Source organism: Aythya marila (genome assembly GCF_965140915.1).
Source record: "Aythya marila genome assembly, chromosome: 2".
NCBI classification, from domain to species: domain Eukaryota; kingdom Metazoa; phylum Chordata; class Aves; order Anseriformes; family Anatidae; genus Aythya; species Aythya marila.
The window spans coordinates 96,476,159-96,543,987 of record NC_139043.1 but is presented as its reverse complement, the minus strand read 5'-3'; the positions used below and the strand labels follow the sequence as shown (position 1 = coordinate 96,543,987).

Below are 67,829 nucleotides of genomic sequence, written 5' to 3'. Positions count from 1 at the left end.
TTTTCTTTTTAGTTTGAGGTTATTTAAACAAATGCATAAAGAGCTTATCATTAAAAATGCTGACATACATTCTTGCAGAGCATTTGGTTGAGTGGACATTGTTTGCCAATGCCTGACCCTGACTTCCCCAAAGCTGTCTTACTTCATGAAGAATAGATATTAAGAATAGATGGCTGGAAGCCAGTATCAGACAGATTTAATTGAGAAACAAATGAGAGTGATTAGCCATTGGAACAAGCTATGAAGAGAAGTGGAGGACTTTCCATGTCTGGATGTCTTCAAATCAACAATCAAATCTCACATGGATGAAATGAGTAATCAAACAAACATTTCTGGGGCCTCAACAAAGGGCAACTGTATCAATGTCAGTGGCCTGTGATCTGCAAAAGATTGCAGTGTTTAATGGCTCCTTCTGGGTTTATGTCTGAGTTCAGGGCAAATTAAAGTACTGATAATGTGAGTGTGACTGTCTGAACCCTGAATTCCCTTGCAGATCTCTTTGTCCAAGTCTGCCAAACGTCCAAGTATTGAGCGAGGGGGGAAATAATCTTGGAAGAGCCCAGTTTTGAAAAGCTGCCAAGAAAATCACGGGCCCACATGTCCCAGGAGACATCTGTAGGTGAAAATTTCTCACAGCAGAGGGAAGCTGTGAGGAGCCCGGCTGAGGAGGGCTGCCCGCCACCGGGCAGGCCCTACCCTGTGGCCCTGAGTGTCCCTTGGTGACATTGACTAACCCATAAGTCACCCCTGGTTCTCCCCAAATACGCTTCCCATCTAAGCATTGATTTGTGCTAAAACCTTTTAGCACTCGCTAAAACAGAGCTGTTGGTAATTCAAGCATAAGAACAGAAAGCGTTGCAAGGCCCTATGGCACTGGCGGTGACAGCAGTGAGGCCAGCAGGCAGGCACTGCCCAGGCGAGCTCTGCAAAGGCCAGCAGCTCCCCTCTATCACAAGGCAACCGAAATAACACCAACAGCAACCACAGCACTCGTAATCACACGGTTTTTAAAATTCCCAGTGTCACAGCTCTCGGCGCTATGTAGCGAATGGCAATTAAGGGAAGGCCTTGATAGCCTTTCTCTTCACACTCGATTATTGTCAGTGAGATATTTGAGAAGCTGCAACTCTTTCGATCCATTTTCATAACGTTTTTCTTGTAGAACAGGCAAGCACATGCTTTGATTTCAGACCAGCACTCTAACCAGGGGTAGTTGCTTCAAAACTAGAAAGACAAATTGGTTCCTTTGCTCTGCGTGTTCCTGTGATCTGAAGTCACAGTGAGATATTTCCCCTGTTATCAGTATGCAGACTCCTGCTTTAAATTGCCAATTTCTGAAACACTTTTCAAGCATGCCTGAAATAGAATATTTCATGTGGAAATAAACGAGTTTGTGAAAGTCTTTTAATTATTTTACTTCAGTGAAAAGATTTAAATCTTAGTCTCTCTGGTTCCACATCTATGTTTTAACTTAAAAGAATATGAAGAAGGTTAATCATTTTCATGCCAAATACAGAACAAAGCATATTTTTCCTTTTCCACACATAATGGCCTGATGAGGTTTTGGAGGGGAGGATGTAATTGTTGCAAGGGAATGTTTGGGAATCAGGTCACACTGGACCTCAGACTCTGGGTCTTTCTGAGTTTGTACAGCCTTGCAGTGACATTTGCAGCCAGTGAACATACCAAGCTTCCTGCCCGGCTCCCAGGGAAGCCTATTCACTCACAATAAATTAAATGAGGACTTCCACATAGCATACCAGCCCCTGGGTTACAGCTGGTGAGCACTGCACCACACAGCATGGTGCCATGGAAATGTTGACTGCGGTTTGGTTTGCTGTGATTTGTATCTGTGCCATGCATTTTAAATCAGGTGTGCATTAATGCATCAATTATCAAGAATGAACCGAGCAGAATGCTGAGGGTTTTTTATAAGGACTTATTCAAGGCGAACTGATTTTTTAATGTGTGTTTTGTTGCAACCAACATTACAGTAATTGAAATAAAATTATATGCAAGATGAAATAGGAAGGTTTTATATAACGAAGAAGCCTAATGATACAACAAATGCCAGAATCATTGTTCATGCCAATTCAAATAAAATGTTTAAACAAATTAGCTATGTTTTTTTTTTTTTCTTCAATACTGAAATCCATGAAGATTTTATTAAAAATTACTTCAAAAGCATTCACATCTCTGTTAACTGAGGGCATGCCCATATTTCTAAATAGTATAAGGAGTGGCATCAGAGTTTGGAGTTTCTTTTATGCAGCACAGTGAGCATCTTTCACAGCAGCAAAGCAATCTTGAATATTATTGGGGATTCTGCATCTCAAAGTCCTCTCTTGCTGCCTGGTTCCCAGATAGTGAATCTGTTCTCTGAAAGTCATTGCTTGAGCTGGAGCTTCTACAACACCAGTTTCACAAAAGAGTCTGGGAACTTAGGGGACACACACATTGAGGCAGGTCACACATTAGGGCTACTCCTAGGTATGAAAGTGTTGGCATCTGCAGAACAATCCTTTTTGCTGAGCAGGCACAAAATAGCAGATCCTAGACATTAACACTTGTAGGCAATTTGGCCAGAAATATACACTAGTTCAGTTCTCTTTTTCTGTTTCTGCAAATACAGGTGTTGTTTTTGTTCTGCCTTTTTTTTTTTTTTTTTTTTTTTTTTTTTTTTTTTAATTTTCTCCGAAAGGTTTTGCTTTGTTTAATTGGTATTTCTCAGTCTTTACAAAGTCACTAGAAAATCCCCAAGCAGCCAGCTATGGAAACTTTACAAAAGAAATAACACTTCAAGTGTCCTTGAACCCAGTCTTAAGAAGCAGTGCGCTTCTTTAGAACAATTTATCCCCTGAATCTTCCATAACGTCTCATAGATTGCTGTCTGTTTTCCTTGGCTCTGATCCAGGCTGGTGAGTGGTTCAGGTCCCCTGCTCACTCTGTGGCTTCATCATGAACAGATTTCCTGCAAAGTTTCATTTTTTTCTTGTGCCCCTCAGGTATTCTGTGTTTCCTAATTGAGTCAATTTGAGCCTTCCGTGCTGTGATTTCCACCAATGGCTAGAAGGGTCTCTGCTCCCTGGACGCATAGTTGATGTTTATTCATCTAATTCCTCACCCGTACTCACTGTAGGTACATGTCAACACATTTCACCACCTACTTTCTCCTGAAGCACAGCTAAATGCCACCTCACCTTTATAGCCTGAAAAGGGAAGTAAGTGAACTTGCACCAAACTTGACCTTGGCCCCAGGGAGGCTGATCTCAATGTTTGAGCTAACCTTTTTAATCTAATTTGGGTTCCTGCAGCTGTAGCAGAGGCATGGCTGCAGCTCCTCTCCTCCCCCCAAAAGCTCTGAAGGAGAGAGGTGTCGGGCACTGTTTCCTTCACAGACATCCCATCGACTGATTTTCTCAGACTATGGAGATGCTTGGTGTTTTAGAGCCTCCAACATCAACATCAGCTGGGACTTCAGGCTGGGCAGGCAGGATGTCACCCCAGGGTGAGAACACAAGGCATGGACAAGAATTGTAGCCTTTGGGCTAAAAGGGATGGCCTACAATCCCACAGATCGGGGTTTCATTCCTACCTTTCTTCCAAGCATTTTGTGTCCTTCAACAGGTCAGTTCAGGCAAGGATTACAAGTTCTTTCAGAGCCTGGAGAAGCATGTACGTACCTAGCTGGAGCATCAGCCTGTCAACTTTTGTATCAGGATATCCCAGCCTGTAATACAACTAACTCCTTGCACAACCATGACTCAGTTGTACAGGCAGTGGAGACCCCCTGGGCTGGCCCTGGAGTGCAGGAGGTACAAAGACTGCCCAGTGCTTAGCCAGAAATGAGCACGTAAAGACACCCTTAGCAATAGTCCTGAGGTTTTGAATCACTGAGGCTCAATTAAAGCCTGAAACATATTTTTGTAGACTGCTTTGATACTGTTTATTAAGAAAGGCCTGAATTTTGGTGTTGGACGTCACCTGCTTGTTTATCATTATTAAAAATAAATTTCCTTCTCTGCAGGAAGGAAAGATAAAGTATTGTCTCCATGCTTGTCTGCCCTGAAGCAACAGGTAATAAGTACAAGATAGCAGATAATGAATGTACATGTCCAAACACAACTTGACTGTGTGACTCTGCTTGCAGCCCTCAGCAAGATGTTGGTCTGTCATCAGAGCAATGCCAGACTGCAGCCAGTGAGGATCTGAATGCTAATTTTCCCCTCCCAATGGTTTGTACTGCTTTGAAAAGAAGTTTCCTCTAATGAACATCCCATTAAAACGATTCCCTTACACGACAGTTAGTTGAGAAAGTTCCACCTAGTTTATTTTAAAAAATAATTTTCCAAATAATACTGACAGTTTTTTATTCCAATGATCAGAATTTCTTGAATAATGCTAGAGGAATAAAAAATTGTTGCTTTTTTTTTTTTTCCCAGAAGAAGTATATTGCAAAAGATACTTGTGGCTCCACCAGGACTGCTTTTGTGAGAGCATTTGTAGCTTTCCTGATAGCAAGGGCTGTTGGACAGCTAGTTTGTCTGATGTGTGGGGGCTCCCTGACATGTCCCATTTCATAAATCAGGGGAAGCCACAGCTTAAAGTGTTCTCTGCCAGATTCTCAGACACCATAATAAACCACAACCCCATTAACATCACTGGCGATGGGTCTGTTTACAGCAGCTGGCACAGTGTGAAATGCAGCTATTGTCCATGGAGGGAAGAGAATATGAAATGTTGGAGAAGCAGACACTGACAAGCAGATTATATTTAACAACAAAAGAGGAGAAGGATGAAGTCTCCATTACTTTTTTTTTTTTTTTTTTAATGCTGCAATTTAATGCTCTTCTACTAACTATTGCCATAAATCTACTGCTCTTCTTTTCCCTCCTACAAGCAGCAGGCTTGTGCTAGCACTGTTCACACTTTGCAACGTGACAACAATTTCTGAGGACCCTTCTAAGGAAAGTCTTATGGTAACTATCAGACATTTACAAGTTACAACAAAATTAGACCAAAAATCCTTAAAATATTCATCCCAGGTGTTCAAAAGTCAAAATGCTGTTGTCAATGGTAACAAAACAGCTCAGCCAATTTCCTTGGAAGCCTGAGACACCAACTGAACAGAGCAAGCAGAGAAGTCTGATAGGATTTTGACTGTGGCATTGCCATGTTCTGGTCAAAGATAACAAAGCCCAGGGCGCACCACAGGTGCAGCAATTCATGCCAGTGATTTCCAACTGCTTACTCAATAGATGGAAATATCCCTAATTCTCAGCCACAAGCTTTTTTTTTCTCTTTGAGCTCACTAATTCAGATGAGCCAGTTTTTGTAATTTTTTTCTTTTTTCTCTTTAGCAGATGTCATTCTGCTTCTTCTGCTATGCAGCAAAGAACATAAAATGGAAAATAAAGCTGCTGCTGCCTCTTTTCTGCACTCGTAGTTAGCCAACCACAGGACAAGGTGTGCACAACCCTTATGATTTCTGGCATTCAGAGGGGCTGCCTCTCAGTTTTCTGAAGGTTGGGGCTGCCCCTGACTGACATGGAAGTGGAAGGCAGGCCAGGAGCACCACAGCATCGAGCCAAGGAGGAATCCTTGCCAGCCTGAGCTGCCTACAGACCCACAGGACACATTCCCTGCCCTTATCCACCCAGTATGGGCCAGGCTGACAGAGAATTACTCTATCTGCAGCATTGCAAGGAGTCAGCTTCTGGGTATCCAGCCATGATTTGTTAGTGAAAACTAAAGGGTTGAAAACTGCACTAATTAGGAGGTCTTAACAGCCTCTGACTTAATCTTCAGATCTGTTGTAGGTCACGTACGGGGAAATATGGTTTCATACAATTATAAATTAATGAGGAGTATGTGATTAGTGACAATGAACTCTTTGTGGCTTACGGTTTAGTGGAGAATATTTGTAAAAGAGGACTTTGTGCTCTCAGGGCAATTTATTTTGGAGCAAGAGTGTCTATAATCTGCAGGTGTCTCATTAAATTCGGCTGCTGATTAGAAGAAGCAGCCATGTGCGGAGATGTTCATCAGGGGCTCCGTGATTTGTGGTGTCATGCCTGTTTTCTTCTTAATAGCTACACACTGCTTAGCATTGAAGTTCAGCTGCTATGAGCATAACTCTGCAAAAATAGTAGGTTTCCATTCAGAAGCGAATGGCATCGGGCCAGCTATTGATTTATAGATTGACTTATATACCCCTGCGTAACGAGCGTGAGAACACTTGGTATTACCTGTTACCTTTCCTCAGGAGTACATTAAAAATAATTTTCCACTTGATAAATGGACACATGAAGCGTGATCTTTTCACTGGTCGTTTTCACAGAACTGCGGAGTGTGGTTTTACACAATTACACTGGGGAGGGGGAGGTTGAGAAAGTTTGCCTGTACTCCCAGTTCTGGTTACATGGCTTGGCCTGAAGGCAAGATGGATACATGCCCATCTCTTCCCTGCTCTGACATGTGGTTGAAAGCAGCAACTTGGTGTAATGCCTTGAAAACCAAGCAAACAAACAAACAAACAAAAACACTTTTATATCTGCCACATGTACTGCTTCTCTGGGGAGAAAATATTGAAGCTTTTAACAAGAGTGATACATAATTTAGGATCCCACTACGTCTTACTCATCTGCACAACTAAATGCATTTATTTTGTTATTTCTATAGAATTTATTTCACAATTCTCTGCTAGCTACCTGACAGCTACCTTTTAAAGTCTTTGTACCTCCAGCATCTGACTGGTCTCTTTTCATCCTTTGTCTTCCAGTTTCATCTAAGATAGACAAGGAGCAGTGGGATTTTCTCAGCACTGAGGTTCTGTTTGGGAAGATGTATCTAAGTCACACCAAAGGACACCAAACTGTTGGGCTTGATTCTGATCTTTTTCCACACTGAGGTCTTGCAGTGGACATAGATGATTTCAATATCCACTTTTGTCCCTGAAGGTCTTTAATAGAGTAGTGTAGAGAGGTCCAAATGTGAGTGCAAATTCAGGCATTGCTCATTACACACATGGTGCTGGTCCTGCACAGCACCTAGCACTGGGGCTCTTGTCCACTTAGCCCAAAAGAAACAAAAACATGTTTAAAATGTGGCCATATTGTCTTAGAAGTTCAGATGGAGAACTTGCTAGGTAGAGACCAAATATGTGCTTTTGGCCCCCTTGCGTAAAAAATATCCACAGTTGCAAGAAACATCTGGGTATTTTGAGTAATACCAGTTACAAAAGACCATTATGTTTCTCTGATTTTTAACTTGTGTGGCTGGCATTTTAGAAAAGGATACATGCAGGTACTGAGACATGGAGGTCACCTAGTCCTACCTCCAGCTCATCAGGTAGTTAGACCAGATTTCTTGGGGTCTTGTCCTGGCAAGACACCTTTGAATACCTCCAAAAACAGACTCCGCAACCTCTTTGGGACCTTCTTCACAGTATAAAACTTGTTCTTAATATTGAGTTGGAATTTCTTATTTTCTGCAGTGTGCTGTTGCCTCTTGCCCTGCCACCACGTGCTTCTGAGAAGAGTTTGGCTGCATCTCTTTATGTGCTCCCCTCAGTTGTAGACAGAAGTCTCTTCTTAGGGCTAAAGAAGCCTGGTACCCAGCCTCTTCTCATAAAAATCTTCCCTGTCTTTATGCAAGAGAGAGGCTGTATTTGTTTGGTACAGCTTTCTTCTAATAAAAAGCCACCATTATCTTATTCATTTAATAGCACTTGATAGTCCCAGAACTGTCCACAGAGATGCATACAAACAACCTTTAAAAACCCACACCTATCGATTTGTCACTGCTCCAGCTCTGCTCTGTGCTCCGGCAGAACCGCAGCCTGAGGACGTATCCTCAGAGCAGCTCCTTTAAATATTTATGGCTGCATAGTTGCACACTCCAGCTACCAGGCTTTTATCCAGATGCCCTAGCAGGTGTGTGTGTGCCTGCACAGTAATTCCTCATGCTTCCAGAGACAGCATCTGACCTGGCTGACAGTTTTGTGAACTCCTGGACTACAAATTAGACATAGCCCTACTGTGCTTTGCTGCCTAAAATGTGAAAGGAGGGAGCCCAGCAGATTCTTTCACTTCCTTCACACTTTCCATAAAAGCTGCCTTATGTCATGGAGAGTGTTCAGACGAATCTTATGTCTCCCACATTGGAGAGCAGATGGTGTTAAATTCCCCCCTACAATCTTTTTGCAGTGGGTTACATTATGATAGCAGGTTTTTCTCAGCAATGTTTGCACGAGGCTTTCAAAATCCCGGAGCTGTGAGAATGGGGTGAAATCAATCCACAAGGCACTTCCGTGGCTCTGCATTTGCTTTGTTTTATTTCACTGCCCTTCTTGGCACGAATGCAGCGTTTCTCTGAGGCTCCAGTCTTTCGCTGGCTTACAAGGGTGCCGATTTGTGAAAGTTATGAAAGAAGCTTTCCAGGTGGAGACATCACAGGACTGGGGACTGAGCTAGAGGATCACCCTTTAGCAGCCTGTTAAGACCTAGCAGAGAAAAGGCTTTTATTTCCTAGCGAACTTGCCCTAAGAACTACGAGAGTTAATGCTCACTGTCAGCACTGTCAGGACCCTCCAGCCCTGAATCTTGGTTTCTGCTCAAAGACTCACTTTAAATGCTTTGATTTTGTCTTCGCCATTTAACTTCTTTTACATGTGAGGCTTCTTCAAGATTTATGAGTGCTCTTGGGTGACTCTGTTTGGGAAATTATCCCAAGAAAGCTTTGAGGGGGGGGCAGCCTGAGAGAAAGAGCTCTGCCCCATGTCCCAGGTACTAGGAAACTGCTGCCCTCTCACTTTGCAGACCACTGTGCCAAGGACCACCTTCTGTGCACAAGTGGGTGACAAAATGACTGGGTGCTCAGCTGCCACAATGCTACATAGCGCTGAGAGTGACTCAAGAGGATGAAAGGAGCTGAGTTACCACCTTGAACCAGTGGGTTGGGTTGGCCTGATCTACCTGCTTGTCATACCAGGTAGAGAAGAAAAGAGCCTGTGACCTGGAGCTCCCTGCCCCTTCCTAGAGCTGAGAGGAGGTGGCTGAGGTGTGAACAGAGTTATAGCCCTGTTGCTGACATGCCTGATGCCCCTATCTCTCTCCACTTACAATGCAAGGGGCTTCTGCTGTCCTGGTGACATGAATCAAGATCAAACACTGACATGTCAGTGAATTATGCTGGTGTAGTGTGATACAGCCTGAGCCTTTAAACATGCCTAACACCATATGTGAGTTCATCTAGGTACATATGCAAGGGAAAACAAACTCAAAAAGACTGAGATGGGACCGAGGATTTCTCCCTGCTATTTAACACAGAGTACCATTGCAGGCATTTCCGTGGTGCTTGTCACTTTGCTGGCCAAGACTTGGCTTTACTTCTCATTTTAGAGAGGTATCTACTGAAATGACAAAGGAAATACTGTATATAATGCAGTAGAATTGCATTAACTAATGCCTCTTCAGCAATTTTGCTTTGGCTAATATAATACTGTTCACCTGATGTCTTCTAAGAGCTGGAGATGTGAGTTGGATCCAAAAGTTTAACTCTTTAGTCATGTAAAAAATATCGTAATGAAATCAATGGGTAGAAATGGGTAAAAATGCAGAATTTGATTAAGTGCTCCATTATTTTTTCATTATTTCTGAGTAGTGTGTGATGTTCATTCATATTACTGATTACTCTCGCATTTTCCTGATTTACATAGTAAATGGTAGGAAAAATAAAAATACTGGGCATTTGTGCAGTGTTCACTGAACATTTGTTAGATGACACTGCAGTTCATCAAATAGATGCAGGAGTGTCTATGTGCGTATGTGATGCCTTTACTACACCAAAATAAATAAATAAATAAATAAATAAATAAATAAATAAATAAAATATGTTGACTATAGGAAGCATCGTAGATGTAAATTTGTCAGGTTTTTTTTTGTTGTTGTTGTTGTTCCTCTGTGTTCAAGTCTGGATACACAGTTTTGCCAAGAGTCAGTTGTACTCTTAATCCATCTGAAAGCATATCTGAATCTAAGGTTGGCAAAACATTTATTTGTATGTATGCAATCTAGAATCAGATACCACGGGTATGATCACATTAAAAGCTAAATTTTGAACACTGGAGTAATTACAGAGATATTTACTTACGTGCTATATATCCAGTCTATTAATCAGGTCATTGTTTCATGTAATAATTATTTAGCCACTGATAACTGTCATCTGCAAGGTTAGAATGGTGCTTAATAATCCTTGAACTAGATATAAAAAATGAAGGAAACTTTTTTTCCAGCTATTACCTTTCTTAGCATAATGGGAAAAAATCTATTTCCTAAGAACATGGACAGCCTGAAATGTCCCACATAGAAATGGAAAAGAAATCATTGGAATACATGTGAAATTTGGAGTAGAAAACACCTGCTTTATTTTCTTTTGAATGGGGAAGAAGTGTAGTTTTTAATTATGCAAATGCTTTTGTTCTTTCCCACAACTTGATATCTCGTACCTTTAAGAGAATGAACCCATCCTGAACTCAATGCAGTTTGGTCTTTTCCTGCTGCATCATGAATCTTGGAGAGATTATGACCAATTTAAGTGGGGTGGGGGATTCTGTTTCTAACTAGCTGCAAGCAAACCATTAAGGAACCAGCAAGGGAAAATGAGAGGTATTCACAATAGTCTCCGGCTTGGATTATGTGTACCTTGAAAGCACTAGCAGCAGATGCTTGTGGAAGTGATTATGCACTGGATCACATGCAGATCCTTCTGGCTGCCATCGCCACTTATGCACATTTGTAGTATAGGAAAAAAACCCTGCAGTTTAAAGAACAAGAGGCTCAAAGTATATTTCAGAAGGCCAAAATAATCCCAGAGCTTTCATGGAGCTCAGCAATCACTCTGCTGTTTAGGGGCCCAAGCCTGCAGGATATTAGTTTATCAAAACTTTAAAGAACCCTGCAAGATAATGTATTATAGCCTTTCTAGAGATTTCAACATTTTGCTATAATGTAATTTATAAACATACAACACTTTTATTGAGAAAAGTCCTCTTTTCTCCTGTTTTCTGGGGTGGTATAAGATGTTGGTAATTGGGGCAGTTTTCTGCATGTATGTAAATCATACTAGTAAAAGCTTTCACTAAATAATTTTATTCTGCCTGCAAACATCATTGTATTATGTCAAAAATCTGCTGTATAGACCTTTAGATGCATACAATGAATTACTTTGGAGATATCATTACTGCACCCCCTGTGCTGTTGTTCTTTATATTTTGAAGAAATATGGTAGGAGTTTTTGGGATTTATTTTTTTTTTTCCCACAATCAATTTCTTGGTGTTCTCTGATTTTTCAGGACACGGTCTCTTATTAGCTTTCATTCTGAGCTTGGTTGTCCCAGATTTTCATTTTCCAAGCAACTCATTCTTCCATTTTCTACACGTTGCAGCCTTTTTCTGACGCTGAAAGCCTAAGCAAAGTGCAAGCCTTTCTCTTGGTTTCACTGAGGATCTGGAAAGGTGACAGTGCCAGCAGCTCCTGGCGGGTGACTGCTTATTGCTTGGATTCACTGCAGATCAGCCCCAACAGATGGATTTCGCTTGCTCTGGGATTCTGACAGCATCTGCCTAGGTCGCTGAGCTGATTGCACACTTCCACTGATACCGGTTCTGGGCTTTTTTTAGAGTTGGTTGTCCAGATGTTATTAGAAGCACGAGGCTCTGATGTCCCAGCCTGATACTTAATAAAAGCTGCAATTTATCACTGTCCTACCCATTGCATACCTCAATATGAACTGCTGAGAGACAGGTGGCATGGTATGTGGCTTTAATTCCTTTAAAAAATACAAAAGAAATGAAAAGGGCATTTGAGGTCCACACTTGCAAGCAAGGAAAAGGAAAAATCCATGAGGAGTCCCTAACTCCTGCAACATCCTGATCCCATTTTTCACCTGTAGCAATTGTTTATTCAGTGTTTCTAATCAAAAGAAAATAAACGCTTCCCTCTCTTCTCCCTCTGTCCCAAATAACTGTTTTTGTATCTACTGCTGCCTCAAGCAATGTATCTGAATGCTGTCAGTGAACTCACACTAGGCAGTCAGTAGGCTCTACATGAAATACTGGCTATAGTGATGACCTGTTCTGGGGTAGTCACCATTATGTCGACCCCATAAGCACTAAGCAGACCGTGCAAACCCTTTGGGGCAAGTGGACTAGGAAGTGGACTTCCAGCCATACTCACCTCTTGTAAACTGTGGGAGCAGATAGTGTATTTAGGTTATTGCAGAGCTGAAACACCTGCCGTTAATGGAGATGCAAAGAAGGAATAAACAATGACTTAATGTCATTCCTGTTTCCCAGGGAGTCATAAATACATGAGGAAATTGCTGAGTAAGGCACTAACGCAGCAAGTGATAGAAATGAATTAAGAGGTAGTGCCACTTTTATAGGGAGGAGAGGATTCAGGAACAGACTGACCAGGCAAAGACATGGGGTGGAGATCAATTTGAAGGGAACAGACTTGTTGGGCTGAGTGGCCACTTCCAGTACAGCCAAATGCTATAATGCTATTAGTAAACCTATGTAAGAGGATTTTTTTTTTTTTTTTTTTGTTTTTTTTGTATGGAGACGTAGCTGCTTTGGAGATAGTAGGAGAAACCAAGCAGCCAAGGCCCAGCAGCAGGCAGGACTTCCATTCAGTGCCCATCTTGGCTGGCCAAACCTCCAGGTGCATGCCAGCTGGTTATCTCTTTATGCCAGGGCTGGTTTTGGTAGCCACTGCTGCCAAGGCAGCTTGAATTGGGCTTTGTCAGAAGGGAGCATCGGGCTGAGGAATCTTTCATTTTTTGCCATAAAATATGGGTGTAAAATAGTGCATTCTCAAATGGTTGTAGTTTGCATCTGCCTCCCTCAGGCAAATGGGACTAAACCATTGTCTTCATTTTCTTTTCTTTCTGTCATAAGGAGGAAAAGGAACTGTGCTCTTTTTTTCCTGTTTTGGTCATTGGTACCTTAGCTGAATTAGTTGGAATTTTTCATTGGCTTCAGTGGCAGCGGTTTTCTCTCCCATTCCCCAGGTTTGAGTGACTTTGCAAGGTGCATGGGACAGTGGAGGATCAAGCCCTGTGTTCACACAATCTCTTAGATTCGCCTTGTCTCCCCCTTCACCAAAGCTAGCCGGAGCTGGCTGAGTAAGTGATATGCACCCTCACAACCCAACCACATACAAATAATCCTATTGTGTTATTACTGAGAGGTTTCTGAGGCACTGTTCATTAGGATTGCACTCTGTATCATGAAAAGAATAAACGAAACTTAATGATCTGGGAAAGTGCATGACATGGGGTAAGGAAGTCCCTCTCAGGTGGAGGTGGCTGCAACTAAGCCCCAAAGGGTTTGGGGAAAGCTCTCTTAGGCAGATTTCCTTCCTAAATCCTGCCAAGAAGAAGGATCTTCTGAATAAAGTGACATCCAACCTGTATTTTTTTGCCACCGCATTTCATTTCACTACATCCTTCTTCTCCCCTCCCATTTAAAAACTGAAACATCACAGCCAGTGGAAATTTGACATGACTGAAATGCAAATGTGAAATTGTGAAGGGGAACCCTGCCATGGGTCACCCTGCTACAAAACATCATGTGTCTGCATTACGTGGCCTTTTCCCTTACAATAGGCTTGGGAAGGAGGAAATGATTAACATGATCAGGGAAACGGGGAAGTGATCATAGAATCATTAAGGTTGGGAAAGACCTCCAAGATCATCTGATCCAACCATCCAACTACAACCTATATCACCCACTAAACCATGTCCCTAAGCACCAGGTCCAACCTCTCTTGACTTCACCACCTCCCTGGGCAACCCGTTCCAATGCCTAACTGCTCTTTCTGAGCAGAAATGTCTCCTCATTTCCATCCTGAACCTCCCCTGGCGCATCTTGAGGCCATTCCCTCTAGTCCTATCAATGGTTACCTGTGAGAAGAGGCCAACCCTTAGCTCCCCACACCTTCCTTTCAGGTAGTTGTAGAGCACAATAAGGTCTCCCCTGAGCCTTCTCCAGACTAAACAACCCCAGTTCCCTCAGCCGCTCCTCACAGGACTTGTGCTCCAGGCCCTACACCAGCTTCATAGCGCTTCTCTGGACACCTTCCAGGGCCTCGATATCCTTCTTGTACTGAGGGGCCCGAAGCTAAACACAGAACTCGAGGTGCGGCCTCACCCAGTTTTTTCTTCCCCAGACTAAACACCAGTTTATTCAAATTTGCTTCATAAATGAAGTCTTCACTGAGTAAGATGCGTTTTTTCCTATTTCTGCCTTGTCTCTTTTTTCTCATCTTCTCTCTGCCTTTGGTGGTCATGCGCAGACCCAGGAGTTGGACTCAGTGATCCTTGTGGGTCCCTTCCAACTCAGGATATTCTGTGACTCTGATTCTGATCTGTTTCCATGATTTTGAGATACTTCATCTGTCCCCAGCCCTTCCCCACAACCTATCCTTAAACATTTTCTCTATCAATTTCTGACCTTTAGAACAGGACTTGCTCTGGAATTTGGGTTTCTTCTTATTCTGTTTTGTTTTCCTACTTTTGCAAAGGATGATCTTAAAATAGTGAAATATTGTTTGTCTCCCAGGCTAGAGAAGTGTGGACTGAACACAACCTGATGAGCCAGGAGCTCTGCAGTTCTAGTTCTGGCTGGGCAGCAGTTTGCTTTCAGTACAGCCCCAGGCAAGGCAGCTGATCTTGTACTCTCCATAAGCTTTTTCAGTACTTGAGTGGTTTTTAAAATTACAGTCGTTTATTGCAAGAAATACTTTCGTTGTTTGTTTTTACTAACGCCAGTTTGAAAATTTGAGCTAGTTTTGGTTAAGTATCAGGTCCTCCTAAACAGCTCACATTTTTCTGGTCACAGGCAGTCACTTCAGGAACATCACTGTGAAGAACTACTGCTGCCCAGAAATAGAAGTTTATGTTAGTTAATAGAAGTTTATAATTAGTGCTCCCAGGCTTCAGGACCATCATAATGCTGAGAAATATAAAAATAAAAAAGGTTAGGCGTTGTTACATGTCTCACATCCACAAAACAGTAATGTCAGTTTTAATACTGATGAGTCCTTCTGAGCTTAGGATTGTCACAGGCTGTTGGGCTGTTGGTTTATTTTTGTTTGTGGGTTTTTAAGGTCTTCATGCCAAAAAGAGCTCAAGGGTGTATTACCCAATATTGAGACTAAATATACACAATGTCTTCTGAACCTGCGTGTTAGATTGTCCAGACACTGCTATGAAGTTTTAAATGAAAAGTTAACGATTTTAAACAAATCTAGGAACCTTTATTTTGTAACTGATTGCAAGATCAAAAATTCTTCTGAAAATTTCCTTTTGTTCATAAAAAAAAATACTGCATAAGAAATCACAGGGTCTCAGTATTGTTCTGTTCAGTGCAAAGGACAGATTGTTGGCATTCCTGGGTAATTCTGCTCTCTGGCAAACTAATGCCTCTTATCAAGTGCTCTGATGTTCAAGTGCCTGAGGGCTTGTTCACGTGGTAAAATTCAGTGGCACTATTCATACTTCTCCACTGCAGAATATGAGTATCCACATGGGAACTAAACATGGGAGTAATTATTTTGCTCTAGAAAAGCCCTTAGTACGTAATTTCTCCCATTCTCATATAATTTCTCCCCAGTAAAATAGCTATGTCACAAGTAATGCAGCACACCAGAGAAAATGCGTTTGGGGACATCAGAAAGGAGTGCTTTGTGCAAAAGCAACCCTTCACTCATATAACAATGCATTTCCCTACTTGAACTTTTTTTTTTCTTTTTCTTTCTCTCTCTCTCTCTCTCTTTTTTTTTTTTTTTTTTTTTTTTTTGATACAGAAGACTCTGTCCTTGCTTTTAAATTCTTTATTCTACAGTGAAATAAAAATAAACATCATGCACGTATTTCTCCACACCCATCCATCCACTGTGTTAATTATTGATATTAGATGTGCTGTACTATTTTCATTTCCAGAGCACCACCCACACGTCAGTGGATGCCCAGCACTCAGACAGATGCACTAGCACCAGCTCGGGAAAATAAGCAAGAGTGGAATCAGGTAAAGTAAAACAATTTCACACTTCAAAGGATATTAACAGGACGTGCTGCACCTGCAGCCATGAATTTCATTTGCATAGCAGAAAACCAGTCCTCGTGCTGTGAATGTAAGGCAGCGGGCAGGAGGGGTGAAGGATGGGGACAGAAAACACAGGCTGCCTCGCACGCAGTGTCCCTTAGCACTGGCTGTGCTGTGGCCTTCGCAGTTGTGCCTTTTGTGTCTACTCTGCCCTCAGCAGTTCTCGCTGGCTGACCCGCAGCAGGTGGTACAATTTGGAGAGAGATTTCAGGGGTCTCTGGTGCGCGGCAGCATCCACACGCCCCGGCTCTGCACACTCCTGCACAGCCTTCTGCAGCTGTGGCTGCAGGGGGAAGGAAACCAGCGGCCCTCCGAGGCTGGGAGAAAACCAGCGGCGGAATATTTTGTCACAAATGACCTGAGGAAAGCAAAAAGAGCAGATTGCTGTCTTGTGGGAGCTGTAACTAACGCACTGCCGCTTCCCCGGGACTGAAGCAAAATGTCTCTACTCGTGTAGCAGCTGAATTTAAAAAAATGCCTTCAGCCATTCAGAGGAAGATAAAGAAAAGGAGTTTGTACAGAGGCTGTTCTCTAGCTGAGGAAACCCGCTTCTGCTCAGGCTGCTCTTGTTTTTCTGCATAACAAGTGGTGAGGATGGGGAGGCTGGGAAGCAAAGTGCAGCTGAGCTGTGCCCCCCAGCCTCTGTGCTGAGCGAGCACATCCCAGCAGCATCACTTGGGTGAGTTATAGGACACCTCAATCCGAGGCCAGGAAACCCATGGACCACTTTCTCTGTATTATCTCCGTACTATGTCTGGAGAGTGGAGAACAGCAGCCACAGCCTCCCACTGCTTACAGGTAGACAGCCTTGACTTCACTGTTAGTGGGGGCAGTAATGATAATGCCCTGCTCCAATGCCCTGCTCCTTCTGCCTCTACTCACATGTGAGGCACTGGGCAAACAATGTCTGTACCAGCTACATGGAAACACAGCAAATAAACGCTAGTGAATATAAAGGTCTGTTTGCTTCTCCAACACAGGATTTCTGAATGGGACTGGCACTCATGTGGCCACATTTAAAAACGTGTCTATCTGCACTGCACGGTGTCCTCGTACATACCATACGTTTTATAGTCAATGTGACTGTAAAAGAAATGGATGCATAAAGCAGCTGTGTCTACTCACTTGCAAGTTGTTATTGGCTCTCTGTGCTCCACATTTTCTGATTTTCAGATTGCATTTTGAAAAGCAATCGAAAAAATTACAGTCGTCATCTCCTGTGCAGTTCTGTTCAAGGATGTCCCTCATTTTGGGCTCAAAAAAGGCCATATCCACATCGATGGCCACCACCTGTGGATAAAAACAAGCCATCAAAACCGGCACAGCATAGACTGGACAGGGTTGAGCAAGCATTCCTTTGCTCCTTTCTCTTGGAAATGCTGTGCTGAGATCATGTGCCTGTGGTGAACCAGAATCTCAATGAAAAGGCTTTCTTCAGTGTAACCGAGCAGCAGTGGTCTTATGAATACCAATTCTTAAACAAAAGCAGTCAGTGCTTACCACAGCAGGAAAGGGAAAATTATATGCGGACAGTATGTGCGTCCCTGAGGTCAACTGGATTGATTTGCCTTAAACCAGGACTATCCACCTTGAAGATTGATTAACTTGTTGTTACAGTTTATGCAGATGGCAACTCAACCTTTTAATTATGTGATGCTGCAAAATTACCCGCAGGCCAGATGGTCTCGTTTCACAATTCACCTTTCAGACTACACTTTGCTGCTGTGGAGAGGAGCGCTGCGATGCACAGCAGTACCTGCCCCTGGTACGGCTCCTCCAGACCTGCCATTGCATCCAGCAGTACCTGAGCAGCTGTAGAAATGGGTCCCTGAGGCTGCTGAAAGCTGGGAGTGTTTGCCACAGTTCTTGTCATGGGGTGGCAGCTGCCCAGTGAACAGTCTCCCTTCAGTGCTATGAAAGCATCTGCCAGCACTCCTTCAGAGCCATGCTTAACACTTAACACTCAGACCCTTGACTCAGAGACTCTCATAGAGGCTGAAATACTTTTTACAGGGACCTGGGCAAAACAGAGTTACTTGTGTCCAAAAGACAGTCTTATTTTTGAGATTCAACCTTCCAAAATTACACGGGAAGCTGAACTGTGTGGCTGGAGCAGCAGCTGGATCAACCCCAGCAGCTAAAGATGTCTGGTCTGGTAGAAGTCCAAGCAAACCTTCCACAGGCAAAAGAGGAAGGTCTAATCTTCATTTTATTCTTTTTATTTTTATTTTTTTTTCTTTTCCCCTGCCCCCAGGGGAATCTTAAAAAGATGAGGCATAGCTTAAAAACTCAAGTATTTTTAAAGTTCTTGGAGAGCTTGATAATCATGACATAGCCTAGGCAATTTCACACATTTGGAAAGGCAGTTTTTGTTCTTTTTTTTTTTTTTTCTTTACTTCCTTAAACTTTCTGCAGATTTTATATGAACATCTTGTAGCAACTGGAAATTCCTGTAGCAAGGCAAACAGACAGTAAAAATAGTGAAGCATTTCTCCAGTCCTATGGTCACTGCACCAGCCTCCCAGCGGGTCTTTGCCAGCACTGAGCACCTTTGACAATCTCACCCGTTTTTCTGCTAGGAAAAAAGAGCCCTAGTTCTCAAACATGCAGCTGCAAAGGGGGTCATTTTTTTCACTGCAGCTCACCTGTTACAAAAATGCTTGGGCATCCAACCAGATGCTGTACAGATAGATTTAGGTGACACAACCTGTAAATAGCTACATCTTGATTTTGTAATGTTTGGAAATTATGATGGAGGTGTTGAGTCCTAAGGAAATTCAGGAAGGAACCAATTCTGGAGACAAATGACAAAGCAGCCTAGGGTTCCCACTTCTTGCCCTCCTCCCATAGTCACTCAACAGGAGCTATCACTAATTCCTCCCTCGGCTTTCTGGCTGTAGGCATCTCCTGCCTCTCAGCCCAGTGGGGTGATAGCTGGAGATACCATCACATAATGTACAAATGGAAGACCCATGTGTAAGCAAAGCAGCAGCTCCTTTTTTTTTTTTTTTTTTTTTTTTTTTTTTTTTTTTTTGTAATTAATTTTCCTAGAAAACACAAAATTAGAATGCTTTGGTCTACCAGAAGGTGACACAACCTCTGTCTCTTTGGACCCCAGAAGTCATGAGACAATCCTGGAAAACCAAGCCTCACCAGAAGGACTTGCAATGGAGGACACATCAAATATCCTTCCTCTTCTCCTAAGTGCAATCATTTTCCTCTACGTAGCCAGCAAAGCAGATGTTCTAGTGTGTGCTCAGCCATGTGCAGTTACAGCCTGCAGAGTTGAAAAGGATGGGCAAGCCTGCCTTGAAGAACCTCTGTCAGATCTCACTTTGCCTAAATACTGGTATGCTTTTCTTAGTTTCTTGCTACACCTCCCCAACCATTCCCTCTTCAGCTGCTGTATTGCACCTGAATAAACAACGTAAGTGAAGGGAAGATGAAGGGGAAGCACTCTAATTGCTCTTAATGGCTATAAGCTTAGGCAATGTTTATCTAGTGCTCTAAAGATTGGAGTGTCCGTGAGTGCTGATAATAGCATTCGAGCTCCTGACAACACTTTGTATGCACTCCGAGTGCAGAAACCCCACCGACGTCACTGCAAACGGCGAGTCTGGTTCAGACGTTTACTACACGGTGGCTCCAGTCCATGGACACAATTCCCACTGAAATCTGTGGAATTTCTGTCCGCAGACTGAATACATATTCAGCAATATGGTGGTGAGCTATGTCATCTCTTAGAAAACATTTACAATTATCCGCTTCAGAGATACAGCCGTACAATGACAAGTCAAACAGCAGCAGTACCAGGGAGTTTCTTTTCACCATCCTCAAATCGTTTCCAGATCAGATAATCTGAACACTAAAGCAAAAAGATGTGTATGTTTGTATGCAGGGAGTTCCCTTTGTGTCAGAGCAGAGAATCCAGCCGTAGTGCTCAGGCTCTTAACAGCTTTCCTTTCAGCAACACTGCCAGAAATAGTTGCCAGGACTCAGGTTACAGCTTCATTCACAGCTTCTGAGATCCCCTTGCCTTTGGGAGGCATCCCTCACCGCGTACAAAGGATACGACCCCGTCAGTGTCAGTACCTTTGAGCAGGTGAAACAAGTCAGAACTGAATTAACAGCCCCCAAAACAAGCAGCAGGATCTAGTGCTCTGAGATGTGGCTGCACATATTACGATGACAAAACGTAGTAATAAGGCTCCCCTGTCGGTTTTAAAATGTGTTTGTTTTGCAAAAGCTTGGCCAAAAATTGTATGAGGAGAGACCTGTCATTTTTTGCACAGCCCCTTTCAATCTAGAACTCAACCTCAAAATGCTGCAACACAGCCCCAAGGCCCCAGCTTACCGTGAGATCGTGCCTGATAGCAAAGTTTTCTGGTTTGATGTCACACAGGTGAAGTCGGTGAGAGAAATCATTATCGAAATGCTGCACCATGTCCAGAAAGCTGAGTGCGATGTCAATGATGGCTCTCACTCTGCTTCTGTGGCCAGTAAGGGAGGGACCAGCCATGTCTTCCAAGGGAAAAAGAGTTTTGTGCCAGGCGTGTCCAGCTGTGAGATACTCCACGGCATAGAAGTGTCCACAAGAGCCAATAATTCGTAGCACATGTTTGCTGAAGTCCTGCAGCAAACTGAAGAAGATATATTCCTCCTGCTGGAGCAAGGACCACATGCTGGCCACCTGTGCTTTCCAATGGGGTCCCTTCCTCCTTGTCCACAGGGGCCCCATGGTGTTGTTGGACAGTTCCAGACCCAGAACATTTTTGACCTCCAGGGCTGCCATCAGCAGGAGCTCTGTTTCGGTGATATCCTGCGTTTCCACCTCCTCTAGCATGCTGAGGTGCTGGTAGCTGGAGAAGATTTCCTGTTTGGATTTCAGGATGATGGGCTGGCCTCTCCAGTCAGCCTGGATGACCTTCTTTCCCCTGTCGTAGTACAGGCAGTGTTTGTACACCAGCTTCTGTGCCACACACAGGTCCTCACAGAGGTCGCCGGTCAGGACTCCACTGCTGTAGTCAAGACACTGGAGCGAAAGAGAAAAATGACCATAGCAGGACCAGATGCCCCTGGGCCACTTAGAAGAAAGTCAGAGAATCAGCACAGTGTAACCTAGACATCTCCACTTAAACTACAGCTGGATAGCTGGGTCCTTCAGCAGTCCTGCATGTGCAGGACAATTTTGTGTTGGAGATGCTCTGAAGGAAGCTGTAAGAACCTCCCTCTGCACTGCCTGGAAGCAAAGAGGTTGTACGCAGTACCTCCTGGGCCAAGAACTCTCAGAATTTTTAAATTTGTACGTGCTTTATAACAAAATTACTTTTCTGCTTGCTAGTTAAGTGGCCGCTGTAAATTCATAAGAGAACTGCAAGGATTCCCCCACCAGTCCTTCCCTCACCCTGTAATTGTTTCCATACCATCACGTCCAAGAGTGTAGGCAGTTGCTATATTCCTGAGGGCATTCAGAAGTGCAGCTGCAGGGACTGCTTTGGGGGAATCAGCAGAGGGGTGATCACCGCTCTCTGGTGGAAGGGGAGCAGACCGTGGTGGTGTAGGAAGCCAAACAGCTGGGAGGAGGCTTGACAGTGCTCTCCTTCCTTGCTTTCTGGCATTTGAGCTTGCATTTAAGCGAGCTGGCAGCTCCCACTGCACACGGAATACCTGCAACGTCTGCCTGACCCCCGCCTTATTTGTGACTTGCTGCTACAGAAACAGGAAACACAAGCATAAAATTCAAGGGATGCATTTCCTTAGAAGAGCCTCTGAGGTGTGCACCAGAAGGATGAATTCTGATGCCAGGCAATATTCTGAGCCCAGGGTTAAAAACACACCAGGGAATGGGCACGGGATTATGTCTAAAATCCAGGAATGGAGCAGGAAAGGGTTAACTTAGCTAAGTTTTTAGCTAAATTGGCTGAAACAGCTCACCAAGGGCTGGTCAGACAGACATAAAACCTATACTCCAATGTTCTCACAGCCAAAAGAAAATATTCAATGCCAGCCAGGGGAGCCACGAAGGCAAACTGGCATGAATGTCCTGACCCCAAGTCCAGGGGTGCACGTGTGTGATGCACACATCTGCATCCACATCCGCATCAGCACGGTCAAGCACATTCACTGGGCTGCCCATAGACTTCAGAGCACACAGGTCAATGGTCATGCTTTTGAAAATTCACTCCTAATGTATTCTACCTTTTTAAGTAGGGAAGTAATTTTCTCTGTGGAAGTAGTTTAGCAACTCTTGCTGCCTGGAACACTAGGAAATTTTAGAAAAGATAACAAGCAGAAGGATTTTTTTTTTTTCATTTTGTTTTGGAGCTTAAATATAATTACAGTTAAAATCCTTGCTCTCCTACTGAGAAAACCACAACCTAATTCTTGTTCCGCTACATTAAGAGAATTAGGGCGCAGTCCTGTAATTGGGTCCACATGGGTGAACCCTTGCCCCTGTGGACAGTTTTACCGTGGTCCTTTATCAACCACATTCACTCCTGGAGGGCCCATAGGCTTGTACATCTAGAAGAACCCGTGCCCAGAAGACCTGCAGTCAAGCATGTGAATGTGCAGCCTGTTTTCTTGTGTTGCTATCATGTCATTATTAATGGCATTAATGAGAAAAAGTCATGGAAAAAACAGTCTCACATGTCCCAGGCATAGGAGCTGAGTCATTTTTTGAACTGGCTGCCGTTTGGGACTTGTCTCCTGTTCCATTTCAACCAGTATCTGACAAACAGTCTCTGAATGTGATCCTTCTTGCACTGAACCTGGGCAGTGTTTTGCAAACATAAATTGCCCAAGGAGTTCCTACTCTCACGGTGATGAAATACAGATTGTCCCTAAAGAAATAACATTCTCCATTGGTCACCAATGCAAGCAAGAATCTCAGAAAGATTTCCTGAACTAATCAAAAAGCAGCAGAGCAGTTTGAACAACTTTCAAGAGTTTCTTTACTCACAGAATACAGTGAGTTACAATTCACTCTATGATTTTAAAAATGTCCTCATTTTCCTGTTCATTACAGTCTCAAAGGCCAGCAAAGACTGACTCCAACTTTACATCCTCTGTACTTCAGCCCACCTTATTCAAGTGGTTTATGTTTTTCCATATGCACGAAACACTGAGTAAGCTTAGCTCATCAGCCTCTCACTATGACAGTTACTTTTTTCAGCCCCTACATCATTTTTGTATTCTTACTCTCTCCCCATTTCTCTCTCTGATTTCTCCCACAGATCTTAGAAGCACAAACTTCTGAACTGAGTGCCACGGTCCAGTGCTGCAAAGACAGGCAGCAGCCTTTCCCTCATTCTCCATTTGGGATACGGTCAGAGCTCATGTCAGCCTTTTAGGCACGGTCTGCACTGGTAGCTCATGCTGAAGCAATTATTTAACCCCCACATCCTTTCCAAAGTCATGCAGTTTCACAGGACAGTCTTCCATTCTACTGGCATAGGTTGTACTGTTTTGTTCCCCAGTCTATTAGCTCGTAATTTACTTTATTAAAGCCCATTTTTGTGGGCTGAAAACTTTTAGCCAGGTGAGTCAGATTACACTGCAACAAAAAGATGCTCTCTTTGTAATTTGCTCACCCAGGACACTTTGCACTAACTGCAGCCTTCACCATACAAGATTTTATAGCACCGTGATGACTGCTGATAAACAGGAGAATTGAAGTTCAAGGAAATCTTCTAGAAATGGTCTGTCACACTGACACCTCTATCTTAATGGCTGCACTTTGAGATCTGTTGATGAGACAGACACAGGAACACAACATAAGTGAGGCTTGGACTCACTCATCTGTTTCTGTTTAAATTGGCCACATAATTTTTCATATCCTTAGTTCACTTACCAAGATAAGTTTAAAAAGATGGGTTTAAATTCATGTAAAAAATTAAATTAATGTAAACTCTGCCTAGAATTTATATCAATTTAAATAATTTGCTGCACCACTGCCACTTTGTGTGTAAATCAGGCCTGAGAATGAGTCCTGTCTTGTAATCAAGTACTTCTTCTATGTAAATGCTATGCTAATCAAGCTTTGGGGAGGCAGCAAAATTAATGAAACTCTCCAGAGAAAATCAAAACTGATCACTATGCAATTTAGTTTGTTCAGTGTAAACGAAGGTGAGAGTGATGTTAAGAAACAGCAAGCGGTCCTTCAGAGAGCTGAAAGCTGCCTCTGTCAGACACATGGTGCTGCTCTGCCCTTCCCAGAGCAGTACACAGCTACACAGAGCTATGTGTTACTTACGAGAGGGAAAGAAACCCTCAGAAATACCACCTGAAGGAGAATATAGCCATGCAATCATCACCCACTTGTTTAAAATGATTCCTCTTCTTCTGTCCTGCTGCATGCATTACAGATGACCGGCAAAATAGTTTTCCTTGGAAGTTGACTTTGCTTTGTAAAAGATGTGAGGCTGAAGCCACCCGGTTGTTTTGCGACCACCTGCACTTTGAAGAGCTGCAAAACTCACGCAGTGTTGCAAAGGTGTACAAAGACCTACTTCTGGGCTGATGAATACGAGCTTGTTTTTTCCTTGTTCCACTAGGACAGTGCCTTTCTAACGCTATTCGGGAAGCCTGCTGGTTACAACCCTTGGTGCTACTGTCCAGACTCACCGAAGCAGGCAGACGGATGCGGTGCTCTCAGCTACCATTCCTCTGGAAGGACCTTCTGAAGACAACCTCCAGACCATGCTTGCCACACATGGATGAAGACAACTTCCCAAACTGCTGCCTGAAATCTGGCTCTGCCTGAGCTTCTGCAGATGTGCCTAATCCTCTCCAAACCTGGGGGAAAGTGCCAGGTCTCCATCCACCCAGCACCAGGTCTCCATCCACCCATTTGCTCCGGTTTCTGATGGCAGTGGATGGAGCTGGGGAGCTCCCCACTGTCCTGTGCCCTCGCAGAGGGACGGGCAGGATCCTTCCCCCCGGCTGCAGGCCGGTGCCCAGCATCACTCCCCATCCCTGCGATCGCTCCTCCTCTGTCACACAGAGCCGAGGGAAATTTGGGGGGCAGCTCTTGCTTGCTGCCCATTGTCTGGCTGCCAGCAGCATTCCTCCCTTCCCCTCTCACCAACAGCACCACGAAAAGCCCGAAAGAAGAAGCAAAACCCCGCTGCGCGCCTTAACCCACGCTGCTCCTCTTTCCCCGAGCGCTCCCGGCGCAAACCCTAAAACCTGCTTTTTTGCTCATTTTACCCCGGGACGGGGATCCGGGAAGGGGGAGCATCCTCCTGTCCTCCTTCCCTCTCTCCCTCCCTTCCCCTCGCCCTGCCCCGCCACCTACCAGCCTGGCCAGGATGCTGCGGCCGCTCTCGTCCGTGCAGCGCCCGGGGAAGGCTCCCCGGCGGAGGAGGGCGAGGAGCGAGGCGCTGAGCCCCAGCCAGCAGGCGGCCCAAGCCAGGAGGAAGGCGGCCGAGCTCCGCCGCCGGCCCCGGAGCCGCAGCCGCTTCCAGCAGCCCCCGGCGCCCCTCATCGCGGTGTCCGGCCGCCCGCCCCGGCCCCGCGCCGCATCCCCGCCTCGGGGCGCCGGCCTCGGTGGGTCTGAGGGGAGCGGAGCGGAGGTCCGCCCTCTTTTGGCTGCTCTCTCCCGTGCCAAGCTCCCGTTAAATGAGGGGAAAAAAAAAAAAAAAAAAAAAAAAAAGGAAAAAGTTGTTTGTTCTGCAGGAACTTCCCGGCTTATCTCCCGTTTGTGGCTGTGGGGTTGCTCCTGCGCAGCGCACGAAGTCCTGGCGTCCTTTCCTCAGCCCAGGTGCGGGCACTCCCTGCCTCTCTTTACATCACTGGGCTCACTTCTTCCTCCCTTCGCCCTTCGCTCCCTCCTTGAGAGCCCATCACACCATCACACCGTCCCACCACTCTGCTCAACGTAACGCCCAGCACTCAATGCACAGCTCTGTGCAACCCAGATTTGCTGTCAGATACGGTGAAAAAAGGACCAGATTCGTGGTTTTTTTTTTTTTTTTTTTTTTTTTTTCCTTGTGCAGATAGTTACCTCAGGCTACTTGCAGTCCCGTTCCAGGAAGATGAATCGCAATTAGTGAAACCGCTCGGAGGGTAAATTACACAAATGAGTGAGAATAGCAGATCCTGGCCCGTAGATATAGGGCCAGAAAAGAATTCAGTGGGCTTGTTTTAATGTGCGCTTCCTGTAAGATGCTCTGGGGCACATTTTCTTAACAGATTAAGGTGATAAGGGTTAATAGATTAAGGTTCACTGTTGGAGAGCTGGACTCAGGAATACATGTTCTGTACCCTCATGTCCAGCTTCATGAAAAACACCTCCCTGTACAAGTAATTAAAATGAAATGCAAGCCAATTGATGGTGTTGAATTTTACCTCTCAGAACAGCAAAGGGGCAGCAGGTTTGCTGCTGTCCACACCTTCTGCATGCTCACTTCAGTTCTTCCCTGTACAACAGAGCAGATAGACCATATAGACGGAAAGATAAACACATGGCTGAATTACTCCAGCTTTGTAGGTCTGGCAGTGGGGAGAATACAGGGAGAACAACACTTGCATCTCCAAAGTATTGCAGAGGCAGAATCACTGCCACTGGCCACATCTTCTGTTGTTTGTGGTTTGCTTTCTCTCTTGCCATTTCACTTCTTCACCTGCAGTGCCTGCCCTTCTTGTATTTTCTTGTTTCTTCCCCAGTCCTTTTACCTAGAGGAAGGTGCCTTTAGCGGCACCGGGGGTACAGCGTGTTTCACACAGCACCAGAATATCTCCCTCCACCTTGGTTCTGGGCTGTCTGTTTAATGGCTTAGGCACTACCAAAACTATGTATTTTTTACATTTGGGTTCGTAAAACATGCCTCTAGATTTCTCTCTGTGTCCATATTCCCCAAGGGACATTATGTAGTATCTTTTCATTATTCATTACCCTTTCACATCTGTAAAGTTCTGTATGTGTATCGTTTGTGCTGCTCTGAAATAAAATCTTAATTGCTTCTGACTTTGGGCTGGGAACAAAATATGGAGACATCAGCTCTGGTTAGGTGGCATAGCTGAGCTGCTCTAATTGCTGCTGGCAGATCCAAGCACATTCCCTCCTCTTCTCTACCATTCCCTCCCTGTTTTCCCTCTGTGGCTGCACAGTCCACTCCCTTCCCCTAGCAAGATATGTATTTCGCTGCCCAGTGTATTTACTGAACTCATTAACAGAGCAGAAAACTGTAAACCTGATCTTTGCTGCAATATTTTCAGGCAGGTTAAGCAGTTGGGGTGCCTCAGGATGTGTCCAGGCACACCGACGAGGCTGTGGCAGGGAGCAGTGCTGTGGGGCAGGCGCTGAGGGATGGAGTGGGGCACAACCGCTGGCTCAGCTGTATCACATCTGCACGTCAAGGGTGCAGTGTGGTATCACCAATACCAATGAAATTATAGCATTTCTAAGAAGAAATGCAATAAAGAAGAAAAATAGCTAAAAAGTGTTAGGTGAAAGAAACCTGATGAAGGAAATGCAAGTTACGCAGCACTCACACTAGACTGTTTACTGCTTTAATTTCATGGTAAATCCCACAGGAGGCATTTGCAGAGAACAACACTCCATCTTCCCAAGAGGTTTCGATATAGCCTTCAGACAATGGAAAGGGTTTGTACCTCATTTTTCAGTCTCTGAAGTTTCGAATATCCCACTGGCTTTCGTAGGTGTGAAAAGTTGAACAACAGTAGTAAATATCTGCGTGTGTACACACGCACATACCTACTCATACCTGTGTGTATACATATACACACCCATATATACATGTCTTTAGATAAGAACAAGAACCAGTCCAGAAAACTTGGATTCATTAAAAGTTAAAAGTCTGGGTGTTGAAGAATCAGGAGCCTTTCATAGCAATTGGTTGCCAGCTGCAAAATTAAAAGCTAGTTTGGGGTTTCTTCTGACTAACAGAGTCAGTTCCAGCCCATCCACAGTAAAATATAAATCCAAATGTCTCTCTGTCATGTAGCAATTTTCACTAGGAAAAAAAACAAAACACTTCTGCATTAGAGGAACTTTGTTTCCTTTATATATTAAAATGTGGCAATTTGACATTGTGTTTCTGGATCCCTGAAAGAAGCAATATCCCTCTTCTCATTTTAACTGAGAAATAATCTTAATGGAAATTAATTGGTTGAAGTTGAATTAGCCTTATAGAGGGCAGCAAAAATAATTCTGGCTTGGTTTCATCTGTGGCGTCTTGGTCAAGCCAGGACCAGGAGGAGCCCTCAGTGTGGGATCTTGCTGAGCCCACAGTTTTCTCATCGACTTCAGGCAGAAACCGTGTTGCATGGGCTCAAGTTATACCAGGCTGTGAGTCCTTATTTTCCTAGCTACCTAATTCATGATGAGGGTTTAAAAGGAAAAAATGAATCGATCATTAAGAACTGCCTTGGCACTCAAATTAATTAAATGTAAAACTGTTTCATTAGGAATTATTGTTCTGTTTGATCGATTTCATCACCTTCTGTCATTAGCACAAGTTGTCGATGGAAATAGGGTACACTTCTGCCAGTCTTTTGTAGGGCACAAATGGAAGCTCGAGAAACTTTCAAGTGCTGTTCAAATATACCTTAAATTAAATTTTAACATATAAATATTTCTTTCTGATTTCCTGTGGCAAAGCTGAGTAGCTGAAAAAACATCACAGGGTTTGACGTACATTTGAACATGTCCTTTAGGCAGTGAAATTCCCTGGCAGAGTCCTGAGTTCACCAGAGGAATCAAAATGTATTTTCTCATTTATGCCATTAATCAAAAAGAATATGGTGCAAACTACTCACAGAAGTTTTACCGCATCAGTGTGCAGTGAGTTTATCGGGTCACATTGCAAACCAGAAGCAAAAAAGTGGCATAATCTAAAATACAGAGTACAGCTTTGTGGGCAAGGGAAATGCCTAGACTGATTCACCAATTTAAACAAGAGAAGGTGTTCAGACAGAGAAAGGTTTCCCAGGTATATGCATTAAAAGGAATTTCTAATATGTTTTATCCCCTTTTCTTTTTAGTCTCTGCAGATATTTCTTAGGCATAGCTGCCCATGAAAGCCAAATGCATTTATTTTCTTCTTCCTTCTTACCACTTACTAGATCCCACACTGCAAATTTTAATTGTCTTGCTTTTATCATACATCCACTTTCAGTTAATCTCTTTATTAACCTCATGCCAACTTTCCCCTCTCATTTGGGAACAGTATCATCTGAAGAAGCCAGGGAGATACTTTGGCAGTGACTGTGGCAGATTGCTGTTTACTTGTAATTCTTCAGACTAGATGAAACAACAAAGATGCAAAAATATTCTTTATTTTTTGTTCATATATCAAAAATTATTCCCAACAAGGTATTGCCTTCTGCTTCTCTACTACATTCCCTGTCCATTCATTCTACCAGTCAGGATGGGGAAAAATAGCTTAATTAACAGTAAGATGCAGCTCCATCATTTCATAAGTGGAATTGTAAATGGAATCGTCTTTGCCAGAAACTGGAGTCAAGGCATTGACTTGAAAAGTCAAGTCAGTGACTTGAGAACAATTTTTCTATCATAAAAGGATACTGTCCAATGGAATCTGCCAGTATGTATCATGTTGTACTTCTGTCCAGGGTGTGCAAAAGGGAGAACAAAGAAAGGAAAATGCTGCAATTCTCATCGCATCTTTCTATATGTTTCTAAGCTTTGCACCAAGTTCAGGCCCAGTGATCTCATTATACCAGAACTGAATCTCATCTACTGAAGGCTCTTTCTGGCCTTCTGTTATGAGATTCTGAAGCAATCCTAGAAATACTTTGAAGTTGCGGTAAGGTTATACAGAAAGATAAAAGAAGTTTTCTAATAAACTAATTCCCTGTGGCCTTTTGCATTGTGCTGTTATTTACGCTACTGATCTGAAGTCACTCATACAGGCAGCTTATTTTACACAGTAGACTCTCAGGGCTGCAATCGTTTAGATATATAGTAGCTCAAAAGAGTAAGAAAGTTAAGTGTCACCTTTTCTAGTCCAATGACTACATTATACATTCCTGTGTATTTTATGTATTCCAGAAGATGTTTCTAAGGCATGGATATTGTCAAGAAAGTTGCTGTGTTGTCATATAGACAGTCTGGTCTGTAATATAGAAGCAGTCCAGTTTATGTCTGCAGAGACTCTGAAACAAGTTTGTTTTAGGAATTTGCACTAGGCTGATTTTAAAGTTGTTTCACTGACAATACTGATCTAGGGTCACCAAGGTCCCCCCACTTGCATCTTGTTTTGCTGTGGCATTGAAAATGCAGCCCAGGTATGTCAAGAGTGGCTGAAGAGTAGCTCCCTGCTTCTTAGAGCCATGGAAAGCACACGACTGACTCTTGGACATGGAAAAAAACATCTTTATTGAAGGCACAAGCGACCACCAAGTGGACACTTTTGATATTGCACATGTAAGGGTTTGTAAACTATAAATACAATTTCCAGAGTCAACCCGTGTCACTTTTCTCCATTCACAGAAGGAAATCTAAATTTATAGCATTTTTCTGATTGTTTTGCTTTGTTCTTTTGGCTCAAGGGCTGTGTACTACTATAGTACTCTATGTTTTAAAATTCAATGAGCTGTAGCCATCGCACATAGAGTGGGATAGATCATAGTTCATTTGCAAGTGGGTATGTCCATTTCTTGATTTCTCTTTTACAAATCCAAATAATAAACAGAAGAAGAAAAAAAAAAAAAGAGAGAGAAAAAAGAAATAAAAAAGAAAAAGAAAAAAAAATAGGATTCAGTAGTATCATGGATAACTTGTGGTGTCAGTTCTGTAAAACTTAATTACTCTCAGTTGGTTTCTTGAAACTGTTCTTTGCAGTTTCTTTGTGAATGATGAATGGCTGGGCATGGTGCAAGCTGCAAAACGATCCATTAGTGAAATTCAATTTTCTCTCCGTCCTTGCAAGTAATTAGCTTTTCTTTAGGTAATATATTGTAAGTTTACATGCATCCAATGTTGGATGACATTTGTTTAGGGAAGAGTAGACAAGTTGGGTGCTGCACTGCTTACAACAAATAGCTCACAATTATACCAAGGTTAAACGTCCATTAGTGCAAGGAACTCCCCCATGTTGCTCCTGGGGAAGAAGTAAGGGTGAGCAATCCTGTCTAGCTGTCTGAGCTGCAGCAATACCACTGCCATGTGAGGTCCCTCCTGTTACATAGAGACATATTCCAAGAATCTGAGTAGTAGTTCTGGTGGCCAGGCCTATTTATGAGGGGCTAATGTCTGCACAGCCATCAGTAGCCAAAATAATAAACAAGGACTGCCAAGGCACTGAAAAGTTCTTATGGCTGAGAAGGCTCAGAAATGGATTGCCAGAGCTTCTTCCACAGAAACAATCTTCATACACAACTTGCAATTCATTTCCTAAGAACAGACAGAGAGGAGAATTTGCTTCTCAACAAAACTGAGCTGGTGTGTATGGTTCACTCTGTAGATGAGTCTTTCAGGAGATGCAATGTTATCTTCCTATGCTATTTTAAAATCTGGTACTGAGTCATCTCTTCCTACCAGGCCGCATTGCTTTTTGTGAGCTGTCTCTTGGTGAGAAACTAAAACTGAGAAATACTTTAGGGCAATAATGAATCTTTTGAACAAATACTATTTGTCATGGGCTGGAGCAAATGGCCACTGCGGTTAGCAGGAGTTATCCCATAGTTTTCAGTTGGCTTTGGCATTACGAGTATCTTTCAACTTCAAGAGAGGCACACAGGTTGTTTTTATCAGCACTTCTTTAATTGATAATCAATATGTCCTTTTTCTTAAAAGCAAAACTTTGTATAAGCTTGAAAAATGCCTTTGTGTAATGAAGCTTTTGATCCAGAACTTCTAATAATTTAACTGGCAACTGGTATTCCTTTTTTTTTTTTTTTTTTTTAAAGTGCCATGTTGTTATCCTTTTCCATCTTCCATTTTCCATCATTTTTCTTCTGTATGATCCCATTTTTCTCCCCCCCTTTTATTTTATTTTTACATTTCTCCTTTTTCTTCAATAATTGACCCTTTCTATCCTTCTTAGGCTTTAGTTATCTACCATCAACAGCATCTGTCAATCATATCTTTCCTCAGAGGACTTTATGTGTTGTAGCAGGAATACCTTCTTCCACAGTCCTTAGCAAGAGGCTTCTTCTGCAAAGAGAGGCCTAATTCTGATCAAGTATCAGTGGACTTATTTTCAATTTACACTAAGGTTTACACTTTACTAGAAAATATTTGATATTCCTTGCTTTCATGTCCTCCTGATTCCTGTACATACTGAAATTGTGCTTTTAGCCCTTTCTGTGCAGAGAAACACATATGTATTCTTACCAAAAAACCCTCATTGCAAGACTCTTAAAACTGGGATTGCATTATTCTGAGTGTGATCGTCAGTTCAGGAAGCAGGGAGATCCACCAAAGGATGGGGAAAGGAATCATAGAATCATTTGGATTGGAAAAGACTTCTAAGATCATCTAGCCCAACGTTTAGCCTAGCACAGCCAAGTCCAGCATTAAACTATGTCACTAAGCTCTACATCTACACTTTTTTTCTTTTTGAAGAACTCAAGGACAACCTGCTTCCCTGGGCAGCCTGTTCCAATACTTCACAACACTTCCAGTGAAGAATTTTTTTCCTAACTTCCACCCTAAACCTCCCATGGCACAACTTAAGGCTGTTTCCTCATGTCTTGTCAGTTGGTGCTTTGGAGAATAGAACGACCCTTACCTTACTACAGCCTCCTTTAAAGTAACTGTAGAGTGTGATAAGCTCTCCCCTGAGCTTCCCTTTCTCCAAGCTAAACAACCCCAGCTCCCTCAGCCGCTCCTCTTAAGACTTGTTCTTCAGACCCCTCATCAGCTTTGTTGCCTTTCTTTGGACATGCTCCAGCATCTCGATATCCTTGTAGTGAGGGGCAAGTGCAGAGAAAGGAACCACAACGAAACCACAGCAGACACTGGAGAATGCTCCTGCAGAGCTGCAAGACTAGAGGAAAATTCCATCTGGGGAAGCACTTAAGCTTCATTTCCTTTAGGAGAACATGCATCACTGGCCAAGTTCTTTAATATTTCTATTTCACTTTGGCAAATCAACAAGTTATAAAAGGCAGAATTAAAGTCTCCCAACACTCCAAAATATATTCAACCAGAAATTGAAAGTGACATCTACACTTGCACACAGCATATCCTATGCACTTTCAGCATGGATAAACTGGGCATGCTGTTGGGATGAAAAGTTAGGATAAAATAAAGGCTAGTTGAGATTAAGTTACAAAAGGGTAAAGGTTTTGGCATTTGGGCTCTATGGTCATTCCAAAGAAAAGTTCTGGACTGAGGCAATCTCCAAGGGCTGTGGTTCTCATTTGCATTCAGATCACATCAAGCCAGGCTGTTGACCCTTTGCTTGCCTGTGTATTACACTTGTTTGTTACATGACACGCATCCCACCATTCCCATCTGAGCCATTGGCTTCTTATATTAATGCCAAGGATCAAGACAAGCAGGCAGAAGCAGTGAGTGCTTTAGTGATTCTTAGGCAGAGAAACAGACATTGAACAAAGGGACATTTGTGCGTATTTTACTCCTTTTAGAGAACTGGCACAGCTGGCCTAACACTTCAGCAAAACAAGGAATCATTTGGCATGCCCACTCAATGACTTTCCAAGATATGTTGGCTCTGCAGTTTGTGAGTCCTCCAAGGTGTTGGGGAAGAGCAATCTACTAACAGCCTCTCCTGCCATTCTTTCATCTGTGCTTCAAAATCAGGAGCAGGAACAGTACCTGCCCTCTCTGAGCCTAAGATCCCCTAAATAGAAAGACTGCCTACGTTAGGGCAGTGCAATGTGGAGCACGTTGCCAAAAGCACACTCATTTTTGGCTAATCTGTTCATTAAATTTAGGAGAGTTTCTTTCTGTCTGGATCTCTGCCACTCTCCTAATTTGAGACAGTCTCTCCTGCCTGTAGGCAGGTTAGCCAGTCTATAGGTTTATTTTGGGTTCCTAACAGCTACTGACATTTCCAACACATCACTGCTGCAACCTGACAAGAGTATGCAGAAAATACAGATTGCGATATTGCATATAGACTCAGCAAAATAGAACTTGTAGGGAGGAAAAAAGCCACCTTGCATAAAGGCAGGAAAAGGAGGAGTGAGGAGTTATCCATAAGTGGACAGCAAGACTCTTGTGTTCTGCTTTGTGCTTTCATGGTTTGCTGGTAAAAACAGTGCCTAAGATGAGAGACTCAAGATTTGTGTTGTCCTTAATAAGCTTAGTTTAGCAGATAGCAACTACCAAAGGCTTAGAGTAATCAAATTTTGGTACTTTGTGAGGATACTAGAGGATCTGGAGTAGCAACATGCTTGTGGTTTTTAACAGGAAAGTTGCAAGCTCATTCATACAGGGGCCACAAGAGTTGCAGAAAGGTTTGATGCACCTACCACCGAGAAAGGAAGCTGGGGACAGGAAGAATTTTACAAGGATCAGTGAGGAAGGAGAACACCCTTGAGAATCCCAGGCAACTTACAACACACCACTGCAGGCCACTGAGTGGAGCTCCTCAGGCTTGTGCCAACCAAGCCAGAAAGTCAACCTAGCATGGCAGCACACCAGCATAATGCTGTGCTCATGCAGGCTCATCTGCCAGCTACAGAACCACTGCACGCTGTGTAGTTTACAGGGGGTTAGTGTGGACAGCTTTGTTTTGGGTTGGACTGCATGGAGTCACAAGGAGATATGTGCCCTGGCAGCATCAACCCTTCACCAGACAAGCTCAGTCTAGTGAGAGGACACTGGAAATATAAAAAAGAAGTGTGCAATAAATGGTGGGGCAAAGGAAGGGAAGGTGCAGAGAGAGGTAGAAGGGTCCTTTAGTATTTGTTACTGGGCTGTGAAGCCACACAAAAAGAGCGTTTATTTTGTTGGAGGAAGGTTGTGAGGATCCAACTCATTAATTACTGTAAGACACTCTTGCATATATAGATTAGAAAGGGTATGAACATGCCTAAATATTCAGCACTCTACAATTACATTCATCACATAAACAGCCCTGCCTCTTCGGAGACCACAGCAAGGTTACTTCTGGAGCTGGATTGCTGACTGGAAAATAGTGACAGTAAATGATATTTTAATTTGTTTTGGTTTAGTGCTATTTCTCTAAATGAGTTTGGCCTCTGAGGCCACATTCTTCCTACCACTTGCTTTTGAAAAGCCAGAGGTAATAGGTGAGGCTTACGTTGCTGGAATGCCAACAGCAAGGCAATTTCCAGATGTAAACAGCTCTGTTCACATTTAGTCAACAAAGGCAAAGCTGGCAGGGATGTGTGTAATCCCATCATTGGATTTGTCCCATTTATCTCCTTCTGTTGGGTCCAACACAAGCAGTACAATCCCAGGGAAGATTTCATAGCTGGACAAAAAATAGATGTTGTCATCAATAGGCAGAGAGAGAAGTTAAATACCCCAGAAATTATGGTTATCTTTCTACTGACAAATAGCCAGCAGAGAAAGACAACCCAGCTTATTTATACAGGCCTCCATCACGCAACAAGGTTCTGCCTTCTATGACTCTTCGACTTGAGCCCTGTCAGACTATAGGTTCCTGGACACCTAACTAATTTAGGTTGTAAGGGATTTTGGCAATCACACAGTCCAGAAGCCTGCCCCAAACTCTGGCACTGCCTTCTGGATGGACTTTAGATGTATGTGGTAGATAGGTTGTCTCTTGGTGACCCCAGCATCAGGGCACTATGTATTGAACGTGACTGGCCTTTAGTGCTGAATTGGGCATCACTCAGAATCTAAGACCAGCCACCCCCAGCCTCTCTGATATCTGAGGACAAGCGGGAACTCAAGGGGGATTTGGTCCTGCCAAACTTCTTTACCCTTTAATGCAATACCTGGGGCTCCCCACAAACTCTAGTGAGGCTCTGTGGGCTGTGGGCAGGGTGAGGGGAGCCCCATGATGGTGGGCAAGCACAGGCAGAGCTGGCAGAACCTCGAGGACTTGACAGCCACATACGTATACTGTTGTTTCCAGTCCTGTCCCTGGGATGGGCTGTGGACCCTTGTTGCACCTTTGATTACTGCCCTTTCTTTGGTCCCACTCCCTTTTGGTCCTGATGTGACATGCTGACTGGACCCTGGGCCTGGCTTGGCTCATTGCTTGCCATGTCTGAGGCTCCATCCCTTGTCTCCACAGCATTCAGATGTGGTGGGACTGTGCCCCACAGTGAGGGCACGGCCTGCATTGGGTCACCCTTGCTGCAGCCTGCGCTCACTGCTCCCCAACAAGTAACTCCAAGGCTGGGAGCTCCCCAGACTCCCAGACAACCTGTCCAAGTGCTCAGCCCCTTCCATTCTGACACCTAACCATCTTGGTGGCCCTCTGCCAACAGCCAGTCCTGTTTGTCCATATCCAATATGTTCCAGTTTGTCTTATTTCTCTTTTATTGAGGGGGAAGGCAGAAAAGATTTATGAAGGAAAACTTACGTGTCTCAGAAGACTCGAGTTCATTCCACAAAGTCTGTGTGTTAATGTGCACATCTGCAGAGAGGATACAAAACCCTGCAAGGGTTGGTATAAGGTGTCGATGTACATCAGTTTTACAGATCCGTCAAGCTAGTTATGTACTTTCAGTAACAGCCTGGTGACATCTTTCATTCCAGAGGAGTGGAAGAGATGTACGTTTTTTAAGACAGTGACAATGAGGTATTCCCAGGGATCATGGTCCTAAAAGAAGAGGATTAACTTCTTATTTACTTCATAAATGTGCTCTGGGCTCTTAAGCTGATTTCATGAGGCCTGTGATGAAGGTTGATTGTATGAAACACCCACCTACCTTGTGAAGCACCTGGGAAAACAGAGACACTATCTCCATGAACCCCCTGGACATGACACCTTGACTAGCACACACCCACGCCTACAATCTGCAGATTTAACACACTCTGACTTCTTATGTGTTTGAAAGCATGAAAGGATAGAAGACCATGCAAAAAGTGTTATCTTGAAGCTTTCAAGTCATTATTCAGATTAGTGTATTCAAGTCAAGTGATGTTAATGGACTCAAAATGTCCATACAGAGGCATGTAAGTGGGTGTGATATAACTAGGACACACTGAAGTTTAGAAGGGATTAAAGCCATCAGTGGGGAATTCCTTAAATACCAGTTGCAACCTGCCTAGTGCTTTGGATTTACTGTCAATCTTCCAAAAACTATAGTGTGTGAAAAAGCAAGTAAATCCACCAAAACTGCATTGTTCTCTTAATCTGTATAATATACAGAAACATAATCTTTCCTTTCAATCTAACAATCCACCTAACAATCTAACAATAATGTGAGTGTCTGATGTTCAGAAAGCTGGGCTTGCAACCCACCTAAACAGAACCATATCAGGATAAAGATGAAAAGAGGAAGACAGAGAGAGAATTTACAAGATAAATAGAGACTGAAGACAGGTAATTTACAGCCTTCTATGTTTTTCTTTTTCTCCCCTCAAAAGCACATTAAAGTAACTGTTGTACATTTATCTTACTTAGGAAAAAGGACAAAGAAATTGAGAAATGTGATGCCATACGTCTGCTAATATATAAATTTAGCATGAAATTCATTCAAAAAGAAATGAGAGTGAGAATTCATATGCTTAGTGTGGCATTTACAGAAGCTCTCTGGTCCATTTCGTGGTCTCACATGGAATTTTTCAGCAAGGACCAGCACAGCTGTTAAGATGATGTTATCTCTGTTGGCCTCCTACAGCCAGCAGTGCCTAGTCCATGGCCATCCCACAGAGCCAATTCACGTCTGTTCTGGCCTCAGGCCAGGGCTTTGGTTTTGGCCCCTCACCTGTGCAGCTACTGCTGTTTCAGCTGTCTCATACATATTGTGCTCCTGTGATTCAAAAGCAATAGCACAAGAATCAGTGAATGGTTTGTTTGGTAGAACAAAACTATCTCATACAAAGCATACAAGGAAGAAGAAATAGAGCAGCTTAGATGTTTAGATGGCTTCTGCTGGAGCAGAGCATCCTTGCATTTTCTTTATAGTGTCTTGCTGTGTCACTCACTCTTCTTAAATTTTTCCTCATAAATGTCTCCTTTCCTAACCTTCCTTTCTCCCGTATTTCCAAATTTTTTTTGTATATGTATGTAGATATATTTTGTATCTAAATTATCAGTCTTGTAAAACAAATCTGCATTGCTTTACAGATAATTTACAAGGCCCTCAAAGGTCATAATTGGCGCTGTTGTCTTCCAAAAATGTTTTTGCTGTTTTAAATTGGGTAAGCCACTACTTTATTTCCTTGTTTGATCTTCACATAATTCCTCATGATTTTTAGGTCTATACAGGCATACAAAAAAAAAATTTCTATTACAATACATAGTATTTTCTTTGTATATTTCCTTGATGTTTTATTGGGACTTGTTTTCTTTATTTGTATTCCTGGATTGTGGGTTTTGTTTTGGATGTTGTAGTGGGTTTACGTGGTAAGGTTTTGGTAGCAGGGAGCCATAGGGGTGGTTTCTGTGAGAAAGATCTAGAAGCTGCCCCATGTTTGGGAAGGGCCCCATTGTTTTCCAGATCCGAGCCAATAAGCGATGTTGTTTTGCGCCTCTGTGAGAGCATATTTAAGACAGGGAAAAAACACTGCGCCACACAGCAGCCGGGAGTGAGAGAACAGCCTTGCAGGTGCCAAGGTCAGTGAAGAAGGAGGGGGAGAGGTGCTCCAGGCGCTGGAGCAGAAGTCCCCTGCGGCCTGTGGTGAGGACCATGGTGAAGCAGGATGTCCCCCTGCAGCCCATGGAGTACCACGGTGGAGCAGGGTTCCACGCTGCAGCCCGTGGAGGAGACCATGGTGGAGCAGGTGGCCCTGCACCGACGGAGGCTGCCGCCTGTGGAAGACCCCTGCCGGAGCAGATTCCGGGCCGGACCTGTAGCCCGTGGAGAGGAGCCCACGCAGGAGCAGGTGATCTGGCAGGAGCTGCTGCCCGTAGGGGAGCCAGGTTGGAGCAGTTTTCTCCTGAGGGATGGACCCCGTGGTACGGACCCATATCTGGAGCAGTTCTGGAAGAGCTGCTGCCTGTGGGAAGCCCACGCCGGATCAGTTCATCAAGGACTGCATCCCATGGGTGGGACCCCACAGCACAGGGGACGAGAGTGACCGAGAAGGAGCAGCAGAGAAGTGCTGTAGACTGACCATAACCCCCATTCCCCTGTTCCTCTGCGCCGCTCGGGGGGAGGAGGTGGAAGAGGGTGGATGGGGGGGAAGGTGCTTTTGGTTTGCTTTTTCCTTTGTTTTCTCACTTCTCTCGCTTGTTAGTAATAGGCAATAAATCTTACTATCTCCTTATGCCGAGTCTGTTTTGCCCGTTACAATAATTATTGCGTGATTTTCTCGTCCTTATCTCAACCCTTGAGCCCCTTTTCACATATTTTCTCCCCATTCCTCTTTGAGGAGGGGGAGTGAGAGAGCAGCTGTAATGGAGCTCGGCTGCCCACTTGAGCGGAACCATGACAGATGTGGAGAAAAAGTACCAAAAAGTAAGTTCCACATAGGAACACCAGAATGGAAAGAGGCCACTAAGAATCGTCCCATGTCTTGTCATGTAATCCCCTTCAAAAATGCAACAAACCACATTTTAGAAGCAGTTCCTTTTATTGTCTTTCTTTTTCTTTCCCATTGCTCCTGTGCAAGGTTTTCCCTAATACAAGTATGGATGGAAACTTTACTCCCATTCTTAAGCCACGTTTGTTTGTGTGCAGTGGTTTTGGCCATCTGGTCTTCCACCAACACAGGCCAGAGCAGGGTGCGGAGGTGCTGGGGGCTCCCTGTGGGCCAGGACACCAGAAGCGGTGGGGTCTTCCCATGGGGGCCTGATGTTCTGGTTTCAGTCGCCTCCAGGCTGTGCCTGGCATGTATGCTCACTGCAGCCTTGTGCAAGGAGCTGATACCTGCCTCCCTCCTGCCTCCACTTCTAACTCATGAGCTCCCAGTTACTAGATTTCATCTTTTTTTATTTTTTTTTTTTTTCCTGCAGTCCTCCAGGTCATCAAGTTGCTCCATTTCCCTTCTCTGTATCGACTCTAAGTCCTGGCTCTATGCCTTCAGGAAATGTGATCAGCTCATTCCTTACATTTGTGGCACTGAGATTCACACTACCCAGAGGGTTTGATGGAGTGGTAAGCCTCTTTCAGTAGCTCAGGTAGCAAATATTTTACTGCAGCCTTAGGCCAACTACTCTTTCTATCGCACTTTTAAGAATGTCTATAAAATAACACTAGTTACCAAATGATTATGTCCATAGATGGTTAGCAGCTATATGTTTCAGAGCTATTCAATTACTCATGAACAGAAGTAGCTTCAGCAGCTCCCATCTTTCAGTGCCTTGCTTCATTCAGGCTAGGTGCGGACTAACATCAAGCCTTGTCTTACCCGAGCTTTTCTCTCCCTGCTCCTCAAATGACCTTATGCCTTTCTCCCTTTGCTAGGAGCTAAGAAACCTCTTCACTAGGTGCTCTTATTTCACCTCTGCATTTTACATGTCTACATTAAGCTTTACCTATCTAATCCACTTAAACCATACCTAAATCTGCCTAATCCATCTCAATCACAAATTTAAGAAGCTCCTAAGGACACTCCTGGCATTAATAATGTCAGGAATAATTCAGTAACTCAAATAGATTGAATAATTCAGTCATCCACACGGGCTCTGGCCAAGACCTCCTGAATTTCTTCATACATTATTCTCATATTTTGTCAATATTTATTTATTTAATTATTTATTTATTTACCATAGCATCATAAAGGTTGGAAAAGACCTCCAACCACCCCCCTACCACCAGTGTCATCCACTGACCATGTCCCCACGCACCACGTCCAACCTCTCCTTGTACACCCCCATGGACGGTGACTCCCCCACCTCCCTGTGCAGCCCGTCCCAGCGCCTGACTGCTCTTTCTGAGCAGAAATTTCTCCTCATTTCCCCCTGACCCTCCCCTGGCACACCCTGGGGCCATCCCCCTGCCCCTACCACCCCTCAGCCCCAGCCCGCTCTTTACACGGTGCCTAGGCCCCGCCCCTCTTGCTTCAAGCCCCGCCCACATTCTGCGGCAAACCCCGCCCACCTCCCGCGTCAGGCCCCGCCCCCACCCGCGCGACGCCCTCGAGCCTCCCGCTCCTCGCCCGCCCATTGGCCACCGCCCGCGCGCGCGCGGGGAGCGGGACCCTCCCGGGGGTATTTAAGGCGCCGCAGACATCGCGGCCGTCACAAGGAGCCGGGGCGCGGAGAGGCGGTGAGTGGGGGCCGGGGGGCGGGGCGGGAGGCGTGGCCCGGGGCCTGCCCGGCCGCGTCCCCACGTCTCGCACCGGAGCCTCGCGGCCCGCCCGTGCCGCTGCTGCCGGGGCCTTTGGAGGGAGCGGTGAGGGCCGTGGGTCTCGCTGCAGACCGGGCAGAGGCGCTCGGCTGCGGCGCTGGCCCTGCCTGCGGGTAAGGGGGGAGGCGAAGCTGTCCCCGTGCAGCCAGGGCCTGCGGCACCGCTGCGTTGTGTTGCTGCGTGAGGCAAAGATTGGGGTGAGCTGAGGGAAATGGAAGTGCAGAGCGTCCTCCATGCGGGTGGGAAGGGTGCTGGCTGGTCCAGGGAGCTAGCAGAAGGTGCTAAGCCAAATTTTTAAAAGGGTGGCAGGGGAGCTTACGTCCCAGCCCTGTGCTGTGCAGTGAGCTGTGTCTGCCTTCCCATGTTCATAGCTTTCTGGGGCAGGCCTCTGCCACAGCTCAACTGACTTCAATGATTCAGTGCCCCCTTTGAATTTTTAGGAGCATTTAATTGCATTTAAGATGATGCTTAAAGTAGTCCCCAAGTCAATAAGTAGCTTGGTTCTTGTTTGGACAGCCTGTATAATAGATTGTGTTTGATGTCTGCTGTGAAGCTAGAGTCCTGATGCTGCTATAGAAACTGGTCAGCAAAGTTAGAGGGTCGGATACAGCAATGGTGCCTGTGTGCTGCTTTCTCTGAATCTTGCCTGAGCTTCAGCTGTGTGTGAGGATGATGGCTTCTTTAGGGAGACTAGGCTTCAGGAAGAAGTATTGCTTTACCCTCGCAGTGTCTATATAGTCCTGTTAAAGGCATTGTTTTTCTCCGGCCTGAACCCATTCATGGCTATTCAGTGTGGTCCAGCAGTTCAGTTTCTTCAATTAAGTGTTCCTTGAAAATGAAGAGATTTGATTTTAATTGGTGTCTAAAACTCAGTGTTTATACTGTAAATTGTGGGTGGCAAGACAAAATAGAAGTCATCTCCAGTGAGTAAAAAAGCACATCATTGATCTGTGTAAATACAGTCCTGTTTGACAGCAAATGCATTCTGTAAGTCTCATTGATTTGGGACAGTAGAATGTGCTTTCATTGTAGTATGCTGTGTGGGACAGCTTAGTGGTGTTCATTTCAGCCATGTATGAGTAGTCAGCTGTTCCAGAAATCCAAAGACAGTGAAATGTTCTAACAACATCAGACTTGCCTTGTGACTTCTGTGTGGAAGTAGAAAGGCTTAAAGGCTGTGGCATGAAGCTGACTGAACAAACTCCTGACCTGTAGCAGCTGGTGCTGCTGAGCACACTTGTTCAGTGAAGTACATAAGTGCTGGAGTTCTGCTTGTGGACCAGGGGCTTGCTTGTAAAACTCATTTTTTCCAGACTTGGAGGAGGTGCTGTAGCTTTAGTTCTAACTTGGATTTTCTCACGTGAGCTTCAGCTGAAACTAAAAAACAGAACAAGGAAGTAGTAGTGCTGAGCTAGGCACTGACCGCTTGCTGGGGGGTGGTTTCTGTTCCTGTGTCTTTACTCTTGACCTCCTTTGGAAAGCTGAGTGGCAGCTTAGGACTTCAAGGGTGAGTAAAACAGTTCTTAAACTGCTTGTGTTTAGTGCTCTGCACAGGAGGTCAAGCAAAAATGTTGTACTTGGGCCTAGCCATTAGTAGTCAAACTATGGCACACCACCAGTTCAACTCGTACCATAACATGCAACTTCAGGGTGTTTCACTTAAGTAACATTCTGTACTCCTCCAGTGAAGTCATGAAATATCTCTACAGGCCAGCTTGCTCAGTTGCTGCTTCCAGAGTTAGTTTGGGGAGGGGGCAGAAGCAGTGCTGTTGAGGCTGGATTTGCTTTTTAGTCACTTCACTCGGATTTCCAAGGAGGGAGTGGCCTCAGGTTTTATATTCCTGTGGCCTGGTGTGTGGTGTTAGCAATTAAAAGGTGAAAGTCTTCTGCAGCTGCTTCATTGCTGACTGCTGCTTGAACTTCTGAAGGCTCACTTATTTTTCTGTCACAGAACTTGCAGCAAGAGCATTCTGCTCAGAAGATGTCTGCTCTTGACACCCTCTTTAAATACATCGATGATCACCAAGATCTCTATGTTAAGGTAAGCTTTCTTTCAATATTGTCCTGTGGTACAGACAGTTGTGGGATGTTAAAAGTTGGCTTAAAGGTAAGAAATAGCTGACACCAGTAGCTCCTGAATGCCAGACTAGATCCTTCCCTTTTGAGAAGGGAGAGGAAAGGTATACAGAAGGCTGGAATAAGGCTTTTTCAAATTAAACTCCTCATGTTGAGGGACAGAGGGGAAGGTTCAATTCTGCACTTTGGCATTTAACGTACGATTAAATTGTACCTTGTTTGCAGCCCCCTTCACCCAAACCTGTGAAGGAATCAGCTGTACAGCACTGTCACCTACCAGACAAGAAATATGCCAAGTGCCTAACTACCAGACAATTCCCCTGATGTCACATGGGAAAGAGCTCAGGTGGCCTGAGAAGCCTGGTAGACATGAGCTGGTTCGGGATGCTTAAAGAGCTGCAACTGGAGAAGCAAAATATGCTGCCAAACTTTTAAGTCTACCTTCTGTATCTGCAGACTGCACTACACTGGTGGGGCAGGAGGGCAGCTGTAGGAAAGTGAAACTTCAGAGAGATTTTGAGTATTAGAGTACTACTTTGAGGAGAGGACAAAGCTGGTTTGCCTCAAGTTTAACCTTTGCTAAAATCTTATTTGAATTTTGGTGCTTATTGTGCATCCTGTGCCATAAGTGATGTGTAGTAAAACCTGTACCTTTTCCATCTTTCCACAGCGGCTGGCTGAGTGGGTGGCAATCCAGAGTGTGTCAGCATGGCCAGAGAAGAGGGGTGAAATCAAACGCATGATGGAGGTCGCTGCAAAGGATATTGAGCGACTGGGAGGCACAACCCAACTTATGGATATTGGGAAACAAAAGGTAGGTGAGCATCCCCACAGCAGCTTAGCACAAAGTCTGTTCAGAAGACAAGGTGGGTTTGCACCAGGAGGTGTGCTGGTTTCTGATGATCACAGTAGGGAAGGCACTCAGACTCTGTAAAGCATTATTTAAAATGTTATTTTAGAGCTACTAGTCCAATGAAGGAGGGTAGTATTGTCTGTCCCTTCAGATGCTGGGAACCCAAACCATGCAGCATCTAACAGGCATCCATTTAGTTGTGCAGATTCTCTCCATGGAAATGTTGCCTGTTTTGGTTTGTTTTGAAAATTCTATAATTTTAAAAAGAAAACAACTCTGTTCGTTGATTTCAGTGTCAAACAAAAGAGATGTTCACATGAGAACTTCTTGCTGTGCTTTTAGATAAAGACAAGGACATGTGGGTGGTGTAATTGCCAGTGCCAGATGGGAACTGCCTTGCAAGCTGCAATCAGCTGGCTAAATTTATCCTGCAGCCGAGGGATGTGCACAGCATGAGGCAGGCCTGAGGGCCAAGCCGCATATCACAGCACAGCCTTGGGTGCACTCAAGCTAAATATTGTATGGATCATTAATTTGTGGAGGTGTGATGATCTTCTGGTCAGGATCACCACACAAGGGTCCTGTGGGACCTAGAAAGGCCTCTTGGTGTGGGATAATCCTTCCAGCCACACAGTCCGAGCCTCCTGTTAAGACCTTTGCGGTTTATAGTAAGCCTTGGGATCCATATCAATTCTGTCATTGTGTTGGATTTCATGTTAAATATATTTAGCACCTTTCTGACCAAGCAGGAACAGTACCTGCATGTTAAACGTTCTTAACAGCAGGCTGGTGTTGGCCCTTAGACCTGTAGGCTGTGAAGATGTTGATCAAAGTTTCAGGTCTAAAAGACTTCTAGGCAGCTCTTCCAGAAGGCTGTTACATTTTGCAAAAGAATGCACTCCTTCCTTACCAGCGAGAGACGGATACTTTGTAGGTGAATCCTGTCCTTATTTTCGGCTGTCTGGATTGCTTCTCTTCACCTGAGAAATGTGATCAGGAGAGAGCTTCATCCAAAGAAACCATCTACTCTCCTGGGCCCTCCTTCAAGTGCCCAGTCACTGTATTTCACAGAATAAGACCCACACCAGAGCTGTTAGACTAGCATTTGGACGGTGATATTCAAAAGGCATCGGGAGCACTTGTAAGTTTTGGAAGATGGTTATTGTAATTGGTGCAAATGATTGCTGGGGGAGATCTAAGTATATTAGGATCCTCTGAGCAGTTCTTGCATTTGGCAACTGGAATACACTTTCTGGCAGGACAACAGTTCATCTCATGTCTCCTCTTGAGGGGAGAAAGCTCTTGAGAATCTGTAGGATAATTCTAGCTCTATTACCTACAGCCTAAAATCATGTCACGAGTGTTTCAGTTCACTGAGTCAATCTCATTCCTTTCATTAGTGTAGCTTTTTGCTGGGAAAGAACTGTTGCTGCCATGTTAATGAAAAGCAAAGTAAAACAACAGGCTGACTTGCCTGATCACAATTAGTTTACTGCTGTGCAGCAGTTTGTACTGAGTACTGCTCTGTAGCTGTAAATTCTGGCAATATTGCTTTAATAACTTAAAGCTGCAGCTGGGCAAAGATTGTGTAACCCGCTGATAAAAATCTGAACTTGGAGCCCAAAAGTCAAAGCTGATTCTGATTTTAATCTGCTGAACAGTCTCTAGGCATGTGTTCACCAAAATGGAATATATGCTGACTGAGACCATCAGGGGATAACTGCTTATGGGGCACTCCAAAGAACTAAGCTAAATCCAGCTTTTGAACTCTTGAACTAAGTTCATCGGCAGTACCCTGCCAATTTCTCAGCTGCAGGCAGAGAAATACAGCTGTTGCACAGACTTTGAGTTTAGGCACTTGTTGTCCTCAGCGATACCACTGTCAGGAAGTTTCTTGTTGAGAGTTGTAATTTAGACAGGATGAAAGTGCAGTGCTTAGGTAAGTGTTAGATATGGCAGTTTGGCATGCAGACAGCTTGCTCTGCTAAAATCTGGTGTGGGGGTGGTTAAAAGGAGGTGTGCTGAGTGGCTTGGAAACAGTGACTGTTAGGGGAATGGTCAAACTTTTTTTCTGACATGGTTCTGTAACACCTTCACTGGCACATCCTGCTTCTGGCAGTCAGTTTAAGTAGCTTAGTTTTGTTTAGCTGTCTGCAGAGGTTATGAGCTTATAGGCATAGCGTTCAAGTATTCATTTGATAAAAATGTGCCACTGACATTCCACGTTTGCATTAAAAACCTCTGCCTTCTACTTCTAGCTGCCTGATGGATCAGAGATCCCTCTGCCTCCAATTGTTCTGGGAACGCTTGGCTCTGATCCACACAAGAAGACCGTGTGTGTATACGGCCACCTGGACGTCCAGCCAGCGGCACTGGAGGATGGCTGGGATAGTGAGCCCTTCACACTGGTAGAAAGAGATGGTGAGAGCTGAGGACCTCTCTGAAATGGAGCATTTCTTAAACATGTGTAGTGTTTAACCGTCTGAAGTCATACCCTGGAAAGAAATGTCAAAGGAGAATAAGATCAGAAGTGAGCACTTAGTGAGGAAAGATGCAGGGGAAAATGGTAAACAATAGAGACATAAAATCTCAGCTGCCCATAGTGCTTGTGTTTTTTTCCCCTGACATTCTAGGCTGCGCTTGCATGCTCTCTTGTAGTTACAACAAATCTTACTGCCCTTCTGAGAGCTGGGTTTTTGTATGTTTCAAAACTTGTGGCCTGTGAGGTCGTGTCAGGCTGGGATTTCTGACCACTGCAGGGGTCAGGAGCTCAACGCTGCTTCCTTATGTCTGGAGGCAGGAGTGGTACAGCAGCCTCCATGGGTTGCCTTGTGTTTGTGTACTGTGCTACAAGGAGTAGGCAGAAGTCACACCTAGTGCCCAGAGGAGTGTTTGTCTCCTCTAGTGGGGATGAAGAAATCAAGCAATAGCTCCTGTTGAAACAGCACGTAGCCAAGAGGAGACAAACTTTTCAAAATCTGATGCTACCAACAGCCCCTTCTTTGTTTCATTTGTTCTGTGCTGAGACCCAAAGGTCATACAAACAGAAGGACATTAACCATTCTTGTTGTGTAAGCGTTAATCATTGCCAAGAAGAGGTATCTGTGGTAACTAGTGTTTCTAGCAGGGCACTTGGTCACACGTAGCAGAGTCCAAGTCACAAAGTCAGATTACCTCCTCTGATAGCAAGAGCCAGGCTTGCCTCAGGCTGTGGCTTATCTCTGCAGCCTGGCAGTGCAGGAGGTGGATCTGCCAATTGCTGCTTACCCTGCAGGCTCCATGTGCTCTGGCACTGCGGTTACATCTCCCACACAGGGCTCATAGTCACAGCTCTAATGAATTATTGCAACAATATTTGCCTCTGCCATGATCCATGTGCTATATTTTTCCTGGGACTTCCCCACAGCCTGTAAAACTTGTCTTTGGCTGAAGTCCTTCCTGGGTTCCAGAGAAGTGATTAGTCACTAGCTTCTGAAGCCTTATTCTCAAAATAAAGAATTACAGAATTGAAGCAATATGGAATAGACTTCTTAAAAAGAGGTGCCTTGTTTCTATACCAACATGTTTGTAGAAAATGTAATTATTGTAGAGGGTATAGGAATGGCTTAGCCCAAGGCAGTTTCATATCTTCTAGGCCTTTGTTCTATGCTGAGGGCAGCTCAGGGAGGAGGTGGGTAGCTTTGTGGGAGAACTACTGCAGTCCTGTACCTATCCCACTGCACCGGTGTGTGAAATGGGATGGGAAACTGCTACCTCAGAGGAATGTTATGAAAGTTAGTATAAGCAGGGCTAAACTTATGCAAAAGGATGTTTTCTTCTGCAGGTGAGAAATGACCAACTTCATCCTCATTTTTCTTCATACTGGTTAATTTATCTCTGATTTCTGCAGGGAAGCTGTATGGAAGAGGATCAACAGATGACAAAGGTCCAGTGCTTGCCTGGCTGAATGCCTTGGAGGCTTATCAACAAACGAACCAGGTGTGTGCCCGGTATATATTCTGCTTTTCTACATACAGCTGAGTCTAGCAATAAATGTTATCCGAGCCACAAAGCCTTGCGGCAAGGCTGATTATTCAGCTGACTGGAGGAATGATGCAACACTCATGTAAATTCCCTGACTTCCTGGAAGAGTTGAGTTGTCCTTCTGGCAAGCTGGTCTTGTAGATGCTTGGATTGTACTTAAAATGTTTTTGCTTTAATTAAATATGTAGAAAGGAAAACACATATGGAGCAGGAGTAATAATCAAATGTGCTCTTTCATGTAAGGATGTCATAACTAGCTTGGCCTTCAGCAAAGCTTAATGTCTCACTGCCACCGAATTTTGAGGAGAGATTAACTTGGTAACACTAACCTGGGATCTTTGCTGTGTCTGTTAAAGAAAAAGTGCAATCAGAAATAAAGCAGATACCCTGAGCATCTTGTAAGACCAGTTGCTCTTGGGTAAAGGATTAACAATTCTCAAGTGCTGCACAGGCATCAAATATGGTAAACTGGTCAGATGAGGTAGCTCTGACTCCTCCTGTGGCATGCAGTTTCTGTGGTTAATATTAGAGTTTCTAGCCTTGTGACTTACCTTTGGCAACTGATCTCCAAAGGCTTTCCGCAGTTAAGAGGATAGGGGAACCAGTTGTTCTAGAGCTTATTTAAAACTCTTTTGAAGAACTTGAATACCATCAAATAAAGAGTGGCTTAAGTGCCCTTAATTTAAGCACAGTCTGCACTTAAACTTATTTTGGATATAATTACCAGATTCCACCATCATGGAACTGAGTTACCTCTGTTCTGCTTTGTACATCACAGATCAGAATTACTGATGACTGAAGGAATCAGATGTTTTCACATACTTAATCTGTGCCTTTTCATTTTCAAAGGATTTTCCAGTAAACATTAAGTTCTGCCTAGAGGGTATGGAGGAATCAGGATCAGAAGGCCTTGATGAATTGATTTTTGCTCAGCGAGACACTTTCTTCAAAGATGTTGATTACGTTTGCATTTCTGACAACTACTGGCTAGGCAAGAAAAAGCCTTGTATCACCTATGGCTTGAGGGGTATCTGCTACTACTTCATAGAGGTGAGTTCTGAAATACACTGCCAAAGAGTATTACTGAGCCAAGTTTTCTATTAAAGAAGATGAGTGGTAGCTCCGGATTATCCAAGCCAATAGCTTTTCTTCAGAAAAGGTAGAATTGATGGAGTAGAACAGATCCTGCTGTAATTCTCTAAATATCTTCCTTTTACTATCCTGTGTGATAACTGGGTAGAAGGGCTGTCTTCCAGCTATCCAGCAGCTTCACTGAATGACTCTCTCACTGCATGGATGTCTTAATTCAAGTAATTCCATGAGCGGAGGAAGAAGTCACCACAGTCTCCAGGGTTGGAACAGTCAGTGTACTAAGGGCTTGCACTTCAGAGCAATTAAAAGCTTATGCTTTAACATACAACTGAGTGGTCTGGGTCTGGATTCAAAAATAGATGCATTCTTGAAATACACCCAGCAAAAAGCTAAGATTATCTTCTCTGTGCAGTTCTTGGTGTATCCATGGTAAGATTCACCTGAATTTCATTTCTGACCAGGTCGAATGCAGTGACAAGGACCTTCACTCTGGAGTTTATGGTGGTTCAGTGCATGAGGCCATGACAGATCTCATTGCTCTAATGGGTAAGAAAGCAGGTTTCACTGAATGCATCTGAAGTGGGAGTAAGACCCATTAAAGCATGAGTTAGCACTGAGGAGTTCCTTAGGACTGTGTACACAGCAGAGCCAGTGAAGCTGTTTGCCAGGTATGCCTAAAACAGGCAGATCCCTTAAATAGAGGAATATGAGGAAGGTCTTGCCTAGCTTCTCCTAAAATCTTGTTGGAAACTTGAATGTTAATTAAATCATCTCTCCTGCAAACTCTTCTACATATGCTATATCAAACTCCTTGGGCAATACTGCCTTCAAACAACCAGCTAAACACATAGCAGTAGAGTCCAGGTGCAAGGAAGTGCAGATTTCTGGATAGCTGCAAACTTCATGAGTGCCTTCCATGCTTTTAGTGGAACAAGCTCTGGAAGGTGGAGGCCATTTTTATTAAGTCTGTAGATTTTTTCAGAAAACTAACTCCTACCACCCATAAAAGTGCGCCCTGTAATGACATCTTTTCTGGTTGAATGCTGATCCTAAGTGCTTTTTTTTTTTTTACAGGTTCTCTTATAGATAAGAAAGGAAAAATCCTCATCCCAGGCATTAATGAAGCAGTGGCATCTGTTACTGATGAGGAGCTGGCACTATATGAGAAGATAGATTTTGACCTGGGAGAATATGCAAAAGATGTAGGAGCAACAAAACTGCTGCATGATACAAAGGTATTCTGTATTCCTATTTGTGCTGGTTAGATGTCTGTTCAGACTTCTGGATTAGTAGAAGACAAGCAAACCTCTGTGGGTACTTGTGTAGTTACCAAGTAATTCAGTAGGCAGAGAATTCATGTGATGTCTTTAAAAATCATGAGATTGCCTTGAAGGTAGTTTCTGATACTGCACAGCTGACTACATCATGCTAGCAGTTCCTCTGCAAAGTGTATTCTTGGAAGCTTTGTGTAGTTATCCTGTATTTTAGGCTAGCCGCCTAGGCAGCTTTAAAGCTGCTCCTTAGTTGTTCTCTGCTATGCATAAGGAACATTTCAAATCTGTACAGAACTCTCCTTATCTAGTGCTGTTCTCTTAAGACTTGATAAGAACAGCTAACACAGGAGAAACTTCCAGAGGTCAGATACTGCGTGTACACAAACCATCTGACTTCCTGCATCTGTGTGGGAAGTGCAGTGGGTTATCAGCAATCTAGTTGTTTGTAGACAGGACTTCTCATAAGGTGAGGAAACAGGGTGGCTGTGAACTTAAGGTTGATGTACAGAATGTCTTCCTAGACCTGGCAAGCAAAGATTGTCTTGTAGGCACGAACTAGGTAGCTGCCCAAATCTTTGTCCAGGCTCAAGTTTGCTAAATGCTTGTCTGTACTTCTCAAACGGCCTTCCTGTGAGCTGTCCAAATAAATGCTTTTAACTGCACTGAGTCTAGTGTGCAATACTTACACCTTTGATCTTAAAGAGATAAGCCATAGATGTAAATGCATCTATCATAAAATGCTAAAAGTGTTGTAAAGGACAAGTTTACATGTGCAGGTCTGTCTCCTGTCACAGTACTGTCAGGAGAGGACTTCAGGCTCAACGCAAGCAGCCCTAAGTAACAGTTTTATATGCTCAGTCTTGTCTCTGCATGCTCAGGTTTACATCAGCTGAGAGTGCACAGGCTTCCTTGTTTAGCCTTGTCCTATAAAGTAACGGATGAAATATAATGTGTAAGGAGGAGCTGGCAAGATGCTTGTCACTTCAGATACTGCACTAAAGCTGTTCAGTTTCAGCCAGACTGAAATCCTGGGTTGGTTTGCAGAGTTTTAAGCTTTATGCATGCAATAGATGACTAGGGGCTAAGGGGAGATACAAGAAGGCTGTAATCTCCAGGTGAGAAGCAATGTGCTTGAACGTTTTGGGCAGTGATGGTTCTGCTTGAATGGGGATTAGAAGCAGGTTGTACCTGAAATGTGTATCTGAAAGGTCCCAGTGATGGTAGGCAGTAATACTTATGTCAATGAAACCAGAGTTCTGTCAGTTAAATGTAGATAATATGGATAGCTGAAAGGAGCCCAGTATGTCTCAGTTTGCAGTGGAGAGACTTACAAAATTTGTGATCCATAAGAATGTGAATGAAGGTACCTGCCTGACTTGAGCCAGAGGTGTTTTCTATAGTTCTTGAGCATCTTAAAGTGGTATTTCTGTCCTTATCAGAAGCAGACTGGCTGTCCTGTAAGCTGCATAGAAGTGGGAGAAAGCCAAATTAGGGCCACTGAAAAATCTCTGAAGGTGTTGAAGCCAGCTGTTGCATCAATGTGTGCTAGGTGGGAGTAATGGCTTCTGTTTAACTGAGTGATCACGATCGAGGTGCATTTGTCCATGTGAGAAAGCACTGCTGCTTGCAAGTCTTTAATAGATTGAAGGAATTTACTTTATGGGAGTTCTGTGAAATCTGATGTAACCTTGCATCTTTGCCTTTTCTGCAGAGAGATATCCTAATGCACAGGTGGAGGTACCCTTCCTTGTCTCTCCATGGAATTGAAGGAGCCTTCTCAGCCTCTGGAGCAAAGACTGTGATTCCTAGGAAAGTGATTGGCAAGTTCTCAATCAGGCTTGTGCCAAACATGACTCCTGAAGAAGTCACAAAGCATGTATGTTGAGATGCTTTGTTCTCAAAGAACAGTCTCTAGACTTCCTTTCTCTGTGTCTGGGAGAAATTTCCTGATTTCTGAAGCAGTTCTGTTTACTTTGCTACAGTCTTCCATGTTCTGCACCTGAGCTCAGATATTGAGGGAGTTGGTATAGTGGTCTTGATCTCCAGTTTCTCTCTTCTAACTTGAAAACAGCTCAGGAATGAAAGCTGATTTAACTGCAGGGCACTTGCATTGCCACCAGAGCATATTCCAAAGTGTAAGAGTTTGACATAATGGCTGACTGTTCTACAGTAATGCTATTACTTGCCTAAAGGAGGTTCTGACCACAGAGCTACATAGTAATAATATGAAATAGCAATAGCTTTTCTGTACCTGTTCAGCAGTAGTGACGTGCAAGTTCCTTATGCCTCTAGTATACTGTCTTCACCAGTGCTCATGTGAATAACAGAAAGACGTCTCAATCTTTCCTATAGGTTGAAGACTACCTGAACAAAAAGTTTGCAGAGCTGCAGAGCCCCAACAAATTCAAAGTGTACTTAGGCCATGGTGGGAAACCCTGGGTGTCTGACTTCGACCATCCACACTACATGGCTGGCAGGAGGGCCATGAAGACAGGTCAGTGGGTTTTCCACTTGGTATTGGGGGGGGACTAAAGAGCTCTTGTTCCAGTACCTCAAGGAGCACTGAGGAAGTCATGTTTGCAGAATGTTTATGGTTGCCTGCTCATAGGTAGTAGATCTGGCTCACTAAGTAACAAAGTATTTCAGTTGTAGTACTTAAACTCAATTCGGAGGTGCAGGATAGAAGAAAAGTTACTATCAAGCTCATCCCTACTGTACAAGCCTTTTGGTACAGTGCTGCTTTTGTATAAGGATGAAATTGTCAGTAGTTGGGATTATTTCCATAGTCAAAGACCTTAAAGCTTAGGCATTCTAGCATCTTAAGCAGTTATAATAGGTGAACTAGAGCAAATCTAACTTCTCTTGGAGTACAACTGCCTTTTGGGTAGTGTTAACTGCTTGAACTAAACTCTGCTAATACTCCAACACAATTTCTGGGGGTGAAATTCCACAATTCTTTGGTCTTTGCCATATGGCTAATTAAGAGCTGTTGGTTTGGCCAGCACCATACACAAATGTTTGGTACCTGATTGCTTAAGCAGCAGTAAGAATGTGTTAGAAAAACAAATGCAACCCCAAACTGACTGGAGTACCTCCTTGTTTTAGTTTTTGGAGTTGATCCAGACCTGACAAGGGAGGGAGGAAGCATTCCTGTTACCCTTACTTTTCAAGAAGCAACAGGCAAGAATGTCATGCTGCTTCCTGTTGGAGCTGCAGATGATGGTGCACACTCTCAAAATGAGAAGCTAAATAGGTAAGAACATGCATCTCTATGACAGACTGAGTTGTACTGTGGGTCTTAACATATATTATGGAAAAGACCAAGGAGGACTGGGCTCTTTGAGTTGTTGGAAGGCAAAGTGCAACTTCCTCATCAGAGGATGACTGAGTGGGTGGTTGTGGTAACTGGTCTGTAGCTGAATCTTGACCCTATTACCACTTCTGATCACGCACATTTGAAACTAGAATGCTTTTGTACTTTGCTGTCAAAGCTGGACTCCTTTCTGCTTCCCCAAGGAAAGCTTCCCACTGCATTTCTGTCCTGCAGCAGTGGTTCCTGTAGCATCTCTTGGCTCCATTGGACAGATACTGCAAAGTGTACAGCTACTAGTGAAACAGCTCAGGGTAAGACATGAAGACATGCTAATGGAAATTATCTTCCCTACAGGTACAACTACATCCAGGGGGTGAAGATGCTTGGTGCATACCTCTACGAAGTTTCCCAGTTGAAGGACTAAGTTGGTTGCCCTCCGGTTTGTGAATCAGAAGTCTGAATTTTCTTAAGAAACAGCATCAACTGTCAATTCTTACACGGCTTCCCTTCTCTACCAACACTCCACTGCTTTGGGGAAGAGGGAAGCATGCGGTTCCACTTGAGAAACAAAGAACACTGTATACCAAAAATAATTCTTTAAATGCTTCAAATGACACAAACTACTCCTGGTCTGGCCAGTAGTCCTGAACTGCATCTTTGTCCCCTTGGTATCACTTCAAAGATGTGGTTTGCTGTACTCATCTGGTCTTCCTGTAAAAGCAGGAGGAATGGTTTGCTCTCAGCTGCTTAAGCAGCCACATCAGTTGCACAACTGTCAGTAAAGTTTAAGGTTCTTATTCCAGGATAGGTCCTGGAAACAGTCAAAGTGATAGATCATGGGGCTGTATTGGAATGTGTTCAACCGCTAGTGAGGCTTCTGAGTGATTTGGGAGAGCGGTTTGGCTCTTACAGTTTATACCTGCCTGCAGGTTTTGATTTACAGTGAATTAGGTTATAACAGAATTCACTGGGGTAATGACTACTGGCTGTTTTTTGTAAAGCTGCCTTTGTACTCCCTAAAAAGGACAATAAATCATGCTCTAGCAATTGGCTCTTTGTTTCTAAGGTTTAAGTAATGACTTGGGAGGAAAAGTAAACAATTTCAAGTAACTTAGGAGGAGCTCCTCCTATCTGTGTAGAAGTAGATGGACAACATGGCTACACAGACTTCCTGGGAAACAAAGTTTTTATTCCAAATTACTTCTAGGCCTTGCTTCTGTAACAGCTTGTGGACTTGAAGCTGATTTTGCAGAATCTTGCTCAACTGAGAGAAAAGTGTTCAGTTTGGGCTCTGTAAGCCAGGACATCATGCTAACACAAGTGATAGTGAAAGTGATAGTGAAATAGGGTGGGTGGGATTTGTAGGCAGAATTGGAGAGAGGAGCATCACTCATTGCAACTACTGACTGACATCCAGCTTCAAGGTGTCTTTGGGAAACATTCTCCAAGACTTCTGGTATTATGTCAAAACCAACTCTTATGTGCTGATCTGAACTGGATTAGGCTCACTTTTTCAACTCCCTGACCAGTGTTAGCAGGCTAAGCTAGGCGACTATTTTAAGTGCTGGTGCTTTGCTCTGGGAATTGCCTAAGAGCATGGTGCAGGCCTGTAGTCCTGTATACTGCTAAATAGAGCAGCATCTGCTGCTTCCTCCCTAGGGAACAGAGGGCAGGAACGTCCTGTCTACCTGGTTTTTACTGTTGCTCAATCTGGAGCCTTAATTGTGGATGGCTGTTGGGGTGGAAAGGAAGCTTCACTTCTCACTGTAAAACTTCTGCCTTGCTTCTGGTTTTTATAGAAATTGATGGCCTGAGACCTCGTATCATTAAATCTTGCACTTGCAGCTGGTGTACAGGCTGAGACCCATGTCATAGGGCCATGTCAGTACTTGCGAGCACCAAGCATCTCTGGAAATAATGGACACTGGGCTGCTAGGTTCTCACCTGCCAGTGATGGTGGAAGGAGTCTGGTATAACCTGCAGCTTGTACATGAGGCTGGCATGCCTAAATGTTCAAAGGTCACCTATATGTGGAGATCAAGATGTTATATGGGATAATCAGTCCAAGCAGTCAATGTTCAATGCTGCTTCCTCAGTTATCTTCCAAGTGGGTAATATACCTGAAAAAACACATTTGTGGCAATTGATGGGCTCATATTCCTTTTTTTCCCCTTATGAATTTGAAAAACAACAAAAAATCCACTTCATGGACTGCAGTAATATTAATTTCTCAATGTGTAGAGAAGCTTGTTGGGGCAGTCAAAGTTGTTAATGTCATGAACTCAGCTCAGAAAGCAAGCATGCTTGTAGTTTTAATGTCACTTGTAGCTGTTGTTCTGAGAACCAGTTAATTTCTTCAAGTTCTGCACTGAAAATACTGCAGCAGATCCTGTGCTTCTTAAGTAGTCACAGTATGGCAGAGTGCTGAGGAGTGTCCACAACACAGCAAAGTAAGTTCAGGGGTTTGTGGAAGAATCTTGGAAGCTGATCCAATTGGATAGGCAGCAGAAATATTTCATCATGCAGGGAGTGCCAGACTCCTGTGGAAAAGATTAAAATGATTTGGTCTGAGCAAAATGAAGGGGCCTACTTAAGCACTTGAGTAAGTTGCTAAAATGTTGGGTCCTTCATGAGACTACAGGGACTTCATGTTTGTTTAGATTTATAGTTTTCAAATTGGGAACCTGTATGTTACCTCAAAGTAATGATTGCTGTCTCTTGTCACTGCCTAAAGACGCCCCAAAAGCAGTTGAATGTGGCTTGAATGGACAGTGCAGGCAAAAAGGACAGGTGGTACCTGCTTGCTTCTGCTGGCTACCTACTTCAAAACTAGCTTCGTGAAGGCTTCTGGAAAACTATCTGTTGCAGAGACCTGGTTTGCCACATCTTTGCATGCTTGTGCATTGCACAAAGGGTTTGTTATATTCTTAGTAGCTCAAGTTGTTTCAGTAGCAGCATTCACAGAAGACAGAAACTTGACATTACGTAAAATGTGAAATAGTTAAATGTGGAAAAAAGTATCAGTGAAACACAACATCATAGCACCATCTGCTGGGTGTATGCTTGGTATTTTCCACACACAACTTCACTGTCGATTTTTACCTGTGTACTGAAAGGTTGATCGGCTCCAGTTAACATTTAACACAAACACTTGTGTAAATGTCCTTTAATATATTTTCATTAAAAGTCTCCCAAGGGAAGTGGCTTGACTGCCAAGCTGGTTTCTGGTCAGGGAGAGGTAGCACCAGGAGCAGAGTACGACTGCAGATGTTGGTTAGACAAAGTAGTTGATGTGTATTTTCACTGTGCTAAGTATCTCATGGTGGTAAGTACTGGAAAACATCCTTGCTGGTTTTGCAGTTCCTTCCTCATGCTCTTTACCTACAGTCACTATAGTTTGGGGCAGAGTTATGCCTGAAACAACTTTACAAAGGTGAGCAGTTAGTCTCCAATTTTTCTGAGAAGAAATGTGCCAGCTTTCTAGTTACAAGAAAAGATTAGCAAAACTATCAAAACGAGTAGGTCTATGCACTTCTCTAATCTGTCAAAGTTGTTTGGGCCAATAATGGGTGCCAATACGTGCCTGCTTAGCTTACTGCTTACTCCCGTTTCAATGTGTTTTTACACCCTGATTTTACTCATCTACTACTTGTCTGTTACGGTTCAGTAAGACAGGAGCTCAGCTTACTGCATATTGACCCAAATGGCATGAGGTTGTGGTGACACCACATGGTCTTAAATTGGTGAGCTTTTCTGTTTAGCCAAACCATGCTGAACTCCTTCAAATACTACCGTGGAAGTTCTTAGATCACCTTTGTACTTTCTCCTCATCTCCTCCCCCAACATAATCTTTTTCTTGTCCAGTTTTCCTTCCAGACAAACCTGATGGAATTGCATAACACTTAAGTCAGCAGAAACAGTTACCTGGAAATCAATTCTGGGGACCTGGTAGGATTACTTGCAGAAGGGAAGGTGACTTCAGAAACAGGTGGCTGACAACAAACAATATCTATAGGCCTGGAAGAGCTAGGTGCATTCTTCTGCCCTGTTGCCTAATGTTTGATAACAGCCTGATTTCTGATTAGAAATCAAGAAATCTCATGGTCAGGGGCATGTTGCTATTCTCAAGTCAAGTTGGTGTGTGCTTTCATTTCTCTTACACCAAGCATGGAAGGAGATCTACGATACGCATTTTACGGTCACTTGTCCACGTGGTAAAACTACTGCAGAAATAGGGAATGCAGACTTCCAGCAAGTATTCCATCGTTTGCTAGGTTTTGTGTTTTAGCAAAGTCCATGACAGTGCATCTTGATATAGAGTATGTACCCAAGGTAGCCAGAGTTATTACAAACTATCACTAAATGAATAAGCCCAAATGTCTTCTTAAAAGTCAATTTTTTCTTTCTTTTTTTTTTTTTTGCTGTACTAGGGAGCATATTGCATATTAAAAACTCAGTCCTGATTATCAACTAGGTGACAATCCATTTTAGGTTTATCAATCACAAGGTGCCACCTTTGGTTTAGCGCAATGAATTTTGATGTAGAAACTGAATTAAAACCTTTTTATGTAAGGTTACAGGATAGACTACATTCAAAAACATCATGTTTGTGATCTTAAAGCAATGTGGAAATAACAGGTGATCCAGATATAGAATCTGAATTTGTTCATTCTGTCCAAGTATTAGCTTAAAAACATACCTTTTTGTCATCTGAACTCATTCCATTAAAATAGATTCGTGTGTTAAATGTGTTAAATATGCTTTTACATTATGAGGAGTCAATCTGAATAAATCATCTTCCTTATAATTAATAAAGTTATGCAGAGGATTTAAATCACTCTTCAGAGAATCTGCTTAGTCTGCACAGAAAAGCTTATTAGCGGATAATTTTGATTCTATCCCTTGCTAGCTTGATTATACCATTCCAGATCATGACGTTAGGTTATGACAAACCCTGAATGCTAAGGCATGTTTTTCTAGTATTTTTACATATTCATCTTTCTATTAATTTTGCATATCCTTAGAGATTCTGAGATTTCTTGAGGACTGCTTAAAATGCATGCCAATGAGATGGGCCAGCTAATGCTGGCATGTTTGTGCAGTGTCCTCGTTCTGTCTGGGCAGGCTTATGTTCTGCTCAATCATGAAGATGGGCCATGGACCTCTTATGTTTCTGCCTTTTAGACTGAAAAATGAGGCAACAAATACAGTTGAGGAGCTTCTTTTATCATCATTTCTTAGCAATTCATGTGAATCATGAGACCTGTTGCATTCTCTGAGGTCTTCACAAAAAATAGAAGTGAATTCCACCACGATAACTTTAAATATATAGCTATAATCTATAGCAACAAAGCTGACCCACAGCACAAAGTGCCCAAATACTATTTGAGAGTGAAATATGTTCAGTTTTCAGGAAGATACTTAAGGAAGCCATTGTGTAGAGCCATCTCCTCTGTGTTAGCAGTTAGTGAATGTGTGCCCCACAGCGGTCAATCACAAATTGAGCTGTCTGTACAGAAGGACTAGCCGTAGTAAAGTTTGGGTTCATGAGCAATGCATACAAATAGCATTTAAGGAAGGATCCTTTGAAGACCACTGCTTATGTCTACATAAATAAAACCACTAAATGTCTTGATATAAAGAGTGAGTCTTCAGAGGACTGTTTATTGCTCTCTTAGGCAGTAAGTAAAAGGAATTAGCAAATCTGAAGTCTTCATATATGATCAAAGTATAGATCAAGAAGAAGGAAAGCTATCTGCCTTGGAAGCTCAAGCACGTGTTGGTTACCAATGATCAATAGTCCCACAACAATTTCAATCCTGAGGCGTCAATAATGAGAACCTGAATGTGAAGATATTGGAAAGGGAAAGAGGTAGGGAACGGGTGTCAAAAATACACTCAAAGGCTTTGTATGAAACATGTAAGTAACTGCATAAATGTGTCCCTGAAGTAAGGGCAACCAGAACTTGTTAGCTTCTGGGCTTTAGTTTGCTGACATTCCTTTGCACTGATCTGCAAATGGTGCTTAATGGAATTTGTCTGTTTATGAAGTTTGTAGAGCTGCACGTAATATTTGAAAACTTTATGTGGAGTTGTCTGATACTCATAGATGATAGTTTTAATTACCTTAAAAGATCCATTCAGAAGCCCTTATTTTGTAAATCTAAAGGGAGTTTTGAAGGAGGGTTCTGAGAAATGGGGCGAAAGAAATGTTTTTAACTGAAAATTCATACATTGATTTGTTTAAAATAGAAATACACTAAAAAGCAGCAAACACATTTGAAGTGTTTTTGTTTGTTTGTTTGTTTGTTTGTTTGTTTTTTTCTCATGGAAAAGGGAGCACTAGATGTACTCAATCCTAAATTAATAGGAAAAGATGCTGTATTACACTACTCACTTCGTGAAAGTGTTCCTATATGATATGACAAGTAATTGAGTCATCAACCTAAAAAATTAATATTTAAGCTGATACATTTCACTTTTTTAATGCGTTGTAGTTCCACAAGTATCTATGAGCAAATATGACAGATTTAGTGGGACACAGCAGTCACCTTGAAGCAGTGCTCAGTAACAGCTGATTAGCATTATCTGCTCCAAATGTAAAACTTGTTCAGCTTCTCTGACCTCATTAGAGGAAGCTGAGAGAGCTTCAGTAATAAATACTCCTCTATCTCTTTCCTGTAATTTGATTTATGTGGAAGAAAGTTTTAATGACTCAATCTGTGCCACTGACAGACCACAACTCTTTAAGGATGTAGAGGAAAGGTTCTGAAAATAACGAGACTTAATGCTAAAGTTAAAACCAAGGAATCTAGAATGCTAACTTCCTTCTTTCAGTAGCACATGGTCTCCAGTAGGGTAGTCTCTTCATCCTCTTAAATTCACAGACATCCTCACAGAAGTGAGGCTAATATATTCAGAGGTACCTAGTAATCTGCTCATACACTTAGATGCATGTACCTGTTTCTAATCATCTAAATTCAAAAGCACTCTGATTTCATTAAAAATAATTAACAATCTGGCACACTGTATTAGTCTTTTGCAATTACTGAATGCAAGAGTTTGGAGTGATAAGATGAGAGTGTTCCATGAATCTGAGAGCCTACTTTACTTTTGGATCTAAATCAAAAGTGCAGAGCACAGGGATTTCAACCTGTAATATAGTTGTTTGGAAACTCTTTTGCTTTGTAATAGAGTGAGACAGTAAATCTTAATTTCACACACTTCGGATAAGAACATAATGGAAAAAGTAAGGATTGTAACTAATCTGTTCTAAATATCCTTTTATCTCTATTGATACACTTCACATGCCATCCTGAGTCCTTTAAACCTTCTACATTATTCTACTAATCAAAACTAGCAAACATAGCTAAATGGTAAAAAAAAAGCCTCTTGTAGTCCTGAGTTAGGGAGAATTGGTTACTTAGGTAAGACAGATATATTGGCAAATGATGCATAAATTTTCTAGCTTTGCCACTCATTTTTCAGACTCATCAATATTCAGAGCTTTCAAGATTGTCAGGGTCAAGGAGTGACTTGTATCTTCATATTAACAAGAAATGCACCAAATGTCAAAACCCCCTACCCTGTAAACTCCTTACTTCAGCATTTGAAGTGGCATGTGTCACCTGGATAACATCCATTTATCTTTCAGTTTAAAGATGAAAAACTTAGTTTTCATGGTGCTCTGAATTTGAGAGCTTGATCCCACTAAATCTGTTATCCAGTTTAGGGCCCAATTACCAGTCATGGGGATGAATGAAATCTCTGGATAAAATGACACCATGCTGAGATAATTCAAAAGGAATCAGCCACGCTACTTCAGGCTGACACATTTATTTATTTATTTTGCTATAGAAGTGGCTCTTTGAAATTTGACTATGAGAAAAAACTTGCTTCTCTCTTGCAGAATCCCCATATACCCTCAGCTAAGTGAGTTGAGTTATCTTTCTAATATCTCCACAGAGTATATTTTCTCTTCTTAGTCAAGAAGGAGCAAGTCTATATAGATAACAGGTCTGTTTACATGTGGTAGGGAATGCTGCACACTGTTGAAGAACCTTAGACAGCTGTGGCACCTCTGTGTTCAGCTGAAATCACCCACGTAAGATACTAAATGGACAGTTTGGACTTTGTCTCCTTATGTCCACCATGTGACAGACTCCTCCGGATGAGTTTTTCACATAATTACTGCTTTGGAAATGGAGACCTCTTCTGCCTCTGACAGTACTTTCCATAGTTGGAAAGTACTAATATATACTAATGTATATAGTCCTTGTACCTTGCAAAGGAATGTTTTAGCAATTCGTGTCAATAGAGAACTTGAAGGGAAATGTATTTGTAGGCTTTTCCTTGAAGTCTCTGATATCTGGGGGCGGGAGGGGGGGGGGTCAGAGTAGCTGCTAACTAGTATGACTATTGCATGGGACACCATGCAAGTCTCTGATATCTGGCCAGGAGACTAAGGAGAGGGGGAAAGCTGAAGAACGACTAAAAGACAAAGCTTGCAGGGGACGCTGTACAAGTCTCTGCCATACAGCCAAGTTGGACAAAGGAGAAGGACAAGAGGGAGGAAGACTATGAGCCTTCAGCATGAGAGACCCCCAGAGGGACAACCAGAGACTGATACGCATGCTCCAGTAGGAGGGTTTGGATTCTGGAAACTAATTATAATAACCCTGGTTGCTTTAGAAGCAGTAAGGAATATGTCTTAGCCTAGGAGCATAAAAATCAGCTGCTTGATGTAACTGGGGTGCGTCTTGGTGGAGCAGAGACTCCCGGCGCACCCAGTGCTCTTTGCTTACCTCTATTCCTTTAGTAAATTGTAAACTTTGATTATAGTCCTATTTTGAAGACGGAGCTATTTATAACAGTAGCGAGGACTTCCCCCAGCCCTTCTCTGTCCCCTTTAGCTCCCCTCCCTTCCCCCATCAAACCTAGTTTAAAGCCCTGGTAATCAGCCCAGAGAGCTTGCTCCCCAACACACTTGCGCCCCACTTGCTCAGTCCTGGTCCCCGGATTTTGGCGCCAGGAACATGATTCCACAGAGCCTTCAAGCCTTTCTGTAGCTTTAAAGATGCTGAAACGGTCCCTGGCTTAAGAACTAGTTCCCCACCTGGCACTACGAATCGTTGCTTAGGGCTAAAAGCTGAGGCTCTTGTCTGTTATGTGAACGGCCAGGGAGACTCAGCCTCCCTTCTCTGAGTTCGGTGCTGCCTAGCCTTAACATTTTCAGTGCTCAGTAGCGTCCGCCAGGCTCTTGTATTTTGAGAGGGATTGCACTCTCCTTACATCATATGGGAATCCCGGTTTTCTGTCTCAAGGGTGAATGGTGGAAGGCACTTGTAAATCATTGCAGGTTGTCGTTGTTGTCCATTGCCATGTAAATTAAGGCCATGCAAGTACCTTCTACTGTTTCTTCTTCCCTTTCGTTTGTTGTCTGGTTTCTACCAAATATTACAGATTTGGTGAAATGCCTTAAACCAACGTTACTTTTTAATTAACAACTTTTTTTTTTTTTTTTTTTTTCTCTCTAGGTCTGCCAGTAGCTGACAGAGTAGAAAGGTGCGCTTCTATCTCTTTCTTGTATAGAGTTAGAGGCAATGCCTGATATCCGGCCAAAATGGACAAAGGAGAAAGACAAGGACAAAGCCTGGGAGGAAGACTATGAGCCTTCAGCACGAGAGACCCCCAGAGGGACCACCGGGGACTGATACGCATGCGCCAGTGGGAGGGTTCGGAATCCGGGAACTACTTATAATAACCCTGCCTTTTCCAGAAGTAGTAATGAACATGTATTAGCCTAGGAGCAGAAAATCTGCCGCCTGATGTAACGTGTGTGCGTGTTGGAGGAGCCCAGACTCCCTGCGCACCCAGTGCTCTTCACTTGCCTTTTATTAACCCCATAAATAAATCTCATAAAGCTAAGTTGACTATGAATTGATAACAGTATGATGAAAACTGTTGCACTCCAAGTTGGGAAGGGGAGAGGAAAATGTTCGTGCATATGTGAGAATTGTACTCAAACAGCTGATTACACCTTTGCATACACCTTTTGAGGGACAACTTTAAACCTGAGAAGCAACAGGCAGTTTTCTACGTTTCCTGATATGATAACATGGTATATGATATAGGGATGATATCATACCTATAGTCTGCTGCAGGCTGAAAAGCAGCCTGTGCCTCAGGTACCGTTTTATGCCTTTGCTTTTTTTACTACATCCCTGTAAGTCTTCAAAAGGGAAATGAAATCTCTCCTGGCTTGTTTACTCCTGAAGGAGCGTGAAAGAGACGCGTGTCCTTGTATGTGAAGAGGAGGTGAAGGAACAGCTAGTGCAAGGAACACAAAAATCCGTTGCGCCAGACTAACTGGTGGTTGGCTCTGAGCTGGGAGACTGCAACAGAAACACAGAATTATCTGGGTTGCAAGAGACCTCCAAGATCATCGAGTCCAACCTCTGACCTAACACTAACAGTCCCCACTAAACCATATCGCTGAGCTCTACATCTAAATGTCTTTTAAAGACATCCAGGGATGGTGACTCCACCACTTCCCTGGGCAGCCCCTTCCTATGCCTAACAGCCCTTTCAGTAAAGAAGTTCTTCCTAATATCCAACCTAAGCCTCCCCTGGCACAACTTTAGGCCATTTCTCCTCGTCCTGTCACTAGGCACGTGGGAAAATAGACCAACCCCCACCTCGATACAGCTTCCTTTTTGTGTACCCGTAGAGTGTAATAATGTCGCCCCTGAGCCTCCTTTTCTCCAGGCTGAACACGCCCAGCTCCCTCAGCCGCTCCTCGTAGGACTTGTTCTCCAGGCCCCTCACCAGCTTCGTCGCCCTTCTCTGGACTCACTCTAGCACCTCAATATCCTTGTAGCCAGGGGCCCAAAACTGAACACAGTACTCGAGGTGCGGCCTCACCAGAGCTGAGTACAGGGGGATGATCATCTCCCTAGCCCTGCTGGCCACACTGTTCCTGATACAAGCCAGGATGCCGTTGGCCTTCTTGGCCACCTGAGCACACTGCTGGCTCATATTCAGCCAACTATCAACCATCACTCCCAGGTCCTTCTCTGTCTGGCAGCTCTCCAACCACTCATCTCCCATCCTGTAGCTCTGCTTGGGGTTATTGCGCCCCAGGTGCAGGACCCGGCACTTGGCCTTGTTGAACTTCATGCAGTTGACCTCAGCCCATCGGTGCAGCCTATCCAGATCCTCCTGCAGAGCTTTCCTACCCTCAAGCAGATCGACACACGCACCTAACTTGGTGTCATCTGCGAACTTACTGATGGTGCACTCAATGCCCTCATCCAGATCATCGATGAAGATATTAAAGAGGACCGGCCCCAGCACTGAGCCCTGGGGGACGCCACTAGTGACTGGCCTCCAACTGGACTTGGCTCCATTCACCACGACTCTTTGGGCCCGGCTATCCAGCCAGTTTCTAACCCAACGAAGCGTGCGCCAGTCCAAGCCAAGAGCAGCCAGTTTCTTGAGGAGAATGCTGTGGGAGACGGTGTCAAAAGCCTTGCTGAAGTCAAGGTAGCCCACATCCACAGCCTTTCCCTCATCCACCTTTCATAAACCCATGCTGACTGGGCCTGATCGCCTGCTTGCCCTGCAAGTGCCACGTGATGACTCTCAATAGAATCTGCTCCATGAGCTTCCCTGGCACTGAGGTCAAACTGACAGGCCTGTAGTTCCCCGGGTCTGCCCTCCGGCCCTTCTTGTAGATGGGCGTCACGTTTGCTAGCCGCCAGTCAACTGGGACCTCCCCCGATAGCCAGGACTGCTGATAAATGATGGATAGTGGCTTGGCCAGCTCCTCTGCCAGTCCTCTCAGTACCCTCGGGTGGATCCCATCCGGCCCCATGACTTGCGCACATCCATGTGCCATAGCAGGTCGCCAACCAGTTCTTCGTGGATAGTGAGGGCCACGTTCTGCTCCCCATCCCCTTCCACCAGCTCAGGGTACTGGGTATCCAGAGTACAACCGGTATTGCCGCTAAAGACTGAGGCGAAGAAGGCATTAAGCACCTCCGCCTTTCCCTCATCTTTTGTAACAAGGTTTCCCCCCGCACCCAGTAAAGGATGGAGATTCTCCTTAGTCCTCCATTTTGCGTTGAATTATTTGTAAAAAGATTTGTTGTTGTCTTTAACGGCAGTAGCCAGATTGAGCTCCAGATGAGCTTTGGCCTTTCTAATTTTGTCCCTGCACAGCCTCATAACATCCTTATAGTCCTCCTCAGTGGCCCACCCTTTTTTTCAAAGATTATAAACCCTCTTTTTTCTCCTAAGCTCAAGCTGCAACCCTCTGTTGAGCCAGGCCGGTCTTCTTCCCCGCCAGCTCGTCTTTGGGCACGTGGGGACAGACCGTTCCTGCGCCATTAAGATTTCCCTCTTGAAGAGCGCCCAGCCTTCCTGGACTCCTCTGCCCTTCAGAACCGCCTCCCAAGAGACTCTACCAACCAGTGTCCTGAGCAGCTTAAAGTCAACCCTCGGGATGTCCAATACAGCGGTTTTACTGGTCCCCTTCCTGGCCTCGCCAAGAATAGTGAACTCCACCATTTCATGGTCACTCTGCCCAAGACAGCTCCCGACCACCACATCCTCCACCAGTCCTTCTCTGTTTGTGAAGAGAAGGTCTAGCGGGGCACCTCCCCTGGTAGGCTCACTAACCAGCTGCGTCAGGAAGCTATCTTCCACGCTCTCCAGAAACCTCCTAGACTGCTTTCTCTGGGCTGTGTTGTGCTTCCAGGATATGTCAGGGAAGTTGAAGTCCCCCACGAGAACAAGCGCCAACGATTTTGCAACTTCTGTCAGCTGCCTGTAGACCTCCTCATCCGTCTCCTCATCCCGGTTTGGCGGTCTATAGCAGACCCCGACCAGGACACCAGCCTTGTTGGCCTTCCCGCCGATCGTAACCCAAAGGGACTCGACCTTGTCATTCCCAGCCTCGAGTTCCACAACATCGAAAGACTCTCTAATATAGAGAGCCACACCACCACCCCTTCTGTGCTGCCTGTCCCTTCTGAAGAGCTTATAGCCAGGCATTGCAGCACTCCACTCATGAGAGTGGTCCCACCACGTCTCCGTGATGGCAACCAAGTTGTAGCCTGCCTGCTGCACGATGGCATCCAGCTCCTCCTGTTTGTTACCCATGCTGCGTGCATTGGTGTAGATACACTCCAGCTGGGCCATTGCCTTATCCCCCGGCCTTGCCATTGTTCCCCCTGGCACAGCTCCAACAAGCCTTGAGCGAACGAATGACTGTGCAAACGGCTGCGTGGTGCTTAGCTGCCGGCTGGGGGAAACCACGAGGACAGCAATGTAGTCATGCAACCAAATTAAAGCCAAAACTTTCAGCCCGGTCCTTGACCTGAATAGGGAGTGAGGATCCGGATCCTGGCATTTATACGTGACAGTTTATATGCAGCCAAAGTAAACACTGGAGTCGGAGGTTATGGTGCTAGATTTTGACAAGTCCGGCATAAAGAAGAGATCTCAGAAAAGCAAATTTAAGCAATGTTAATGTCAAGTAAAGTCTTTCTGATTGCTATATTCTTTATCTGTCGTGAATAGACAGATGAAAATCCAGGACGGCAATTTTGCCTTTTAGGTAATTTTCTTTTTTTCTTTTATTTATTTCTTCTCTTTATGTTGAT

The 67,829-nt window shown here is 43.9% G+C and overlaps 2 protein-coding genes across 5 annotated transcripts; one reads left to right on the top strand and one right to left on the bottom strand.

Moving 5' to 3' along the window:
- Positions 1-15,442: 15,442 nt before the first annotated feature.
- Positions 15,443-25,743, bottom strand: DIPK1C (divergent protein kinase domain 1C). 2 transcript variants are annotated; one of them, XM_082752124.1, is made up of 4 exons: positions 25,468-25,743; positions 20,524-21,201; positions 17,295-17,459; positions 15,443-16,527 (listed from the first exon to the last, which is right to left on the bottom strand). In XM_082752124.1, exons 1-4 carry the CDS (start codon positions 25,654-25,656, stop codon positions 16,312-16,314), a joined length of 1,248 nt encoding a protein of 415 aa, XP_082608250.1. In that variant the 5' UTR covers positions 25,657-25,743; the 3' UTR covers positions 15,443-16,311. The 2 variants fall into 2 exon arrangements, with proteins under 2 accessions (XP_082608250.1, XP_082608251.1); XM_082752125.1 differs by lacking the exon at positions 25,468-25,743 and adding an exon at positions 21,593-21,709.
- A 15,687-nt stretch (positions 25,744-41,430) lies between these two features.
- Positions 41,431-55,212, top strand: CNDP2 (carnosine dipeptidase 2). Of its 3 annotated transcripts, none has more exons than XM_082754653.1 (12): positions 41,431-41,450; positions 43,483-43,572; positions 44,278-44,421; positions 46,719-46,881; positions 48,350-48,438; positions 49,333-49,533; positions 50,037-50,121; positions 50,650-50,810; positions 52,561-52,725; positions 53,202-53,343; positions 53,955-54,102; positions 54,517-55,212. In XM_082754653.1, exons 2-12 carry the CDS (start codon positions 43,513-43,515, stop codon positions 54,584-54,586), a joined length of 1,428 nt encoding a protein of 475 aa, XP_082610779.1. In that variant the 5' UTR covers positions 41,431-41,450; positions 43,483-43,512; the 3' UTR covers positions 54,587-55,212. The 3 variants fall into 3 exon arrangements, with proteins under 3 accessions (XP_082610779.1, XP_082610777.1, XP_082610778.1); XM_082754651.1 differs by lacking the exon at positions 41,431-41,450 and adding an exon at positions 41,523-41,644; XM_082754652.1 differs by lacking the exon at positions 41,431-41,450 and adding an exon at positions 42,977-43,038.
- Positions 55,213-67,829: the final 12,617 nt, after the last annotated feature.

Bases quoted from the DNA above. Each gene is read 5' to 3' on its own strand.
- CNDP2 (XM_082754653.1), top strand. From the start codon at position 43,513: ATGTCTGCTCTTGACACCCTCTTTAAATACATCGATGATCACCAAGAT. The intron at 48,439-49,332 runs GTGTGTGCCCGG...TCATTTTCAAAG, and splicing joins CTTATCAACAAACGAACCAG to GATTTTCCAGTAAACATTAA. The intron at 50,122-50,649 runs GTAAGAAAGCAG...TTTTTTTTACAG, and splicing joins AGATCTCATTGCTCTAATGG to GTTCTCTTATAGATAAGAAA.
- DIPK1C (XM_082752124.1), bottom strand. From the start codon at position 25,656: ATGAGGGGCGCCGGGGGCTGCTGGAAGCGGCTGCGGCTCCGGGGCCGG. The intron at 21,202-25,467 runs GTAGGTGGCGGG...CTTTCGCTCCAG, and splicing joins GCAGCATCCTGGCCAGGCTG to TGTCTTGACTACAGCAGTGG. The intron at 16,528-17,294 runs GTGAGTAGACAC...TGCTTTCCTCAG, and splicing joins GAGCCAATAACAACTTGCAA to GTCATTTGTGACAAAATATT.